Here is a 72,089-nt window from a genome sequence, read left to right on the forward strand (position 1 = left end):
GTTATCGGTGTAAAAGGATTGTACAGCAGCTGACTTTGCATAAACAATGAGAGGGGGAGAAAAGAGTTTTTTTCGACTCTCTGCTTTGCAAATCAAATTAAGTCAGGAAAAACTTCTTGTATTTAAGTTAACTATTGTCCAGGAGCCAGACATTTCCTCATCCTGTTAATGTGGAAGACACGTGCAGATATATGGGAGTTTGCATATCATTAATCTGCTCCACGGGTTCATGAGAGTACACAGGGGAATAAGTCCATGTGGTAAATACATGAGCACATATGTCAGGAGTTATAAATCATTGATGCTAATGTGATACTAATGTAAGCAGCTGCATGTGAGGAGTGCAAACGGGGGGAAGATGAACATGAGTTCGTGAAGGCAGACAAAATGACAAGGATATGCATCCATTTTTAATATAATTAGATGCAGCAGCAAAGTTGCAGCTAATATGGTATCTGCTACAGATGCTGTTGAATCGTACTGCGGAACAAGCACTCCTGCTTCAAGGCAAAGATCCTAATAACGTTTCACTCAATATCCCCTACCTTGGAAAGGTAGTGGGGGGAAATCTAATTTGAATTTTCAGTATAAAGCTCAGTATATTGTGCAGAGTGAAGTTATATGAATTTAGCATTCATCCTGCCTGTTTTTTTTATTTATTAACATTGAACATATAATCATACCAAATTCAACCCTACACTTCCCCTAAGTGTGAATCCTTTAAGATGAGATATGCGTTCCAGACAGACAGATGTTTGGGCAATTAGTAGGTAGCTTACAACTGCAGCCTTATTTTCACCATTGCTGTTTTGACAACATTGGATTTATCAGGTAATTGTTTTGATATCTAAGAAAACTGGAAGATTGTGAAACGATGAGTCAGACGAGGCTGAAAACATGAATGTTCAGTCGACCAAAAAAGTAATAAACAGGGCAAAGGTGTGGCCAGATTATCGAAAGCATTTTATTTAGAGGTCAGTGAGCACACGGGGAGTCATTAGAAATCCCTCACTGCACAGAGACTCTGTGTCCTGCACAGCAATGGCAAACAGGGGAGGTTGAGCCGACACAGGATGCTGTGAACTATAATGATTGTTTAAATCACTTTGACTGTTTATCTTTGTATTCTCTTTCAAAACGGCTTGACCACCTTGGTGGTTTGTTTCCAGCCAGTGAATACATCTTAATGACTGATTAGGTGAATACAACATTATTATTACTAATTATATGCCTGATGGAGAAATCTACTAAAATTATTAGATAATATTTATCATTATTATTTTAATTAACTGTACAGTGGAAGGAGATTGCACTTTTGAGCATTAAAGCCTGGTCTGAAGTCAGTGATACAGTATTTCATTGTAATTTTAATGCTCATTTTTAAGACAAAGACTGAATAATGAGTTTCCAACACAGAGAAGTTTTTCTTTTGCTACCTGATAAATCCATCATTGGAATATCAATCCACAAAGTTGAACAGCTCCCCTAATTTTAAAGAGGATGGGAGATGGCGCTCTGACTGGTTTAATGTGTGTGCCACCTAAAACCACAGGCCGTGCACTTAGATCTTTAAAAACTGAGCCCTGCGAATCCCTGTAACAAAGAAGTTTAGATTTACATTTAAATGATGCTTAGTTGGTGTTAAGCCTGTAAAGATTGAATTGTTACTCAAGTAGCTCCATGGCTTGTCTGGCTATGTGATTAACTGCATATTCTGCTCTATGACTAAGCTCAAAATTGGGTAGACAAGAATGCAGTAGTATTTTGTCCGAAACCTGTAGTTCTCACACCTTTCTGTCATCTTCATATTTGAAATGAATAAAACAGTACCCGGCCCACTGTGCACCAAATGATTTATTTTAACTAACCACATATTGTGATCAGCTGTTCTATGTTGTGATATGTTGAAACTACATCCATACAACAATGTATTTGTTTGGCGTTTTGTCTACATGAGCTTCCCATGTCGATTAGCTTGTTACGCACACAGAAAAAGATAAAGCATACGAGCCCATACTGTAAATCAACACACTTGGAACTAAAATTGCATTTCTTTTTACTCACTATTGTTGATACTCCTTTATAGCAGTAGATTGGATTATCAGGTTCTGATTGATGGTAAGGGTTTGGAGCAGGTGACTGAAAGAACCAATCACAGACATGTAGTCCCTCCTGTTGGTCCAATGCAGCACCAACTGAGAAATTTCATACCAAATCAATGTAAATTTAGCTTGGACAGTATTCTGGCTCACGTGCGTTCTTGAGACAGTGCTGGAGCCCCGCAGCTCCCACAGAACGAGCACAGGTGGAAGAAGTGACCTTTAGAATTATCAAGAACAAGTAACACGTTTCCTTTCACCTTCACATTTGTAACTGATTAAAAGTAATTAGAATATAACTTCACCTTCTCTGTATTGACCTGCTTTGGAACAAAGATTAATTTAGTAAGCAGGAAGGCATTTTCTCTTCTACAATTTGGTGCTATGTGATGTTTTTACCTGAGAATTTAAGTTTGTTCTTCATCTACATTTTATTTCAGATTAAAAAAAAAAAAATTCAAGACAACGAGCAGAAGAAACATTAATTTATGTCTTCATTAAACAACTGCTCTAATTGGGGCCTCAATAAGAGGATGTTATTTAAAGAGTGCTAGTCAAATCTCAAACAATAATTTCCTTCACATGTATTCATATTAAGGATGTAACAGTCTCCTTGTCAACCCACACAGAAGTTTTTGTCTATTCACTTATTTCTCAAAGGGAAACATTGCACTTTTGAATCCACTACACTGACAGTTACTTTATGGATTATAATTAAAAAACTTCACCTGCAGTGCTTTAATAATGTGACATGCTTCAAGCTCCACAATCCTCTATCATACACACCCTCCCAATCTGGCAGTCTATGTCTATGTAAATTGCAAGATTTCCCATCTCCCCCTTTGCTTGTCAATGCCTCTGCTGCCCTGCATCAGTATCGCTGCCTGGTGATTTAGACTATAGACATTTTATGTGTCTATAGTCTCTCTATATTTAAACTATTTGTATATACGACAGCATCTTTCCCCTTTTAGTTCAACTTGTTTTTTATGGCTGTACAATTGTTCTGATCTCCCTAAACCAATGGGTTGGGTTGGAATGCGGCACATTGAATATGGATTAGTTGATACTTTTACTCACAGTACACTTTTACCAGTTCAAAATGTGATAATGCACACACTGATACACAGTTACCAAATGCTTGACATTTTAATAGTTTTGCGAACTGAAATGAGGCAAACTTAGGTCAACATAGTAAGAATTGGATTTTTGTAACTCTCCTCTTTTCTACCAGACGAAGTCAACCAAAAGCAAACAGGCAGGAATGAGAGGCATGTGAGCAGAACAGTGTGCACTGATGATGATGATGATTATGATGATGGTGTGTGTGTGTGTGTGTGTGTGTGTGTGTGTGTGTCTGTGTGTGTTGGTATTTGAGAGGGGGAGAGAGAGAGAGATTTTTGAGTTGGAGGTCAAGATGTTGTCTGTATACACTAAAAATTCTTCTGACTAAACATGAGTTTAGAGACCTCCCTGCACACACACACACACACACACACACACAGAGAGCATGTGAGCTGTTATGGAGCGGTGTGCAGGAGGTCAGGGTCAGTTCAACACTAGGCAGCCAGAGAGGAGCCCAGCCAACACAAGGGGGAATACACAGTGTGAGAGAATCACAGTGAAGTGGTTCAACTCCTTCCAACAGTATTTGATACTACTGACATTGATGCTGCAATGAAAATGTTTTTTCCCTTTGAAACCTTCAAATCCATCCCTGTGTCCCTCAACCATCCCTTAAAGGGATAGTTCAGCGAAATACGAATTCACATATACTCACCACTGTACTGGTGGAGAGGTGGGTGAAGTGTTTGAGTCCAGTGAGTAGATTATATGTGAATTAAAAGTTTTTTTGAACCGTCAAGATAAAACAAGTGACATTATCCATGTGCAGCTTTCACTGTTGATGGCGTGCATGGGTTCAGCCAGATGCCAGAGAACAGAAAGAGGCTTCACGGGAAACAAAATAAGTGCAAGGTTCATAAAAGCTGCCTTGTAAACATCTAGTGCTGACAGGTTCTGTAAGTCATTCACTGCACAGGGTTGGTGAATGTCAGCCTGCATCATCAGCACTGCATGGACTCATAGCAGGTAAACAATCCCAGTGACTGACAAACTGTAACTCATACAGTTATATAACCTCAGTCATGACAAAAAGGTAGAGAGCAGATAGAAAGAAAGAAACTGTCATATACTGTGATATTGCAGGTGAATAGATAATGTTTGGTTGCTCATGATAGAATAAACAAAACACCTTCATTTTAAATTGTTCCCCCATAATTCCTACATTAATGCTGCCATACCATGCTGACTAAATATGGATGATATTCTAGACAGGGATTGAGTAGCTTCTTTAATTTATGCAAAAATCCTAGGACAAACCCTACCAAAGTCAGCCTGGATTTTAGAGGCCTTTAACCCTGGATCAGCAAAAATGAAGAAATGTGTGGTTTGTTAGGGCTGGTGTGAAAGCTGTCTACCTGCCTCACTGTGGACAGAACAATCAGAATGGGATCGTTTGGAAGTGGACTCTGGTGCACTTCATTTGTGGTGTAGAAGCAAATGGCGCACTTTTGTTTTGATACTAGTAGAGACCAGGTTTAAATACAAATAAGTCCATATGAGCTTGTGATTGACCTGTTTAAGACACAGTCTCATGTCTCATCGCCTTTGTCTGTTGCGCTAGTATCCTGAAAAGCTATTTTCAATGTTTTTTCATTTCATTACATTGCATTAGATTTCATGGCATTAAATCAGTGTGATTTATTACATAGTGCATTAAGTACATAATGCATGATAAATAAAATACAAGGGAGACTAGATAGCATATGTTTAAAAAAGGTCTATAAAGATGTCCCCCCCCCCCCCCCCTCTAATCTGGCAATCTCTTTTCTCGGCTGAGGAGAGATGGGGGTATTTTCTCCACACAGGCACATCCAGGTTATGGCTTGTTGCTCTCTCTGTGGCTGTGGCGAGGCAGAGCTGATTAGCTCTGACTCTGTTTGGGTTCAGAGGAGCGCAGCACAAATTGGAGCAGACCTCTAAAAATAGGATGTATTATTATTTACCCCTTCCAGCATCCAGGTCTTTGTGTATGTGTGCGCAGGCATGCTCTGCCAACATCTCACACAACAAGTCACTCATGCACATAATCACAACACAACCGCGCGCACACACACGATGAAGACAGGATCCATTTCATGTGAAAAGAGGCCTCAGGGTTCACAGTTGCTCTCTTCTTGAATAAATCTTTCATTTTTCATGCCGAGGCATTAGAGATGGCATTAGTGTTGCTTTTATTTAAGCGACTATGTGTGTGTGTTTGTGTGTGCCCATGCATACACTGCAGCCATGTTGTGTGTTCTTAGTGCACTGGGGTGCATCATACTAATGTCTCCTCACTAATGTTTTCACAGTCCACATGCTGGATGCTGTGACCCCTGATTATCATATCTGTGCCATGGTTCGCCTGCCCATGCATACTGCAGGCAGACTGACCTCTGACTGATGCTTTGACCTCTGGTGGACAGCCTGTGTTTGATGGTTAAAAGGGCATCTGTCATTCTCTCCTCAGCCACCGTCTGTCTCTTTCACCACGTTTCTTTGACGCCTCCCTAAACTCCCCCCCTCCCCCTCACACACGACCTCAGTGCATATGCAGCAGTGGCAAATTAGCTGCAGGCTCTGACCTCACGTCGCTTATGTCTCACAGAGGCCTGGGCAGTCTCCATTTATGATTTAGAACGGGAGAAAGAGAATTGATTAATTAAATTTACTAAACAAATGTTTGAGATGAATGCTAATTGTTCTAATTTCATTTAGTGCAAAAATGTTGCACAAAAACGAAAAACAATTCTTATAAATAATTATCCTCTTGCAAGTTTATAATAAACTGTAGTGAAAATTTAGTGGTGTACACAAAGTAGCCGCACTAAGACAAACAAAGCATCAGACTGTCGCTCACACTACTGTGATTGTCAGGACCTCTCTGGGGAAGGCAATGCAAAAATACCACCAACAGATGAATTAATTATTATTGAAAAATAATCATTATACACTAAAACTAAAAGAGCTTGCTGATCCTAAATATAGTGAAAAATAATAATAATAACAATAGTAAAAAGTTCTAATGTCCCTTTCTGTTCTGATCCCGTGAAATATTAAAATGTTTTAATGATGCAGTCTGAGCTCAGGGGTATATACATATATTCATCTCATCAATGTAATATGGGTTGACTAATCAAAAGCAACTAATGGCTTGTGTTAGGTTGCAATAAAATGGGTCAGTTTACAGCTGCTTTCAGACATGCAGTTGAGTCCTGAGATTCTCCTTATAGTCTCCAGAGGGACTGTATATCATAGCACAACTGTCCATCTGAAAGGCTCCGGACTTTCCCCAGAGAGAACACATGACAGAGGAAAAATTTAAAGACACAAAAAGAATACAAAAATCTGAAGATGAAAAACCAATGCCACACGGGTAGAAGACATAAGGGAAGATGAGCTTTTGGTGATAAGGGCCAACGCTGATGGTGATGTGCTGGAAACTAAAAAAAGTGATCTCCACAGCTGTATTTATATGTAATTTCCTGCCTCTGCCTGCTGCTCCACCTTTTTCCTGAGCGCTGTGAGATTTCTGTGTAGTGAACACGTCTGAGCTGAGAATCTCCTGCTGTGCATGGGTGAAAGGCAACCTCCCGAGAAAGTCCAGACCAGATTCTTTGGACATCCACTGGAGTTCATGTCTGAAAAAAACTTACCAGAGTTTGCATTGTGTAAATACGGAGGTAGCCTGGTGTTCATTTCATCTCTTTCTCATGAGAATTATGCTCAGCATTTAAAATAGTTTTTTTATCTTCATAGCAGGTATTTAAAATGTAAGCTGCAGACTGTTCAAAGCCAATAGAAAAAGTATTTCTCTGTATTTTCATATTTTCTTCCCTTTTACCCACTTCTAGTAACTAAAGGACAGTCAACTTTAAATTTTTCTTTCAATGTAATTTAATCTCCCCCCCAAAATCCAAAGTCAAGTCTCCCTTCGTCTGGTGAACTGGAGCAACTTCTTGTGACTTTGACAAATGTATGTCCATGTCTGGTGGTATTAGTCTTCATAGTCGCTGCTGCAGCTTGTTTAAAATTATCCTTGTCACTGGAGTCAAAACGAGCGATCTCTATATTTCTGTGCTGGTCGGTCTTCACTGGTTTTCAACATAGAAATTATTGGAAATTCAGCAAAAGTAAATCCCTGTTGAGCTGATTTTTTTGTGTGATTAAGATTTTCATTTATTTCTTGTCATTGGAGGACAAAGGAAAAGTACCCAGACATTCCAAGACGTTACATCAGTCGTCACACCACACAGCAGATTTTTATCCTTTGCCTTGAAAATTTGAATTTGGTGCATAACCATTTTTATCAGTTGCAAACATGTTAATGTCTGTATGTTGATTGTGAGGCCCAGTTAAGCCTACAAGCTGAACTGAAAATACCCCCGACCTTTACACAATCTCCCATTTTCAGTGCCCCTTCATTAATCATGTGTTCTGGCGAGACTTTGGGAAAACAATTCTTTATTTAAGGCCATTATAAAAAATCCAAAAGCTTGTCGGCACTTGCTGCAGCATATATCACAGGATCGTATTTGGACCATATAAATAAATTTGCTGGTAAAGTTAGTGGTGTGCTCCAGAAATATGTCTCTGAAGGATCCATGCTCCCGAGGGAGACGTGGGACAAATTCCTTCCCCCAGTTTCTTCCCCACAGCCAGAGCAGGAATAGAAGCTGGAAGAACATAGCATCTGACTGCAAACACATACACACACATACTAAACATAAAAGAGGCGTGAAACCATATTTTTTAAATACTTTTAATTCTCCAGGGAAATTTGCTCAGCTTTCATGCACTTCCCCAATAGCACTCCCTGCTACTCAATATTATTAAGCAAAATAACAACAACAATCTATTGTTATTGCCATGAGTTTTTAAACAAAGATCAAGAATTTCCTTAACAATCAGTAATATCATAACAAATCAACATTAACATACTTTATTTAACACAAATAATGTCAAAGGTAAATCATATATTAGAAGTAAACCATAAAGCATTAAAGAAAGTATTAACTAAATAACAGGTCTGCCCAAAAATGTAGGTCCCCTTCCCTCCACCTAGTTTGCAAACCCAAAAAAAGACAAGGGTGAAAAAAGACCCTCTTCGTTGGAGGTTGTAAAGGAAGCATCCATGTAAATGCATTGAAAAAGTCAAAATTATCTCCTTTCTTAACCACAACTCCTTGACCCCACGGAAAACGTCATGAGGTCAAGGTAAAGTGGGAGGAGGCCCACCCTGAATCTGCCCTGGGTTATCCACAATTGTGGGATGGCATTTTCTCCATTTCTTTCATACAGGATGGTCCGGTGTTTCCTCTGCTAAAGGAAATAAGATATGAGAAGCTCCTTTCCTTATTTTTTCGAGAATTAAAAAAGCTGTAATCATGAAACAGTTCCAGGCCCTTGTATATGCTGCCACTCCTGCATACAATAAAAGTAAATCATACAACAACCCATTTATTCTTGTATTATTATTATTATAAATTATATTATAACAGTTAGTAAATACTAGAATGAGTAAAACACAACCCTTCACCTAGGCCAGACAGTCTAAAGCGTCCATCTGACTAGTTATTATGATACGAATATGAAATGAAAAGAAAGACAGTCTGATAATAATTAATCATTTCATGGTGCCTCCTTTCTTGCTGAGATATACACTGTGCCACAAAGAGTTTTTTTTATTTTAAATATTGCAACATGTGTAGGTTGACATTTTAACAGATCTTCCAAAGAATTAATCTTGGTAAAATAAGGCATATTCACAGGCCTGATATTCATGAGTTTGAGCAATTTGGTGCACATCCAATAAAATATCAGGATTTAGCAGATTTAAATGTGGTTTATTTGCCAAACTCAAATGGGTTCCTTCTTGGCCCATGTCCCGTCGTTCCATTAAGTTTCATGAAATTCCGTTGTGTTATCGTGCTGGAAAACAAACCAACCAACAAACAATCCAGCTGGTTAAAACATAACTTCCATTAAGGGTGTTGGCCACTCTTATAGCCGGTTTATTACATCTCAAATATTCCATGTTCTGATCACAGAGTGTAGTACTGTCATGCAAAAACCCTCAGGTGAAAAGGAAGGTAAGTGTTTCATATTTGTTGCTTATTGAACATCTTCTCCTCTCCCCTCTCTTTTGAGAACAAAACGATTCTTTTAGTGTCTCTGTTATAAGCACCAATGTTTGTGTGTCTTTTTTTGACTCTGACTGTTTCTTTTGGAGGGTTTGTTTAGGTGAGTTGTTTGACCTCAAGTGAAACAGGAATAATGTTGCACTGAAAATGAGACAATGCCTGTATATGTTTCATCAAACTATGTCATACCATTGTGTGCGTGTGTGCATGCGTGTGTTTGTGTATGTGTGTGTGTGTGTGTGTGTGTGTGTGATGTTTTTGTGTTTTTGTGTTTTTGTGTTTTTGTTTTGTGGTTTCTTAGAAGTCAACTGAAGAAGCAAGAACTATCCACACACATACACACACACACACACACACACACACACACACACACACACACACACACACACACATACACACACGCATACACACACACACACTGACAGGACATAGGACATTAATGAAGATGAATGTTCTGTGTTAGAGAGTCATGCTATCAGGATGTGTAGAGAGCAGCCATCTTACAGACGTTCACTCCACCCTCTGTGCGGACATGCTGATCGTTTGTAGCCTCAGTCTTTTTCCCCCAATGCAGTGCTGGTGCCACTGACTAATGTGTTCCATGCATTTCTCCTGAGAAACGTGCCAACTCTTTGGCACGATACTAAACTGGTTTTATCTGGAGCAGCTTTTTTGCATCCAAAGAAAACATCTTGAAATGTTCTTCAGATATTCACCGAAGCCAGAAAATGACTCTTCAGGGCTTTTCTACTGGCACCATCATCAGGTCAATGTTTGTCCCAAGCTTTTGTTTATGGGTAAAAATTCCTTCAGAACTAGAGACATTCAACCTCAGCTTTATTTTGTGTTATTAGAAAATGATAGCAAGCTGACACATGAAACATTATTGCAGAACATCAGACATAGTTTTACCCCAGTTTACTGGTTACTCTATCCCCATGTAGTATTAGCACTTCAGGACAGCTTTCATACAGTGCCAGAATATTTAAATAATCGAGTCTCACTCAGGCTTAATGATTTTCTTCAGAAGCACCCGGAAGTCAGGCAGTCATTCTGTCTGTCACTTCAGCTAATGTGATTATTTTATTATTTGTATAGTCCATATTCATGCATGTAGCCTACAGCGTTGTGAACATCCATCGTTGTGTAGTGTTGTGTGCGTTGCTCTGCAATTACTCCACTGAAACGCTAGTGACCGTAGAGTTTCTATGCTACTGTGTTGTTGAGTGTCCGGTCGGCTTATTTACTATTTCCCTGGCGTCTCTGTTTATTTCAGAACAAAGGCAAGTCTTACAATGTTGGATTGGAGCTGATAAATGTTTAAGAGCAATTAGCTTTTAATAACAGCAACGAAGAAAAGAAAGGCATTAGAGGAGATGGTCTGTACGAACATTAAACCGAGTGACGCGAAAAGGATATTCTGCTGGAAATGTGATGCTACCAAGCGTGCCAATCACAGCTCTTGCAGTCTGCGTCACCTCGACTTGGAGAGGCGGTGGACTAGTGGGAGAAAAATTGGACTATTGGCAGAAAGTCAGACTGGATGGTCTCTGGTTCGACTCCACGGAGTGACAACCAAAAAAACATACCTGGATGGACAACACCTGGATCTGTACAAAAACATCCAAGAGGACTCTCCCTACCCACTGTCTAAGTGCCCCTGAGCAAGGCACCTTACTCCCCCAACATCTGCTCCCCGGGCGCCATGCATGGCTGCCCACTGCTCTGTGTGTCCTGCTGTGTTCACAAGATGGGTCAAAAGCACAGGACAAATTCCTCCCATTTGCATGAGTTTGTGTGGGATTAATAAATCCCACACAAACAAAATAAGTTTTTATACTTATAGTTAAATCTTTGGGGAGGTGCACGTCAGGGTTCTGTGTAGGGTTCACATCTACGTAAGGCTACGCTGGAGCGACTGCATAGATTTGATGCAGAAGCATGAATTGAGGGGGGAAAAAAGCCCACACAACTAGTATGTTACTTCCATACTAATATGTTTTTATTTTAAAACAGGCTTTTAAAACTCAATAGATCTCCGTCCAAAATAGTGTTTTAGCTTTGTATCAGTAATAGTCCCTGTCCACACCTTACCAAGATTACTGATCAGGACAACAGCACCACCACAACAACAGCGACTATGTGGCTTCTGGGTTCTGTGGACTGAGTCCTGCAGCCAGTCTTTACTTGCTGTGCCTCAATTACTGCAGGTCATCTCCACAGTTTCAGACAGAAAGCTGAGAGCTGCATTACCATAGACTAAACAAACAGCCCATTCCAAACGGACAACATATATAGAGCAGGCACTGCACTAATACTATCAAGGAGGAAAACAACAGTTTGGGATTTCTTTTCTTGGACCAACAATGAGATTGAACTGTGTTGACAATATTTTGCCTTCACCTCTGGGAGTCGAGTCATGGCTTATAAGAACCAGTCAGGAAGCCAGTGCGGCTGACATTATTGTTTACAAACGTCTCATTTTTTGCCCGTCCAGACTACAACGCTCCCACAGTGTTTTTAAAGCAAAACAGTGCCAGCAGTGTTTCCAAACTTGAGGTTTTAGGCACTTGAAAATTCCAGAGTTGTGGATATCAGACATAAACATACCAAGAGTGATGTGAAGTGAGTAACACTATGGATGAGTGTATTCTATTTAGATGTGTTTACATATTGTGCATGCTGGCTCACTGGCCTGGCTTACAGAAATGACTGGCCTCAGTGGCTACAGGACACTGTTAACAGCATCAACTGCTTTTGTTTAAAACTTTTTTTCGTATTGAAGGTTCTTTTTGAGCGACTTTTTTAATTTGCTGCTTTGTAGGTTTAGAGGAAGACATATGGTGTAAAGATTGAAGCACATTTCTGAATTGTGTTTCTGTGCTATATAAATCATACTTTACATGACTTAAATTAAAGGTTAGAAGCAATATTTTACTTTTTTCCTCAGTATTGGCAGCAGGTGATGTGTATTTAAGTCAAAACATCATTGGGAATGTGGGGCGGGCCAAAAATATCAGCAGCTGGCCAAATAATTGTCGAGTTACTGGCAATCATCAAGGACCAAATCAACCCCCTTCAGAGGTATTAAGTTTAAATATTACCAATTTCCTATTTAAAAACATATTTTCCCTAAGTCTCAGACATCAGGGGATCAGCAGGAGTAAGAAGAGCCATCTTAAGGGATCCACAGTCAACACATGCAGGATTTTCTTTCCCCATGCTCTCCGAATCGACATGTTCTAGTCCGAGGCAGTGCCATGTTTCTGTGCCTGGATATCCATAGCCACCGTGAGTCTCAGACAGGGTCTCCAGAGCCGAGTGCTGGTTGTGGCTCTCCAAAATGTGACATTACTTACATCATTCAAAGCCAATATTTGACTAGCTGCAGTCCCCAAACTCTGTGAGCTCTGGTGGGGTTTTTTATTAAACAGAGAGGCTGCAATTTGAGAGTATCAGAGGAGCCAGAGCTGTTCCCAAAGCAGCTCTCCCTCCTTCCTTTCTCCCTCACTCCCTCATCATCATCACTTTTCCTCTTTCATTCCTCCAAACCGATTTTGCCTCTTTTATTTTGTGCAAGTCTTCATGTCTGGTGCATGGGGATCCCTTAGGCTTAGAGTGGTTTTCTGCTGAATGTGGCATAAAATACATTGACTTTGTATACCTCTCTCTCTCTCTCTCTCTCCCTCTCTCTGTGTGTGCGTGTGTGTTTAATATGAGGTCTAAGATCCAAGTCTGTGGCTGGAAACGCTCTCTTGAGGAGGAAAAAAAGACAGGAAGTGCAGGAGGGAGAGGTGGAGAGAAAGATGGAGAGAAACACAGAACGAAAGAGAAATCTGAGACTAATCAAACCATGCCTCAAGCACTTTTCTCCATGTAGCTTGTCTGAAGGGAGTCAATTGTGCATTTGAATGCATGTTTACAAATATATAATGTGCACATTAACAATAACACAATGAATGCAATGATTCAGTTTATTTGAGTCTAATGAAAGACAGGTTGTTTTTACTGCTATAAGTAACATAACTGAATTGTCAACTTCAGAAAAACGTATTGTACTTGACAAAACACAAAGACAACATATACTAACAGAAAAGGTGATTTCACACGGAACCAGGCTGGTGTGTTCCAGTCGTTTTACCTGCTGTGAACTAAACATCTGGACTAAGACTGTGGCTCAGCTGCTAGTTTCAGATGGGAATGCAAAAGAACCAACCACAGAATTGTCCCATTATAGAGTACTTACCACAATATTATAGTAAAATACACAGTCCTGTTTTACCCCTTATGACTATCTACATTGACATCTAGATAGTCACAACTAACAAAACTCATATTTGTGTCCTTCTTTGGCTCATGAGATACAATCATGCATGAGGCCTTGATATTGCAGTGTGACACCTCAAGCAAACAAAATCATCATTATGTTAATAATTATTTTATTCCTAAGAACTGGGTGAACGTTAAATAAAATAACTTAAAGGAAATTAACTAAGTGGCAACAATATATCAGTATTTTTCAGCTAAATTCTAAATGTGGAATGGTCCTACAATGATACCTACACAGGGAAGAATCACTAATATTCATTCATTAGTCAGTAAATAATAAAATAAGAGTGACTTTGGTATTTAGGGCAATATCATTACATGCATCAATATTGTTACTACGTGTGTCCCATTTGTGTACTGAAATGGTGATTGTTATTATTAGCCTATTAGTTAATATCACCACTATCATTATGAATAACAGAAACTATATTGTTATTTTAATTGGACACACAGCTCGAAACAAGGACAATCTAAGATCTCTGGTTAACCTGTTGGAATATTTATTTTTCTCCTTTTCTTGTTGACAGGGAAGAGGATGTCACATCATGTTAAAGCCCTATGAGACAAATTGTGATTTGTGAATATGGGCTATACAAATAAAATTTGATTGATTGATTGATTGACTACATGTCCACTTCTGCCCTGTTCCTGCAGATGATGCTGCATTTTCTTTTTGGTTTCAACTATCAATCAATCAAATTGTATCTGTATAGCCCATATTCACAAATCACAATTTGTCTCATAGGGCTTTAACAAGGTGTGACATCCTCTTCCCTTAACCCTCAACAAGAGTAAGGAAAACTACTAAAAAGCCCTTTTAACAGGGTAAAAACAATTTTTACAGGGTACCTAACATAATACATATTTCCAATACATCTGTCAAATGTATTTTCTTTAGTGTTTGATGCACAGCACTTTGTTCCAGGGTGAATGAATTTGGATCAATCCCTATGAGACAAATTGTGATTTGTGAATATGGGCTATAATAATAAATGTGATTGATTGATTGATTGATTGATTGATTGATTGAATTTGCTTGGTGTGTAAAAGGCTTTGACACTAAAAGATGTCTTCCTGCAAAGGTGCTGATCAATGCCTATCTGGAAGCAACACTAAAGCCAGTGTGTGTGTACGTGTATGCGTTTCGTTTCATATTAGAGTTAGAAGTGACCAAGGAATGCATTATTTCAATGAGTGTCCCCACAAAGATAGAAGTGTGTGTGTGTGTGTTGTTTAAGTTCAGTGTCATGTTAAAGTTAGAAGTGACCAAGGAATGCAGTCTGTCAATGAGTGTCCTCACAAAGATACAAGTGTTTGTGTGTGCGTGTTTTGGATGTTACCATCTTAAAGTGGTTCAAATATATGAGTTGCTTGTTAAACGTTTGAGAAACTGTGCATATGTGTTCATGAATGTACATGTTTTCCCAGAAGCAGACTACACTTTCAAAAGGTATGGGTGCCTTTTCAATGTTTAGGCAACAGGATGAAGGAGGGGTGAAGGTATGGACTGGAGAGGGAGCCGGGGGTCAGCTGGTGTCTGGAAAGACAGACAGAGAGGGAGCGGGGGGAGCATAAAGGATCTCATTGTTTTGAATTCCCTCAAAGGGAGAAGAGAGGGAGACGGGGGTGGGCAGGGGGAGGTATTATGTTTCAAGTGATTTGGAGTGGTCCATTTTGGTTATGGGACACCAGGAGGGTGGAGGATTGGTGCGGAGGAGGAGGAGAAAAGGAGAGGGAAAAAGAGAGGGAATTAAAGAGAGAGACAGACCATGGTTTCCAGCCTTCGGTTTCCAAAATAAATATTTCCAATCAAAACCTCCTTGTCCCTCACACACACACACACACACACACACACACACAAACACACACAGCCCAGCAGGCTATACACAGGAATTCTGCTGCTTCATCGTGTTTAAATCGTCCTCCATCTTCCTTTGTTTCCCTGTGTCCAGCTGTTGTTGTTCAGTGAGGCACGCACCACTCAGCCTTCATATATGTTGTGTTCCTTTGTGATTTCATCCGTCTGTACAATTTGAATGTGATAACAGAATCACTTCCCTAACAAAAAGTGCTTCTTCTGATACTTTGCACTGAACAGTAATGTAAAAAGTTCTAACTCTGTCTAACTGGTGACAGTCAGAAGTAGCCTGTAACCCCCTCAGAACGGTGATTACTGTTCAGTGACGTGCAAAGATAATACAATACAAGACCTTACTCATCAGAAGTAAGCACTACAAAAAAAAACAGACACAAAGGGTGCAGTCTTATTAAATTGAATCCTTCATCGATGTCCAAAATTTCACAAACAATAATATATCTAATGTGAAAGCACGTCTCATGTTGCAGAGCGGACAAAAAGAACCACAGCAGCTGCTCGGCTCTATAGCTGGATTTATAGTTGATACGAGGGGTTAACTGGAGTCCCACCATATGTACAGTACCTGTGGGGGGGGGATTTACATTTGAGATTCAGATTTCACCCGGCCACATCTCCTCGATGAAAGCTGGACGCATGTGTCTTTTGCTATATATTCTGCACAGTCTCCTTGTGTACATTGGTTTGTGTGATACAGAACGAAAGCACGCTACAGTGTAGAGGGACATGTAGGTAATGAATAACATTATGTTGCTGTCTTGTTACCGAACAACAGATCACCACAATATGTATTCATTCAGAAATCAGCTGGGCATTCAAAAGGCTATATAGTGCAATAACGTGGGAAAGATTTTAAGTAACAGTTTCCAGGGCTTCCAAAACACTGCATAGGATTTGAATACTGTGAGAATCTCAAAGTTCCTTTTATTCTTTTATCAATCATTTATGTATTGCTATATGGATAGAAATAAGATGTAGATCACCAAGCACATATTTAACCATATTTAATATAATATATATATATACTACTATACTACTTTAAATACAACTACTACTCCTGAATTTAGAGCACTGATGTTCAGCTAGAACTCTGGGGTTGTTTCAGTCTCGATGGACAGAAACAGGTCGCCTGTATTCACCTCCTGATTGGTTCTCAGTCACATCTTGACTGCCAGTGATGAATCCAAAGCATCACGTAACTTAGGGTCAATGATGCACATCTTCATCAGTCCAAGAAAAGAAATCCGTCATTTTACTTTTCACATCTGCTGTTCCTCATTTGTAGTATTTTCTATAAGCAACTTACGACGGCACACACGTGCTCAGTGTAGACTACCACAGGAATGGTCCTGTATGTTTCAGTTGTGTTCCTATTTCTGATGTGGAGCAAAATCACTTGGGAGTTGGGTTTTATTTTAAAATGACACATCATATTATGGGTAAGAAATATGAAGGGAGTCGTTGTGCAAGCTCATAAAAACCCAGTCTGACATTTGACTTGTTTAGCCTGACTTTACAGAAAAACAGAAAGGAGGATGAGGTCATCTGAGTTGGGGCCTTTTGCCAGAGCTAGGCCAGATGTTTCCCCTGTGCTAAAATAGGCTAAACACATCCTGGACCTATCCGTGCTATACAGAGATGAGTGGTGATTTTCTAGTCTTTGAAAAAAGAAGTCCATTTTCAAAAAGTAGGACAAGTGCATTCCTCCAAATGTATCCTACTTATGAACTATAATTAATCTAATGTCAGGCTATTATTATTTGTGGGCAACAACCAAAAAGCTTTTTCCTTACCAAATTGTTGCTGTGATCCATCTACTTAGCAACCGCATGGCACCAGAATGGTCATCAAATATATGGCCATTAAGGGCTCTATGTGTATGTGTGTGTGCAGTGAATGACGCACAGGCCTCATAAAACACAGACGACCATGAGGGAATATACTCAGAACATCTCAAATGGACATGGTGTGTGTTTGTGTGTTTGTGTGTCTGTGTGTGTGTGTGTGTGTGTAAGTCCACACTCACACAGACACACACATTTATAGATATGCCACTTGAGGCTCACATTAACCTCTGCTCCTTCATCCCGATGTCCTGCCTCAACATCAACCATATGCTCCTGAAAGCACTGGGGGAGCAGGGATACAGAAGATGGGTAAACTGTAACTATATGCAAAAGACCAGTCCTTAATGTTTCCAGTTGTAGACTATAATATATATAATATATAACATAACACACACGCAACATAATTTGCTCTTTGTGAACACAGATGACAAATGTTTATTTGTGAAGTGAGATCAGATCACTGGTCAGTGGAGACACTTGTGGAGACACATTCTAATACCAGATGTGAACAGATAAACTCACAGCTGTCTGGTTGTGATCAGATCGCCGGAGAGAAATTGTGGTCAATGTTCCACACTTTGTTGAGCCATCCTCCTCCCTCAGAGGTTTCTCTTGTGCATCAGCAGCTCTTCTACCTTTGCTCTCCTGCACAATGTTTCCTCTGATTGTATTCTGTGCATTAGTTGCATTTACTGACATGCAGATGCATGATTTGCTGTCGTATGGTTGACATTATAAAACTGTTATTTATTAAAAAAAAAACGTAGCCTACTCCCCATCAGCAAAGCAAAGTTAAATTATTAGATAAGTGAGGGTATGTGTCATTGATTCAATTGAGAGGGCATGCAGGGATTTAACATTTTAATGTTTTTGGTGCATTGCTCATTAACAACTGTTTTGTGTGATGGTGGTGAGTGTATCCATCCATTAACCCATCATAACCTCTGTGCTCTGGGTCGAGTTGTTACTGGAGCTGATTTTCCTCTGAGGGAATAAAGAGACACAGAGAAAGACTAAGAGCTGCGAGGCTCCAGATGAGACTGATTTCCTCAAGAGGAAGAGAGAGGGAGGTGCAGCCTCTTTATGTGTGTTCCTTTGAGTGTGTGATGTGGTACCATGTTGTGTCTGTGATGTGGTACATATCCATCTGCATACGTTCTTGTGTGTGTGCACATGTCTATCTATAATTTTGGTTCATACCATCATTGTGTGGACATTGTGACTTTGTGAGTACATTTTGGCTGCATGGTCCTCACACAATCAATGGGCTGAGTTTTAATGCCTGGTTTTAGGGTTAGGGTTAGGTTTAGGTTAGGGTTAGGCATTTAGTTGTGATGGTTAAGGTAAATGAGTGTCCTCACAACTATAGAGACACAAGTGTGTGTGTGTGTGTGTGTGTGTGTGTGTGTGTGTGTGTGTGTGTGTGTGTGTGTGTGTGAAAATTGGTCTTATGTCTTCAATGAGTATATGTGTGGTGCGTGTGCATATGGGCATTTAGTTAGCTTGTGTCTAATGTGAATGCTTGTGTACTAGTGGCCTTGCTCGGAAATCACACACACACACGTACACACACACTTACACACACAAACACACACCCACACACACACACACACACACACCATGACCACTCTCAGGTTCTTGCCAAGCCGACAGCCCGTTTGAAGGAGGGGAGGGGACTGGATGTCTGCTGAAAGAAAGAAATGAAGGATGTGGGAAAGAGAATAAAATGAGTGGCAGAACGTGAAAAGACAGTTTGCGAAGAAGGTGGTGGTGGTGGTAGTGTGGGGGGGGGGGGGGGGATGACGAGGGTGGGGCCAAATGGAGAGGAATGAGCGCCGCAGCGAACACACACACTCACACAGGCTAATTAGCTGAGGTGGTGTTTAGACTGAAAAAGAACAAAGCGTGCAGCCTCGAGTTTGCAGGATGAGATGCAGCATGGGCATTTGGTACAACGAATATGATGCTGTTTGATTAATGACATATTGAGATTTTATAGAAAGTGCCTAACTCATATTTTCTTGAACCTGATTTTGAAAAACTGTCAAACTGTCAAACAAATTCGATTCTCCTACATTTTTGGTTTACCACTTATTTATGTTTTCAAATTATCTAGTTCCACTTTTTATCTGACTTCTTGCATATGCACACATACGTATAAATAGAGACATGAGCATCCATGCTTCACAGTACACTTTTTCTAACCATCTAACAGTTGGTCACAGTCAGGGGTTAAAGAGACGCATAATGTGAATACACAACATGTATTGTGTTGCAGTTTTAACATTTAATTAAATAGATTATGAACAAAAATACCTGCAACCACTTGAGTCAAGTGGCACCTTAGTCTCAGTATTTACAGGAGTGGAATTACATTGCATACAATTTCACTATTGACTAATAAATCAATATATTATCTGGGTTGATATTGCTCATATTCATATTTGTGTTGTTGTTTACTTGTGTGATTGGACTCCAGGCTTTGGGTGAACTTGAGTGTTCTCTTAGATGTCCCACTCTCTCTCTCCTCTTTCTCATTTCAGCCGTCTGCTGCTTTTAGATGGGATGAGAGAGGCACATGTGATTGGTCATTAATTATTGAACTGTGCCCCGACTCCACCTGCTGATTCTCCATTCCTCCCACTGATAATGTATTCAGCCTCTCTTTCATGTTGCTCCAAGCTGTGGCCGGTTTGCACTGCCACCAGTGGTCACCACAATTACAAGATATGCGCCTGGTCACACTAATGTGCTTACACGTGCTTTCGTTTTCCCAGTTTCATAAAAGAATATTCCACACTGATGGAAACACTGCCTGCTTTAACCTGACCTATAGGAACAAGTTTGCTGTTTTTAACCGTTACTGCAGGGATTACTCGGAAGAGCAACATTCTATTTCAATTTCTGTGAAATTTGTAACTAGCACATATGACGACAAAAATTAAATTTACTGCATGTTCAGCCCACACTGCATGTTTTTCCACTGTGTCCCTAGCCTATGCTGCATGCTGCACCTCGATGAGACTACAACCTTGACAGGCACACATGACTTGAGAACAGCACATGCGGTAAAATGAAAGCTGCGAGCACAGTGACTTCTCTCATCTCTATAGCCCTTTATTTCAGCAAACAATTATTCCACTTCTATCTCTAAAATAATACATTCATTCACTCATTTGGCAGCACAGATGACTGGACTCCATGATTTAACCCAATGATTGTGAAATTTCCTTTAATAACACAGAGAATCTGGCAATACCTTGAAGAAGTTTCACGGATTTTACTGTTTGATACTTCGTCTTACAGTCAGTGAGGAGGCGAAGGTAAAAAGGAGGTCAGTGTTGTTGTTTTTTCCCTGGTTTGAAGTAGAGAAAGTAGAGGGATAGGGGGATCCAAATAGGCTCCACATCAATATTCATCCCGATAAGTCGCCCACTTTCATCTTTTTTACATTTGTGATTCTCGCTCATTTTCCACCAACGCCACCCCCCTGTCCAACCTCCATACTTAGTGGGGCGTTCTGTATAATGTCTTAAAATCCAGGCGGTGAGGTAGGCCACAGTGGAATACAAAGCACTTGAGCTCTCAGTTATCCCAAAAACTGTGAGCTCAATAAGAAATAAGAAAAACTCATTGCTGGCCTTAAAAACTTGAAACTTCCCCTATCAGAAAACCGGCAATGCTAATGTTATCTCTACTGATGTGTCCTATGTGTGTTTGTGCGGGGGGTGGCAGCCTGCCTCAGTCACACAGCGATGGATAATTTTGGGGGATGTTTTTAATAGATGTAGAGTTCTGCTCTGTGAGCTATAATGGCTCCAGCAGTTCACCCCACATTTATTCCTCCTTCTGATATCTCTCTGCCCTCTATGTCGCTCCTCGTTTCTTTTACTCTTAATTAAGGGAGGAGCCTCTGTTAATCTCAGGCCACTGTGCACTAATGACCTGCAGGGGGCTTCTCCTCCCACAAAGAGCCGACAGAGGGAGAGGGTTGACTCAGTGTCAGCACACAAGTGTCTTTGTCTGAAAGTGTGTCTGCAGGTGGGTGATGCTGCACACGACTCATGAGAAAGTGAGTTTGGGTTTAACTGTGTGTGTGTGTGTGTGTGTGTGTGTCCCCGGTGGAGGAAGGGCTTAGGGGTCAGGGGTCACCAGTGGCCTGACAAAAGGAGCACCCCCCGCCTCAAAAAGCCATGTGCCTGGCAGTGGGGGCTGGAGGGAAAAATAGCCTTATTACCATCGGCTCTCGCCTGGCCTGTAACAATGATGGATCAGCATCTGCACATCCTGACACACTGATACTTATCCCTCAGTGGGAGAGCGACCTCGATGGTCAGCACCAGAGAGGGAAAGGGGCACAGGGGGTGGGGGGCTGGGGCGTGTGTGCAGGGAGGCTTTGCAGGGTGCAGGCATCTTTATATATGTGACAGCATGTTGTGGTGCTGAGCAGTGCCTGCTGTCATGCAGCGACAGATTGCCTTATTTAGGCTGCTATCCATCTGCATCTCACCGCAGCTATTCATTAACTCCAGTTGGTAAAATGAAAATCCTCGTCCAGTAACAAGTGAAGGATGAGGGCCACAGGTGCCAGAATATGAACAAAGGTAGAGTGCACAGCTCAGACTGGACCCGCACTGTTCAACACAGAATCTGCTGGAGTGAATAAAGGAAAAGTTAATGGTAATGATTGCATTTTAAATTGCTTTTTAGATGATAAGAAAGTAGGTACTTAATTCATTATCTATTGGTGCATGATGATGCCTGATTCTCTCTTGAGAGTGAGAGTGCATTATGGGCCTTGGCATTTGGTTTACAACAGCATCTCATGGTCTTTCTCACCAAATAGCATTTGTTCTGGGTTTATTGAGCATCCAGGGGAGTTTGTAGGTCTTCTACTTCTTTTTTATTTTCTAAGATCTGGGGCGGAGGATCAGTCAGCACCTGTTAATGTTGTAAGCAATGTCCAGAGAGATTTGGAATTTCGGGGTTTGAAGAATGTACACACTTTCATTTGCAGAAATATTACAAAACAGTTTTTAACATGTCAAGTCTAGTTTGAGTATTTACATGTCACAAAATATCGGTGGTTCTTATTTTGTAGACCTGTTTAGTTTGGCTCAAATGTTCGCTAACACTGTAAACAGGTGTGAGGTATAATACTCCATAAGAAACGTGAACTAAGATCCATTACAGATTTAGGAATACAAATCAAAAAGGATTCATGAGATGACAGAGCAGCCTTCTTTTAACTTATATTGTAAATGTATTTATTTATGTTTATTTAAATTTGATTGAAACTTATTATGTCTATTATTTATTTATATCAATAAATATACAGTTCCTGTGTTTTCTGTTGTTGACAGCATCCTCTCTCTTTGTTTTTATCACCACCTTACATCCTCTAAAATAAGTCCCCAACTGAGTGCTTCATTTTAACCTGATGTAACTAAAATGTTTTTTTTGGCATCAAAGATTCATCCCTGTGACTTACTCTATAGCCATAATAAAGTTGCGGGCTCAAGTGAGCTGCAGTAACTCCCTTCATTGCACCTCTCCCATTTTCTAACTTAAAAAAGCTATGTCTTGTTATAATAGGACCAAAAGCAATGGAGTGAGGAAGAGCTGATTAGAAATGAAAGCCGTAGACATGGGGAGGGGGGGGTGACAAGCGACGGAGGGGCCGTCCTTTAGGCAAGACTAATGAATAAGGTGTCGTGACTGATGACTGGGGCTTTCTCATGGAAATCAATGCTGGCAAAGTAATTAGAAAGCTCTTTCATTAGCTTAAACACAGCTAGCCAAAGAGATGCTTCTGGTGAATCTCTCTCCCTCAACCTAGCCCATCGGAGAATATCCCTCTTGGGAGCGTAGGATTTGTCTGAGCCTTGAGTTTTTCATTAACAAACCCACTGGGATGAATGAGGAAGAAGAAGAACAGTGGTGGGGAGAAGTGAAAGAAAGCTCACAACACACCAAATCAGATCATTAGTGGGTTTTTCCAAATTATTTTTACCCTGTGCAAGGATCTGATTCAAATTAATAGTCAATTAGCCCAACTATTAACATGTATTCCAGAACTCAGTGCTGTAGAAGAGTGAGTTCGCCAGAAAAATCCTCCTCACTCGTCTGGCATTTCAGTTTTTCCTAATGCAAATCATCTTCCTCTCCAATCCCACCCCCACTTTTCTGGCTTTTTTTTAATATATGTGTTGAGTTGCCAATGAATGATTCAGGAAGGAGCATGCCGCTAAGTGTTTTCAGCTGGAAATGTGAATCGGTGGCTGCTTTCAATGTCTCTTTCCTCATCAACACACAGGTAATGGCCCTCAGTGTAGTGCTGGCTCTGGCCCACATTTCAGCCATGTGAGATCACGTGAAATCTGCACACGCAGACACACACACTGCAGTCGCTTGTTGCTGTGCCTGTGCTCCTCTTCCCTCAGTAGCTTGGAGTGGGTCTGTCTGGAGAACACGAGCATAGTAGATGCTTGGAGACTCTTAAGCTGTCAGAAAATCTTGTTTACTTTTCATTTTTACACCCCGCCATAGCCCCACTCTGGGGCTTTCTCATCCCTGATACACTTCCGAAAACTTGTACCGCCTGCACATGTGCTTTTCCCCTGCCTATTGCTCACAACACAAACCAACTGGTGGATTTCAGAGCCGACTCAAACAAATATACACTCAGAGTTGTTTCTACAAGCTCAACCCTGTCATGTTTTGGGAAGAAATGGCTTTTGCCGCCTGCTGCCACAGGAAAGTCACTGCTTATGTTTGATTGAAGCGGTTTCTCTTAGATTATCGGACTTAGAGATGGGAATTTAATTCATTTTAAAAGCCCTCTAATGGAGGTCAAACAAAGTGGAGGATCATGCTACGGTCATTAGCTAGTTAAATGCTGATGACTTTAAGGTTCACGAGTTGAGGCCCCTTGCAGTTTCCTCCTCAGTTCCAACCTGGAATGTGTTTAGATAAACCACGAGAGAATTCATTACGACAGGCCTGGTTATGTGCCGTGTAAGTACCCCCTTAGTTCCCCCAACCCATTGGGCCACCATGATAAACACAAGTGCAGTTTTCACTGCCTGGACCTTTTAATTAAGGTGGTAAAACATGATCCTGCAGTGATAACTAATGGCAGTGAATTGCGTGCAATAGTTACTTGCTGTGAAACCCTAAATAAAATATTTGTGCCTGTGCGGGGTACTGCAGAAAGCAATTATTAACAAAGCTCAGTAGTGCACCAGAGTACTCAATGAAAAGTTTGTCTGTATGTCAAGTGATGGACATTGTGAGACACAGATCTGATGACTACCCCCCTTTACAGTTGATTTAGCATTTTTATTGCAATATAACTGCTTCATAAAATCATTAAAATGAAAAATGTGATAGTTATTGCATTGGCTTATTAGTCCTTCTGTAATGAATTAGATGTTTGCTAATTACATTTGTGCAATAAGTAATCATTTTGCAGTTTAATAAACTGTGAACTGCCCCTGCAATGCCATGCTGATAAAGTATCAACACAGAAGGTAAATTGCACTCAAAAGAGCAAGTAAGTGAAGGAATCTTAGACCAAAGATTATAGTGAGGAAAAGCAAGACTCAGGCATGCCTTGAAACCCTCCGAAATCCAAATCACAACAGAGGGAGGGCGCTCAGCCTGCTGTGAAAGCTGATCCGGGGATCTATAAGAGTTTCCACACAAATGGCCCCAAAATTAGGAACACGTGGCGCTTGAGCGAGAAGGAATCTACCCCCACACCAAAAATGAAAAGAAAAAGACAGAAAGAAAGGCCAGCGCCTGCCTCGCATCTGCCAAGAGAAACAGAGAAGAAGAAGTGGGGGCTGGTGGACGGCTGGGGGTAGTAAATCTTTGGTCTAATGAATGAGCACTCCTGAAAATATGTCACCCATTGGACCTGCACATGGTAAACATTCAACTTGAGCCACATAGGAGGTCTTTGTTTGCTCCCCTCTCCCCCTCTCGGGTTGGAGCAGAAAATCACTTTAGATTCTGCTGTCGTTCCTCTATTGTCCCAGTAGCATGCGTCACCCACAACACCCACACTATTTGAAAAAGGACGACATTGTCTTGGAGAATCTGATGAGTTGTCTTAGGTACGCTTTTAGTGACCCATGCAGGGCGGAGCACCCTCTGCCCAGAACCTGGTTAACTTAGAGAGTTTTATGATCGACGCAAAAGCAAATAGTGTTGCTGAAAGAGGTGCCCCTCTACTTTGGTGAAGATGAGAAGAGAGAACAAGTTTTAAATTATGCTTAGCATCTGGAAGATACTCCTTACAACTGCCTGTTTGAAGATAAAAAGAAACAAGTAAAATGAGGGGTGGGGTAAGGTGAATGAGGTTTGGTTGTTACAGAGGTTATTATACTGTGACCACAACTGGATAGACACTGACGCTCCCATTGTAAGACACCAAAAGAGGGCGTAGACCAGGAGAGCCTATTGTACACCTTCAAAAACAGGTGATCAGGTATCAGGACAGCATATGCCAGACGTGTGTCCATCAGAGAGGAGGGATTTGGCTCTGTCACAATGTTAATTCATGAAAGGCCCTCGTGCAAAAGTGATCGTGATCATCTTCAACAAGCCTGCACTGTTTGTGCATGAAACATAAAACTACAGCCAGTCTTTTGAGGCAAGCCAGTAAAGTCAATTAGCCTTTGTGGTGGAAAAAAACGGGCCTCGCAGACGGGTACCTTTGTGCTGTTTGTCAGCACTGCTCTAATTTACAGAGCAGGGTCGATGACAACTTGCAGCTTGCAGAGAGTATTGATGAGATGTTCCTGATTTTTGGAGCTCATGAATATTTCATGTGTGAAACAACTTCAACAAGAGCCTAGTTGAAAATCTGCTACTTCTAAGCCAAAGCAACAAAAGTGCCTTCCAGTCAGTCCCTCTGAAGAAATGAAGAGCATTCTCTTTTTCTTTTCAAAGGGCAAATCATCCGTGCACATTCACATATTTTTTATACTGTGTGGTCTCTTTGTGAAAGCTGCTCTTCAAGGCCACACATTCTTTCCAAAGCACACAGAAAGTCAACAAGGTAAATTGTGGTGCAGCACAGCACATACCAAGACAAGGGCCTTGTATAGAGCTTCAGAGACCCCATTACCAAGTAAAGGAGCTCCTTCAATCGACACCAAATGTGAATGAAGTCCTGGGGGGCAGTTAACAAGACTGCACCCCAGGTAGAGGCAGAGGATTTATGGATGGGCTGGCAATCCTGGCAAAGACAATCAGAGTTGATCAGAGACAAGAGGAGAGCAAACAAGCTGCTCCGCTGTGGAGAAAGGCTAACAGGCTTTACAGCTTTACATGGGGTGTAAACAATTCGGGAATTCCAAATTACACAGCCTTTACATGAAAAGTCTTGCTGTCTTTCGGTTTTTCTTTAGTTTGTTTCCTGCATACCTTCTAGTATTTACTGAAACGATACACTGTCCCTTGTGCACTAACATTTTGAAGTACACATGGAAATGATGTTGATGAAGACGCAGATTTCTGTTCAAATTGTTGGATCCAACCTGGTGTAAAGTTCTTCTCTATTACTAGGCATCATAATACAAAATATGAAGCACTTTCAATGGTCATCAAGATAACTAACTTAGATCACTTCTTGTTTACAGTGTACATGAATGAATCGAGTTATATGGTAATATGGATGAAGATAGCTTCAGATACAGAGATAAAATGCTTGACAAAGCCACATTTTCTGTATCTCATGCAAATATGGATATATTGCACTTATAACCAGTACTATTGGAAAATTAAGAAACATTTTATGTCAATAGGTCCATGTGTGTATGGTAGATATTCATTAAAATAATTGAAGAGTTAACATATCAGTGAAACATGCAAATGATAGTTGTCTGGTGTTAATGATTGACAGTAGTGGGCTTAAAATAGAACCAGCATACAATGATGGACAAAATATCATTGTCCATCATTGGCACTGAGAGGCCTGACCATTAATAATTTCAGTTGTTGTTCCTGTGTATAGCTATGAATATAATCAACATGATAGCATGCTGACCTAACTTCAGTCAAACTAAAGTGGAGTTTCATTCCAAAGCAGCGCAACGTGAAGCCCCTCTAATCAGGAAGACACCAAGATTCCAATTTGCTGCACGCAAGTTTGCAGATCTGTCACCATGCTTGCTGTTTCCACCCTTTCCTCCCTGTCACAACTTAACAGAAAAGCCCTTTCCTGTGAGAGGCAGCATCACTACAGAGACGTGGGAAATCACTGTCTGATAGCGAGGTAAGACAATTCAGGCTCAGAAAGGAGAGACGGCAGCAAAAAAGTTAAGTGCAAGATTTCATCTCAAAACAACTTCTGAAATACAGAGAACATCACAGATACAAGTCAAGTCAATTTATTTATATAGCAGTTTAACAACCACCTGCAGTTTACAAAGAGAAAAGATTAAAGTGAAAAAACTTCGTAAACTGGCTGAGAGTGAGACTGAAAGATTGAGGCTACATCAATACTACTACACTCGTCTGAAAATGGTGGTTGAAACTAAAACGATTTCTGTCTTTGTGTCATTTTTTATCTGTGTCCTTACTAACATGCCTGAAAATGCCACACATGTACAATGGGTACATAATATGTCTTAACTATGGACCTAGAGTGAGGACATGGTTAGCAAATAGCTTAGCATAAAAACTGGAAGCAGGGGGAACCAGCTAGCCTTACCATTCCAAAGTAAAAAAATGCACCGACCCACACCTCACTTTTTGTTTCATCCATTCACAAATAGAAATGTAAAACAGATCTATTGTTGGTGAAGACTAATGTTCTGAAAATATTTATTTTTTAAATAAATGTATGTATAATTCATAATAACCAATTCTATAACCACGTTCAGCTTTTAGACCACTGATCATCTGATGATGCATCATATTTTGGGTTACATGATGTGTCATCTCTGGCTCAGCTTGGTCCTGACTCCCATGTCTCAAATCCCTTCCGATTCAGACGAGCTAACAGCATGGTAATGAGATGTTGGCAGATGCTCGCGTGCCTTTACAATTCTCCAGACCCCCTGGACGCACGCCGCAACTCCCCCTCTCCCTGATGAAAAGAAAGAAATCAGAAATGTCCACCTTCAGGGATCCAAATGTCTCTTTTACTATTACATTTGCATTACTGCATGAGTTATATACTGAATATTATATCATTGTACTGCAGTTGAATTCTTTCATTCTCTTTGTAGCAATTGTCCACGACTTTTATCAATAATATCTTAATTCATATAGGATTGCTTTAACTCCCTCTGTACATTTGTATTGGAAATAAGATGGAGAACAACAGAGAGTGAAATAATAAAATACACTGAATATCCCTGAGTTTTACAAAAGTGCGCACACATACCCCACCACCACCACTGCTACCTCCTGGTGAGCAGAGTTTTCTTTCGAAAGGGAGGGGTGGGATGGGGTTTGTAGGGCCCCCTCTCTCCACCTGCTAAGCTGCCTTTGTCATCCGGATCTCTTGCTTCATTTCAATGACAAAGTTGCCGAGCCTCTCACCCTGCAAACCCCCCCAAAACTCCTTTCAGTAATTTTATGGTCCCTGAGGGCAGAATCTCTGCATCCCCCCATCACCCACCCGGTCATTCGACCTTTAACTGGCCATATGAGCAGCCTGGGATGTCACAGCAGCCCTTCTGCCTTCTCTCTGAAGAAATAATCACAGATATTTCTGCACCTAAGTTTACTGAACCTCAGCCCAGGCATTTGGAATATGATCGCAGCTTTATTAGCATCATTGCAAGAGGTTGGGGAGCACCACACACTCCAGTGAGATGATTATGCTAATATTATGGTCATCGCAACATACAATTCTCTAGGATGGCTCTAATCTACTTTTATGTATCGCACACATTAGCTTTTATAAGAATATTATGAAAATAATATTACAGGGAGTTTGAGAGTGGTCACTCTGGACATATTGAAATCACCAATGAGTCAAACTAAGCCACACCAATCAGCAGTTAGCTGCAGTTTTTCAAAGGCACACAAAATGCACAACTTGAAACTGTGGAGTGTATGGACACTTTGTGGAGTCATTCAGCATCAGTATGTGTATATATCAGCTCATGAGCCGGTGTCCATGTGTTTGCTCAGAGACAGATGGCTGCACAGAGAGCCTGTTCCCACGGGTCGCACATTGGAATTTAAAATGCAGATAAAATCCATCACAGAGACGCATCCCCTCAAAGATGCTGGCCCCAGATAATTTGCTCTGTTGAAACCAATCAGCGCTGCGGTTATCAGATATGGTTCACACTCCAAATGAAACTTATTGAGAATATAAGCCTGTGCAGTGAGACTCATTACTTTCAGATTTTGGCAAAAATGGAATCTGGGGGATCTTCAAAACGGACTTGTCCTGGCTTACTGGAGCCTTTGACACAGTGATGAGGGCATGCTGTAGAAATATTTGCTGTGATGTGAGCTTTTAAAGATTTTAGGAGTGGAGCATGGATTAATGCAGGCTATAAAATACTTATCAACCTCTGTGATCTTGATGCTGGCTGCTTCCCCACTTCTCCTCCAATGTAACATATCAGCAGCTATGAGGCATCCAAATAAAGCTTATTTAAAATGCAGCAATTGTCTTTGATTACTACTGAATAGTAAACTCATAAAGTCTGCTACAGAAGTCAGTTTTACTACAACAGGATGAGGGTATTAGAATTTATCTGACATGAGCTGGAGCTAATTCTCACTTGGAGCTTCTTGGCAGAGGGGGGCGTAGGAGTCTGAATAGATGGTAATTGTAGGTTTGGGTTGTCTGAGGCACTGGCCAGATGGCTTGGTGGTGCTCCCATAAAGCTCTGCTTGTCCAGTTGTTTGCTCTCTGAGCAACACTTTGAGTTTGCAGGATGGTAATTCGGTCGGATCAGGAGATGTACGCTTCCATAAAACATTATTATGCAGCAGCAGGCGGAGGCGGTTTATGTAAAGAGCGCACGTGGGGGTCAGCTGGCCATACCTTAACTAATACTGTCTGTGAGAAAGTATATCCATGCGTCACAATGCAGTGGAATGATCGAAAAAATTTGCCATTTGCTGAAATGAAATAACCTGAAAGAAGATTCTTTCTGTGGAAATAATTGAATGTTTATGTTTGTTTTGTAAACTGACATGCTTTTGTTTCCACTTTCTGGCACACATTATATATACATACAATTATAAACGTGTCAGTTGTCCAGGTTTATAACCAAGAGCCAGGTAAACTTTTACTTTTTGTAACTGGTTAACAGATTAACTGGTAAAACACTTTTCATGAAAATGCAAGGATTGCGTTGATTACTGCGTCCTGTGCGCACAAAGAAAGCAGATAAATTACACAGTTTCCCCCCCCCCCCAATCCCACAAAATACTGAAACAATTAAATACAAAAATCAATTGTTTTAATTATCCGATTATAAAGTTGTGAATACTGTGTATGATTAAGCTTTTGTGTGTCCCAGGCAGACACCGTTTAAATCACTTGATGTTACAATGATATTACAGTGGTTGTTTGTCTTGTTTTGTCTGATTTTGTCTTGTTGTGTGTTCTACAGTCACACAGAATCATGGGCATGTTTGGCTTTGGGCATGCCAGGTCTCAAACATAAAGCTCAATAAGCCTCCTCCTCATGCAGACAGGTGGATCAGAAATTAATGGCATAAGAATCAACTGTGCGTAATTGCGCATATGGGGCAGGATATGGTCGAGATGAAAAGTATAAAGATAAACCCCAGGAGGAAATTCATTGCAATATTAGGATGACCACAATACAAACATGCAAGGTAGTTGCAATTTTGCTTTTGGATATTGTGAAAAAAAGGCCACGGATGATAAATATTTTTAATTTCCCGGTTTGGGGTTTAATGTGTGCGCCCTGGTCAGGCAACCACTATAGAGTGTGTTTCATGTTTCCTCATACTCTATTCTGAGGTCGACAATGTCGCGTTTTACGCACACAGGAAAGGAGCAGAGTTGGCACACGTTGTGAATTACAATCATAACAATGTAAGCCTGCCGCGGGTCAGTATGTGTTGTGTTATAAGTGGCTGAGCCCAGAATACTTCCTCCTCTGGCCCATTGTTGTGACACACTTTTAATGCCGGGGTGTCTCTGTGCGGAGGGAGGTGGGGGAGAGAGTCGGGGCTCCCAATGGTCGGTCCCTCCTGTGATGCTTGAAGGAGGCCATTCTGGTGATTTAGGAGGAGAGGGGGTGAGGGAGTGGAATTGGGGGAAGGTGCGGGGCATATTTTGTGTGGAAGAGAGACGCAGTTTAGGTGCTGTGGGGCGTAGAGAGAGCCTGGTGGGGGGGGGGGGGGGGGGGGGGGGGGGCAGGACAGGCAGACACAGTCGCACACACGCGCACACTGAGTTCTCGCTCTCTCTCTCTCTCTCTCTCTCTCTCTCTCTCTCTCTCTCTCACACACACACACACACACAGACCCAAGCACACACACACTGGGAGAAAGCTGCGCCTTTTCTTCGCCCAGACACACTCTCACTCATTCTAAGAGGCGCACGCACAGGAGGCGGCGGGCGTATGTGGTTATGTGAGAAAGCTACAAGGAAGGCGCCGCGATTTGATCGTGTATTTTATTCTTCAACTAAAGAAAGACATTAACTGTATCTCGTGTAACTATCCACTTATTTATTTATTTATTTATTTATTTATCTGTTTTGCGGAGTTGTATTTTTTTGAGTAGCGGAGAGCAGCAGCGCAGGATTCAACATGCCAGACTTCTGAGAGGTAATTTACCCCCGTCCCCGCGACCTGATTTTTTTTTGCCTCTGTGGAAGTATTCGTCGAAATGTGCGCGCAGAAGATGGGTGCAAAAATGATTCAAGCAAAAGGAAATATTTTCTCTCCTGCACTACTCCATCTACTGCTTTTGGTCGCCCTTACGCACGGAGCCGCTGGTAAGACTTTGAAATATAAAGTTTACGAGGAGCAGAAAGTAGGCACGGTTATTGCACGGTTAAGGGAAGATGTAGCCGGGGTTTTATCCAAACTACCGAGTTCGTTGACCTTTCGGTTCCGCGCTATGCAACGAGGGAGCACGCCGTTCTTGACTGTTCGGGAGGAGGACGGAGAGATCAGCATCGGCACCAAAATCGACCGCGAGAAGCTTTGTGAGAAAAACTTGAACTGCTCGATTGAATTCGATGTGGTCACGCTCCCGACGGAGTACCTGCAGCTGTTCCATGTGGAAGTGGAAGTGCTGGACATTAACGACAACTCCCCGCACTTCTCCCGCTCCATTGTCCCAGTCGAGATTTCCGAAAGCGCAGCCGTGGGGACGCGGATCCCGTTAGACGGCGCAGTGGATGCAGATGTCGGAGAAAACGCTTTGCACACCTACTCACTGACACCCAATAACTTCTTTAAGATTGATGTGAGAACCAGGACGGACGGGGCCAAGTACGCAGAGTTGGTGGTGATGAGGGAGCTGGACCGGGAGGTGCTGTCCAGCTACCAGCTCCAGCTCACAGCCTCGGATAACGGTGTACCCCCCAAATCCGGCTCCACTTTGGTCAAAATCAGCATTTCTGACTCCAACGACAACAGCCCAGTCTTCGATGAGCAGGCTTACATCATCAATTTGCTGGAAAACTCTCCCCTTGGGACTCTAATCATTGATTTAAACGCCACAGACCCAGATGAGGGCACTAATGGGAAAATAGTCTACTCTTTCAGCAGTCACATTCCACCAAAGATCCTGGAAACATTTAAGATAAACCCCGAAAATGGCCACATTACTCTTATTAAAAAAGTGGACTATGAAAGCACTGCTTCCTTTGAGCTAGATGTGCAGGCTCAGGACATGGGACCTAACTCCATCCCTGGACTTTGCAAAATTGTGGTGAAAGTGGTGGATGTAAATGACAACAAACCAGAGATTAACATCAACCTGATGACACCTGGTAAAGAGGAGGTGGCCTACATTTCAGAGGGGGCCCCTGTGGACACCTTCATAGCTCTGGTGCGTGTTGACGACAGTGATGCAGGCCTCAATGGGGAGGTTGTTTGCAGGCTGCACGGTCATGGCCACTTCAGACTCCAGAAGACCTACGAGAAGAATTATATGATCCTCACTAACATCTCGTTGGACAGGGAGAAGAGGTCAGAGTACAGCCTGACTGTCATAGCTGAGGACAGGGGCTCTCCTAGTCTCTCAACCATCAAACATTTTACTGTTCAGGTGTTGGATGAAAATGACAATCCTCCACGTTTCGAGAAGAGCCACTATGAGGTCTTCAAATCAGAGAACAACTCACCAGGAGCATATCTGATGACCGTGGTGGCATCAGATCCAGATCTGGGCACCAATGGCCAGGTCACCTACACCATCATAGATGCTCTGGTCCAAGGGAGCCCTATCTCCACCTATGTCACCATTGATCCCTCCAATGGCGCCATCTATGCCCTACGCAGCTTTGACCATGAAGACGTCAGCCGAATCGCCTTCACCATTCAGGCACGCGATGGGGGAAACCCTGCACTGTCCACGAACACCACCGTCCTTCTAACTGTTTTGGATGAAAATGACAACCCCCCCATCATCCACTCCCCCTCCCTCCAGAATCACACGGCTGAGCTTCTGGTCTGGAAGTATGCATCCCCGGGTCAGCTGATAACTGCGCTTAAAGTCACAGACCGTGATGCTGGTGCCAATGGAGAGCTGAGCTGCGCCATTGTTGGTGGCAATGAGGATATGCTGTTTGTGATGGATGCCCGGCGATGTGAGCTCAGAACCAATGCCAGCCTGGAACAGGCTCCTCGGGATGTGATGGAGCTGAAGGTAGAAGTGCAAGACAGGGGCACCAGTCGGCTGTCCACAGGCGCCCTCTTCAGGCTCTCCCTGCAGGAGACCATGGACATCCTCCCACCTCTCTACCCCACTGGCACCAGCCAAGCCTCACTGGATCTCTCTCTCATAGTCATCATCTCTCTAGGTGCTGTTTGTGCTCTACTGCTCATTGTCATGGTGATGTTTGCCACCACCCGCTGCACCAGAGAGAAGAAAGACCCAAGACATAACTATAACTGCCGTGTGGCAGAAAACAGCTACCAGAACCACCCCAAGAAGCCTGCCAGGCAGATCCACAAAGCAGACATCACCCTGGTCCCAACTGTCAATGGGACTCTGCCTGTCCGGGCACACCCACGCTCCCCGTCAGCCTCTCCAGCACCTGAGAGGGGCACCCTGGGTAGCAGACAGAGCCATCATAGCCGCCAGTCCCTCAACAGCCTGGTCACCATCTCCTCCAACCATGTTCCAGAGAATTTTGCCCTGGAGCTGGCCCATGCCACACCTCCTGTAGAGGTAAGACAGTTAGATTTCAGTTTCCTTAATGCTTGCAGTTCATTCTCTTTAACCCTAGATTCTCTGTACTTATGTTAATTTATAAAAATTAGTGGTCACTAATCTTTATTTTATTGTAAAAAGTACCTCTGCATATTCTCTCAAATATTAAAAGATAAACAACTTGTTGTATTTATGCCCAAAATCATGAACTTTGTAGTTTGTTTATCTCTTATATTCAGTATTTGTTCTGAATTTATTCCTTGCTCCCATATTCTGTTATGTCCAGCCCTTTATGTCATGTTTTTGTTGACCATCACATTCAGGAGCAAGTCACAAAGTCATGTCACCACCCCCCCTCTCCTCCCATCCCACCCAGCAAATCTACCCTTTCCCCACATATCCCCCCCACACTGCATTGTCTTGTGGCCTTGCTTGTTTGACTCCATTCATTTCCCCGTCTTCATTTTTTTCTTTTTCTTTTGTGTCCTTTTCTTCCTTTTTTTGTTTTTGTTTTGATTGTAGCAAGTCTCACAGCTTCTGTCCATGCTCCATCAGGGTCAGTACCAGCCACGACCAAGCTTCAGAGGCAACAAATACACCAGGAGCTACAGGTAATGGGCATGCAAAATGCTTTTAAAGAGTTTGTTGTTAGACTTACGTAGAGGTATAATATCAGAAATATCAGAAATAATTCCCATATGAATTTGTCTGCTGTCAGTACTTTCACATAGCCCCTTACATCCATAAGTCGTAGCTTTTAGGTTTAGAGTCAAACTGTATGCTCAGTAACATCACATTTGCATAATTTTATGTAAAACCCCTTCTGCAGCATGCTCTCTGCCTCTCTGTGAACCCTATTATCCATTGGTAGCATGCTGTACCATACCCATTTGATAATATTATTTTCAATGATTAGTCCTTTCTGACAAATGTATCAAGTTGTTGTCTCTCTTTGCAGATATGCTTTGAATGAGATGGATAAGTTCAGTCTGAAGGACAGCGGTCGTGGAGACAGTGAGGCCGGGGACAGCGACTATGAGCCAGGCAGGGAGTCACCCATGGACCGGCTCCTTGGTGAGGGCTTTACTGAGATATATGCCCCTGATGGCCAGCACAGAACGCATGCAGGTATACCACTGGCCCCCCATCCACAACTTCACACCCATGCCCTCATATCACTTCATTTTCTTTCTTCTTATCATCTAGTACTGAATCTAAATAATGTTTATGTTTAAAACTAAATTGAACTAAATCTTTGCCACAATACATTACACTAGATCCATTAAATTGCATAGGACAAATTGGAGCAAAGATGTAGGGCTCCCTTATTATTGATCTATCTGCCAAATACATTTTTAAAATATTAATTCAGTTAATTAAAAATTCTAATTAAAAAATAGTCCCTTGGTAAACACGAACAGGTTTAGAGGATAAAGAAAAGCTGGAAATCTTGACATTTAACAGGCTGGAGCCAGCACACTCTACCTGAAAAGGGATATGTCTAATCTAAATGTACAGCTGCTGATTAATATCCTGTCAGCTGACAAATTGAGTAACCAGCTATTCATTCAGTTCAAACACAAGTAACATGATACGTCTGTTTAATTAATCATTATGACCTTGTCACTACACACAAGATGGTAAACGTTCCCCCCCCCCTCAAGTTGTCTCTTGAATTTTTAAATATGGTTCAACTGGGCTAAACCATCCAGGGGTCACCTGGTGAACACAGGGTTGTGCCAGATGTCTTAGACTGACACATTGATGCGCTTGATATACAGCACTATAGTAAGGATTAAATAAACAGTTTTTAAGTTAGAATTTTCCAATGCTATATGTTGGAAAGGTATTTGGTTGGGGTAATCATTCATCCTGTCTAGGCTGGCCCTGCAGAAATCCCTTTATAGCATAATTCCAGCATAAGTGGGGATGGGGGATGAAGTACAAATTTTTTATGTGCAAAAATGGATTCCACAGTTCAGGCAAAACTAATATGAAGCTACAGCAGTCTTAGGTTACACAAATCAATGTAGATATATACAAAAGTTACAGTCTCAAATTTCTGCCTTTGTGGCTCCCCAGACTCAGAGGAAGTCTCATATAAAGAGACAAATGAAAAGATACACACTCCATATAATTCAGACGCTAAAGCCTTATATCAGCTTCAGCCGAGTTTAAGCTGAACAACCACAGGATGAGGGCTGTGGGTTTGTCTCGTATGTCTTACAGTGGAGTCAAGCTAGAAAGGAATCACTACAGGCTTAGTGACCGATAACATTAGTGTATTAAGACAGTCTTTAAAATAATCAAAGAGTATGCAGGTGCCATACATTGATCATTCCTCATTTTTATTCTGCATTATAAGTTGACTGCATGTGTATTGGCCTGGAATGTTTGTCAGAGACACTGTGGACACTCATCCACTGAGTTTCACCCCATGGCTTCAGATAGCTCAACAGCTCCTCCCTTACAGTACTCCTCTTCTCTTCCATTCTCTCCACTGTCGAGTTAACAAGGAAGAATTTGAGCACTTGTTGAACATTGACTGACCTGCTGACTTCGATATATTCTACCCTTCAAATCTATCTATCTGGCAGGTTTCACAGACCTGTTGCTTTAGAAACATTCAGACACATGCTCTAAAGTTCCTGTCGCTCAGCCTGCCTTGGCAAATGTCACAGAGGTTGCAACTTCTTTTATTGAGTCATCGTCCTCCTCCCAAAGCACCCACTTCTTTCCAGCCGGCTTCCCACACAGCCATCATGCGACACTGCATTTGAGCTACATCGCAATTAAAGTTGACCCAGACGGGCAGACAATCTCATCACTAACACCCCCTTCCTCACTTTCTTTATAGCTGTATGGAGGAGCTGTGCTTGTTAGTCCTTCTCCTTTTCCCACCTTCAAGCTTTCACTGTCAGCCATCCAAAATGGAGCCCTCATGCTTCCCTGATGAGCAGGACGCATTTAATTGCCATGTGACAAGTAGTTGCCATGGCGTCTGTTCTGAGCTGTGCTCATGATTAGGCCCTAAAGAGCATAATTACATCTCAAAGCTCACAGTTCTCATTCTGTATGTTCACCCGCCTTCCACCCGCGTGTCCACTGCAGCATAGATGATTTTGAACAGTGTTTATCTGGTTCCTGTCATTATGACTGGATATAGCCATCTTTGCTCAGGTGTAGAAGGAGGTAGAAACTCTTGGTTTGTGGTTCATGTAGAAGCAGATCTCATATTCAAATGATTATTAACAACCTTTTGAGAGAATATGAAATTGTTTCAAAAAGAAATAACAGCTTTTCTCTTCTCCATGACTTGGCTTCGCTTTTTTTTAAAGACTAGTGAGACAAACCTGTTTGTTTAGACATGGATCAGGGTGGGGTTAGGCTTACTAACAGTTAATGATGGAGGCAGGATAAACAGCTAGCCTTACTCAAAGTTCGAAACTACAAGCCATTGTTGTACAATCCATAGGCAATTTGTATAAGAACGGAGTGGCTGGATAAAGTAAGGGTATTCTGAACGTGTTCATAGATGTTTTTCTTAACTAATTGCAACTATCTGTTTTGCCCTACTTCCAGTCCGACTGCTAAGCTGAACACATTACTCAGTCTTCATACAAACACATCGACCTGATATTGATATCAATATTTTCAACTCGCTCTTAGAAGGAAAGTGAATTATTCCCCGAAAATGTTAGAGTCCTAATGGCACCCTGAACAAAAAAAACATTTGGAGAACCCATTATGCTCTGGCCCACACAGGTGGTTATCTAAGAAGACATTTGACATTACTTACATGGTTGTGAAGGACAAATTAAAGGCCCTTGAAGTCAAGGGCCGATTGTCAGTGTTACGGACAGAAGTTGACCTCTGATCCACAGACACTGATCTACAGATGGCAAGAGCTCTCCAGGCAGTTTGTTTATGATGAATGTTGGTTAAAAATATCCTCACTGTCAAGCTTGACTTTATTATTTTTGCATAATGAATGAGGAGAAAACAGTGTTGTCACATACAGGCAGGGGTGATTGAAGATATGCACTGGAGATGAATTGGTTCTAAATGGGTTAAATTAGCAACACATATTTTTCCGGGCTCTATTTTAAACAATTTAAGAGCATGGCACAAAAGTCATCGTCAGTGTTTTGGACTTTAAAAGTAGTGAGCCAATTAGAGTGCCATATCTCATTCCCTTCTCATTTCAAATTGGAAGCTTTTATATTATAAGGGCAGATTTGCCAGGTATGTGTATGCACTGTACACCTGTCAATATAGGGGCATATTGCTATCTTGATATTGCTCCTTAAGATAATAATGAAATACTGGACCACTACTCAGAAGATAGTTTTTCAAGGGGGAAATTACTTCCTATAGCCTCAAGATCAGTAACCAACGATGCATCTGACCACACTAACCACAGGGGCATTTGCTAAATAAACAACCAATTGGTCTTAAAAAGCTATAACTCAGTTAACTATTACTACACTATTACCAGTGTGGTGCTTCTGGGTGACTTTGACAGATATGGCCATTAATCAGGCAGAGAGTTTCTGATAAACATATCAACACGTTGCATTATGGGAAAAGAAGGGTCCAGTCGTGTGGTCCAAGAGTCGTGGTCATTCTCCTTGCTCAGTGGATAACGGAGTCCTCCTGCTCCTTCTTCTCAAACATAAAGGTTTTCTCACATTAACAGCAGTGAGTCATTTAGCCCTGAGTTCTAAATACAAGGCCTAATAACTCAGGGGCAAGAAAATCAGTTAGTAAGTCATCTGAATTGACATTGCAGTCAGTCACACCGGCAGGCTTTCTAGTAATGTTTGCCTGACACATTCTTATTTTTGCACACAAATCAGTGGGGTTAAATCTTTCATTTTTACCCTTTCATCAGCAGGGCAGAGCACTCAATCTTCCACTACCCCGCACTGATTTTCTCCCCCTTTCAGTGCATCCAAATGCACTTTTCATCTGCTCTAAGATGTATTATAAATGTTCCTTTCATGTTAATGAGGGTATAATGAAGTCCCTCAATGGCACGACTGAAGAGCGCTGCACTCCTTTAATGAAGGCTTTAAGTTGGCATATTTGATTTGTCTAATTTATTCTTCAGAGATTTTCTATTTGAAGATTTAATATTGAAAAGGGCGAGTTGAAAGGGAAAAATGCAGGGCTTTTAGAGGAGGAGGTATAATAGGCATTGATCGGCTCTGCTGAATTGTCTCATCGTGGTAAATACATTGGAAGGCAGCAGGTAGTGTTCCTGCGAAGAGCTTTCAGACTAATTAGAGCAGATTTCCGTGGTGTTTCCACAGACAAAACACCTGAGGAGAGGCAGGCTGGATGGAAAAATAATCAACTTTCAGGAACCTTATTTACATCCCTTTGATTCTATTTATGGTTGTTTCCTTCTCACAAGAAAAAGATAAGATATCTCTAGTATTATCTACAATATACATTCAATGTGAACACACATAATGTATGATATACTATGCCTGAAAAAAGTCAAGCGTTCAAAAAAGAAAAACTTGATGGTTTGACAATCATCTTTTAGAGAGAACGTTCACAGCATATGAAGTAGAAATTTACTAATCATTTTTGAATTTTTCTTTAAATTTCCAAATATAACAATTCACTTATCATTGGATAATGAGACTAACCACCTCTTTGGGTTTTGTGGCCCTTTAAATCAAAGTCTCTCTACAAATCCTTGATGGAGGCTATAAATGATTCTAGTTTAAATTTAGCAGAAACCTTTTGGAGGGGGGAGGGGGGCGGGGGGGGAATCGATCTATCAACAGAAAAGTAGTTCGCAAGAGTTTGGATAATGGATCAGTTGTTAAAGTTGTTCAATCGACCGAATATGGCACACAACGTTGGCTCCAGCATCTCAAATGTGTTGATTTTCTGCTTTTCTGTGTTTTACATCAGCGGAATTTAATATCTTCATATTACAAGAAGTCAGTTTGGACTCCTCCTGGAACCTGTTGCAAAATTTTGATTTATGTCTTGACTGTTTTGATCAAAAAATTTGAAACTCTGGTTAAATATCTGGCTAGATATTCAATGCCACATATCAGTACAGCTCGGTTTTAATACTCAATGCTACACATTTCTGTTTGTTTTCAAAGGGAAGTGAAGTTTGATGCCCAGCTCTAACATTTTTCAAATGAACTTTACTGTGTGTGCAGCTCAGTATTTCTAGATACTCATAATTGCTTTGTCTTTCTATCCAGCTATGAGGCACTGCACAGAGGAGTGTCGTGTTCTTGGTCACTCAGATCAGTGCTGGATGCCCCCCTTGGCCTCACCAGCCTCATCATCCTCCGACTACCGGAGCAACCTCTATATCCCAGGAGAAGAAGCCCGCCATGTAACTGACCTCTCGCAGGAAAAGACCCCACAGCCCTGCACAGACAATGTGACTGCCCGGAACCAGAGCTTTTCCACTTTCGGCAAGGACCTGGGCGGTGAGAATGGTGGAGAGGAGGAGGGGGGAGAGGACAGCAGTGGGGACAGAGATGAAGACCTGTGTGGGACCACGTCACTGTTGTCAGAGATGAGCAGCGTGTTCCAGAGGTTGCTACCCCAGGGTCTGGACTCCTATGTCCAGGTCAACGAGAAAGAGAAAGGGACAAGTCTGAGTGGTGTGGGTGTGCCTATGACTGGGTCTTTGGATCGCAGGAGGGGCCATCTGCCTGGCAAGCCCAGCCCCTCTGTTCACCAGCAAGGCGTGGCAGCCTGGGCTGCCAATACCCACTTCCAGAACCCGGGAAGCAGCATCGGTCCATCTGGCCATCACCAGGGTGGCAGCTACCACACTCTGAAACCCAACACCAAGCTCGGCTCCCAGAGCAGCAGCCACAAGGGCTCACAGGCACCCAAAAACAGTCCTCAGAACACCGGCCACCCCTGTAAACCCCACAGTAGCCCTCTGCTCACAGCACTGGTCAGTCCCACTCTGATGCAGCATTCCCCAGCCCCTGTGCAAGTACAAGTGCCGCTCCCTGGGCCCTCCTGCAAGTGGTTGCCTGCAATGGAGGAGATACCAGAGAATTACGAGGAGGACGATTTTGACTCTGTGCTCAACCACCTTCAGGGCAAACGCTGCGACAGCAGACATGAGCTGGTGGATGCCAGCGAGCTGGTGGCTGAAATCAACAAACTTTTGCAGGATGTACGGCAGAGCTAGACTTCCTGTTTCTTATCCTCTTTATTTATTCACCACCCAATGACTGCTTCCTTTTACCTTAAGTATAAAAGTGAGCACCCTTGGGTGGCAAAAAAGGACAGGAACATAAGTTAAAGGAGAAACGAAGACAAAAAAACAAGACCTGCAATTGTCGTTAAAGTTGCATTTATAATGTAATAATTGTGTTTTGTGAATGCTAAATATCCAAAAAATTGTTTGTAATTGCTTGTTTTGGTACAAAATGTACACTATGTGACTGTATTTATCTTTGTATTTTAAAAATACATTTGTATTCTTATATTTATAAAAAAAGTGTATATAAACTTAATCAGAAGTCTATTTTTATATTTTGAATGCATGTTGAGTACAAAGACATTGAATCAATACTGACATGCGATCGACATTCTATGTATTTAAACAGTTTTTTGTATTGTGATTTCTTTTGTTGTCACTATGATATGTATACATGAATATATTAATGAAGTAATGGACACTTGTCTTTGTGGTCTGTTGTGGGGAAGGGTAGAATGCACAAATAAAAATAATACGTAAACATTCCAGTCTGTGATTTATATCTTTTTAGTTTTTTATCTATCTGAATAAATAGCCTATAGTGTATTAATAAATTGAACAACATGTACAACGTCTTCCATTCGCAGTAGTTTTACAATTCAATATGTAGCTGTACAAGTAGATCTCACATGTCATGATAAACGTTTCCTTCAAAGGTAGTCTTTACAGTTTGTCTAATGCAAATGGAGGATAAATTAATTGTTTGTCTACAGTTATTGGGATTGTAAGTTAATTTATTCTTGCTTTGCTGAGCATTTGAAGGATGTGTCTATGAGTAAAAGCTTCGGAGCAGCTAATTCATGACCCTTTGACTGGTTCACACATTCAATCCAAATGAAATAAGAAGCCAAGTTGTTCATATGATATCAGGACAAAAGTCAGTGTAGAGGCGTTTTGGGGTTAATAACCTTATAAATAAAAAACATCCTGCCAACATTTCAATACAATACAACTGAAGACAAAATATTGGACCGTGGACGAATTCATTAAATTTGTAGTTCAGTACTGACATTTTATGGCAGCTAACTTCTCATTCAACTGCAAATTACCCTACGACCATTTTGATGGTCAATTCATTGTTTCTCACACTTTTCTTTGTTCTAAATCGGTGGTTTTTGAACTGGATCGTTGTCTCATACCATAAAATAAAAATAAGAAGACAGCGGCTCTGAATTCTGCCTGCAAACCCACAGTCACTTGAATTCACAACACGAGAGGATCAAACTCGGGTGTGTAGGTGCTGATGGAGCGAAATGCGCTGTGGAAGCAGGAGGGAATATCTGTGAGAGGTGCTGAGAGTCTCAGGAGGGCGGGGGGCGGACACCTTCCTCTGCTGCCTTGAGAGCTAGATAATGGGTGACACCTAGAGGTTCAGCATGCGCGCTGTAGACCGATGAGTCATCCGCTTTTTACCACAACCAACAGCACCAAGCCCTGACATGGAGCCAGAGAGGGGAGAGGCAGAGGAGACGGCCACACAGAGCCCCCTGGAGGAAAAATTACTACACTGCAGCTTATGTAGAACAACAAATTTGAGTGAACAGGACATAGATTCTGTCTTTGTTGCACCAATAAAGACAATATAACATTACGAATATAAGTGAAAAAATAACTTAATGTATATTATAATATTTCGAGTAGAGGATGTGTTCACATTAATCAACAGTAGATAGATTTGAGTTTTTCTTCTGTAAATTAGTATGATCAGTATCACATGAGGTGCCTGGAATTTCCCCCAAATTGTTCCAATTGCCTGGTTTTTATCTGCCACAGTCAGGTTTTACAGCACTGACTTACATACAGTAATTCCAGAAGGTTCTGACTCCACACCCTTCGCTTCCTGATTCGAATTAACCTATTTGCAGACGTGCGCTTATTTATGTTAAGCTGATGGCAACTTGAAATGTTGGTCTCATGTCTGAATAAGCACCCCGGTTACTTTTATGCTGCAGTCACAACAGAAGTTATTGAAAGAGCTGTAACATTTCTCTATCACTTTCATACGTCAAAGTTCAAACTCAAATTAAAGGCAGATTAGTACAAAGTCAAACATACATACATGCATATTACCTTAGCTCTCATAGTTTATGCACAAAGAAAAGAAAATCAGTTTAATGAGATATGAAACATGTATTGGATTGTTCTAATATCAGATCAATCTATAAAAACTCTTGATCAGGCCGCCAAGAGAGGCGGAAACCTACAACCACTAATGAGCTGACCATTCATTTTTAATTTGTGCCAACTCTATGGATTATTACATCAATACCCAGCCAACTGCTCTATTTCTCTGAACAAGATGAGTGGAATTTGTATGTAAATAATCAAGAGATTGACAAGTTTTAAGAGAGCCACAAACAACAGTGATCAGAATGTTCTGATCGGTATGCCGTTTCGAGGGCAGATATGAGCATGGTGGAGTTGAGGGAAGTTGGAGTGAAATTGGGAAGAGAAACAAAACACATTTTATTCACACACTTATCGTTTCTTCTAATTATTTTGTGCTTTGCCTATCAGAGGTTTTCTGGTGAGAATGAACATATATTTGAGAGACAGAGGGATAGAGTCAGTATCAGAGGGTATACAGTTGTACACGCTTTATTTTTGAAGATTTAATTAAAGAGAGAATATAGATATAGAGAGAGAGACAAGAAGAATAAGAGTCCATGTTGGAATGCAATCACAGCCTCCAACACATCAGACAACATGTTAACGTTTTGCCCTTTAAGTCCTCAGTAGTCATTAATATTCTATTACAAGAGTACTCCCGACACATTATTCCGAGCACACCCATTTTTTAAGTCTGCCTTCATTTTGATCTCAACTGCATGACTATATTCAGACTTTTCATGTACTTGCATTCATTGTGAACCTCCTAGCCAATATCTTATCCCTTAACCTTAACCCTAACTAATTCAAACATAACCCAGATCTTAACCTTAACCAGTATCTCAGAAAAGACGTTCTGCCTCATTAGGAGCAGGCTTCGGTCCCCATAAAGTCTATAGGTCCTCACAAGCTCTGTGTTTTTCTCTGGAAAAGGTCTCTATCCGTGAGACTACTTTGCAGAAATGAATACATGCAGGATTGCAGGTATCACTCATTTGGGCTCCACAGCAGTGAGCCAGAAGGCTGCTGTCTCAGAAGGGAATTAAGCCGGCTGTATTACTATTGTCACATATATACTGATACACAGGGGTGTGTTGTGTGAATGAGTGTGTGTGTGCGTCGTCATCATCAGTTTTGATTGGCTCAGCAGCAGAGGGAGGATGGCAGCAAACAGCTGATTGATTAAATCCATTCATCTTGTTGAAGTGCTGAGACATACTGCTTTCTCAGGGTTTTTGTACACACTGGTTTTGTCCTCACTACTCTGATGGCAGCTGGACATCTTTTCTGAGCAAAGCGTCTGCACAGTGACATCACTAAACCAAGTTTCCTCAACTTAGCTGCACTGAAACCAAATCGGTTGGTCTCTGTTGTTAATTATTTACATTCTATTTTCCCTCAGGTCACTCCTGCCTTCATAGTCCTGTCCACCATCCATCCATTATGGATCTGTATTTCTGAGTCATGTTGATGCTAAAATATCATGGCACTGTGAAATCAAGTCACTGTCAACACATTAAGTTTGAAAACAAAACTCAACGAGCAAACTTATCGGTCACAGCACCAGAATCAAAATATTTAAGGCCTGATCTATAAAGATCCCAAATAAAGAGTGCTACATTGCGTGTGCATTATAGCTTATAGCACGTTTGGTTGGTGGACGTTTTGCGGGTGATCTACTAAAAATAATTGCGCAAATGATAAGAGGCGCAAACATGGTAGATGCAGTTGTATTTGCCTGCCTTACTGGTTTGGATCGGAGGTGTTAGTGGAAGAGACAAACAAACATGTTGTTGAGCTGCAGCAAAGAAATATTAAAATAAATCAAAGAAACTAAATATGGGAGAGTATCTGGGAGAGAGTAAATACTGTGGGTAAAACTAAAAGAACAACCAATGAAATTAAGAGAAGATGGCAGGACGTAAGATGAAGAACAAAAGAAAAAATAGTTCATAATTGTGGAAGAGATGCCTCTGACCAATATTGTCCTGGAGGTGAGAGCTGTGGTGCGGCATTCGGGCCATTGAAGCCAACAGAGCGCACACACGGCAGCAAGTCAGAGCTGTATCTGGTGTGATGATGGCCATCAGTGCCCTGGCAAGAGGGATTATTTTAGCTTCCCGTTCTCTCCGTCTTCTTCCATGTCGTCTCCTCCTCACAACAATAATTGCAGCCATCTGTGCGTAACGCTGGGCCTATTAGCACCTATCAATCAATCAATCAAATTTTATTTGTATAGCCCATATTCACAAATTACAATTCATCTCATAGGGCTTTAACAGGGTGTGGCATCCTCTGTCCTTAACCCTCAGCAAGAGTAAGGAAAAACTACTAAAAACCCTTTTAACAGGGTAAAAATATGTAGAAACCTCAGAGAGAGCCACATGTGAGGGATCCCTCTCCCAGGACGGACAGAAGTGCAATAGATGCCACGTGTAGGAGAACATCATCAATAATCAAAGTCTCTAGCAGCATTTGATGAGGGTAGACATCCCGAAGGACAACCCCAACATGACATGCCAAGCAGTCCCGCTGCAAGCACAGTCCATGCTCAGCAACCATCTAGACCACGATCCACCATCCAGACCAGACGCCACTCCAGTCCTCAGTCACCGTCCACCGCCGCCCACCAGGACCCATCACAAGCCACCACCGCGGTCCTGGTCCACCGCCCGTGCCCAATGCCAACGCGACACAGGGTCCGCCACCAGCACCACGATCAGCCCAGAATCCGCCACAATGGATCCACCACCGCGACCCCCGGTGTACGATCCACAAACCGCAATCCATGGTGCGGCCACAGAGGCCCTGGATCTGCGGGTGATAAAGCAAAGGGATTCCGGGGAAGGGGGATAGGGATGGAGAAGAGGAAGGAGAAGCTGGAAAGAGAAGCTCCGTGTGTCATGTGTCATAAAATAGAACAAGTAACGTTCTGGCGCACTAATTAGCTCTAACTATAAGCTTTATCAAAAAGGAAGGTTTTGAGTCTACTCTTAAATGAAAAGATGGTATCTGCCTCCCGAACTGAAAGTGGTAGATTATTCCACAGCCGAGGGGCTTGATGGCTAAAAGCTCTGGCTCCTACTCTTTTTTTAGAGAATTTAGGGACGACAAGTAGGCTTGAATTCTGGGAGCGGAGTGCTCTAGCGGGTTTATAAGGTACTAACAGCTCTTTAAGGTAAAAAGGCGCCATATTATTAAGGGCCTTGAAGGTGAGGAGGAGAATTTTAAATTCTATTCTAGATTTAACTGGAAGCCAGTGTAGCGACGCTAATACTGGAGAAATGTGCTCTCTTCTCTTTGTTCTCATCAGGACACATGCTGCGGCATTTTGGACAAGCTGTAGAGTCTTTAACGACTTACTGCTGGAGCCAGATAATAATGAATTACAATAGTCCAGTCTCGATGTAACAAAGGCGTGGACTAGTTTTTCTGCATCTTTTTGGGAAAGGACATGTCTAATTTTGGAAATATTACGTAAGTGGAAAAAAGCGGTCCTAGAAATTTGTTTTAAGTGAGAATTAAAGGATAAATCAGGATCAAAGATCACTCCCAAGTTCCTGACGGTTTCATTGGAAGCAAGGGCAATGTCGTCTAGCGCAGCTATATCATTAGATAATGCATCTCTAAGGTGTTTGGGGCCAAGTATTATAACCTCTGTTTTGTCTGAGTTTAATAAGAGAAAATTGCGGGTCATCCAGGTTTTTATGTCCTTGAGACATGTTCGAAGTTTAGTTAATTGATTACTTTGTTCAGGTTTTATTGACAAATATAACTGGGTGTCATCCGCATAGCAGTGGAAATTTACCGAGTGTGTCCTGATAATGTTTCCTAGTGGAAGCATATATAATGAGAATAAAATTGGGCCGAGCACAGAGCCCTGTGGAACACCATGGTTAACTTTGGTGCGCACAGATGACTGTAATAAAATTTGATGGTCAATTGTGTCGAATGCTGCACTGAGATCTAACAGAACGAGGACAGACACAAGTCCCTGATCTGAGGCTATTAAAAGGTCATTAGTGACTTTTGCCAAGGCTGTCTCTGTACTGTGATTGGCTCTAAACCCCGATTGAAAGTCTTCATATATATTATTTTCCCGGAGAAACTCACAGAGCTGATTGGCAACAACTTTTTCTAAGATTTTAGAGACGAAGGGGAGATTAGATATTGGTCTGTAATTGGTTAAAACCTCTGGGTCTAGGGTGGGTTTTTTGAGTAGGGGTTTGATGACAGCTATTTTAAAAGACTGTGGTACATAACCTGATGATAATGACAGATTGATGATGTTAAGTAACGAACTATCAATTAGGGGCAGAATTTCTTTAAGTAATTTGGTAGGAATGGGATCTAAGATACAGGTTGTTGGTTTAGAACCTGAGATTAATTTGGTAAACTGATCACGGGTGATCAGAGAGAAGCTGTCTAAGTAATGGGTAGGATTCTCAGCCGTTTCTGAGATCTCTGTTGTTGGGAGGGTATTAGTGCCAATTGAGGGCAGGAGATGGTTGATTTTATTTCTAATAGTTTGAATTTTATCATTAAAAAAGGTCATAAAGATATTGCTATTTAGGGATCGAGGAATACTGGGTTCGGTGGAGGTGTGACTCTCTGTCAGCCTGGCTACAGTGCTGAAGAGAAACCTGGGGTTGTTTTTATTCTCTTCTATTAGTTTTGAATAGTAGGCGGCTCTTGCTTTGTGGAGAGCCTTTTTATATTCTTTAACACTATTCTTCCAGTCTATTAGATTTTCAACATGGTTGCTGGAGCGCCACTTCCTTTCTAGTTTTCTTGATAATTGTTTTAACTCATTTGACCACCTACCTTTCAAACGTACTCAATTTCGACGCAGTCACAACCACCACAGTTCTTTTCCGGCTTTGTAAATCGCATTGCGTGTGCTAAATAGAAGTATTTGCATCTACTCCTCCCAATATGTTGTGCACTCGGGTAGAAACGTCTGATATTTCATATTCATTAATGCAAACGCACTAAATAGAAAGAGCGTTTAATTCTGCACGCAATCCTCAGTGAGCAGCATTAGTAGATCAGTTTGCACACGTTTTCACACAGGCCCTTCATGTACTATTTTTTGCACACTTTTGGTTTATTGTGTCATCGGTTTTAGGTTAAATAATAAAACATGTTTTTAGAATTGTTTTGCAAATGTATTATAAATCCAAGACAAAAATTGTCTTAATTCAGCAGGATGCCCCTTTGTTGCAGCAGTTACAGCTTTGAGTCTTCATGTGTGTATCTCTAAAAGCTCTTTGCAGCTGTATTTTTTGTTTAACTCTTTCTTCCTGACAGATCATCTCAAACTCTGTCAGATTGGATGGGAAATGTTTGTAAATTTTCATCTTCAGGTCTCTCCACAAATAGTTGCTAAATGTGTTTAAAATGTAAGCTTTGGCTAGGCCCCTCAGATGAGGTGTTGAGTCACTGTTGTGCTGAAAGGTTTGTGCATGTGCCTGTGTGTGTCTGTGTTTGTGTATGTTTCTCAGAGAGGACACACTAACACACACACACACACACACACACACACACACACACACACACGTAACAAGCATACACACCAAAGGGGTTGCAGTGGTTAGATAAAAGACCATCAGCTCAACAATAGCAGCTGTGTTTATTACTGTATGTGTGTCTGTGTATGTGTGTTATTATCTCGGTGTGCTTTGTGTAATGACATGTGTGAGTGCTTTGGCACAGAAGTTTATGTATTTGTGTCCAGTATGTATCTGCCTTAATGCACCAGCTATTTGTGAGAGCAGCAGTGGTGTGTGTGCGTGGGGGATGTGTGTGTGTGTATGAGTGTGAGTGTGAGTGTGAGTGTGAGTTTGTGTGTGTGTGTGTGTGTGGGTCTGCAGTAGGGCTCAATAAACCAGTGTAATCTCCCTGTATCTCGCAATAAGCACCTTGCTGGCTACTGTCTGTGGACCCACTGGAGCTACCCACACTAGATCCGCTTGATATCACTGCCTGTGTGAGTGTGTGTGTGTGTGTGTTAGGTGTGTGTGTGTGTGTGTGTGTGTTTGTGTGTGTATATGCAGGAGGTTACTCTGTTCTGACCTGCATGTACTGTATGTGCATGTGTTTGGCTTTTTCATTACTCTATGTAACAATAAAAAGTCACAGCAGCTTTGTGGGTGGTTTCCTGTTATAGACAGCTAAACAGCAGTGACAAATCAATCAATCAAATCAATCCATACATAGCCATGGACTGTGGATCTACCAGAGAAAAACACTACATCCTCTTTGCTTTTAACAGACAAGAGTCACAACTCTTGTTGCAACTAGAGGGCGCTGTCATGTAAACTGCTTCTTTCATAAATTTGCTGAGAGTACTATTGCTTTAATATTTTTCTCTTCTTTCTTTTGCTTTAACAATCACGAATAAGGTAATTATGAAGACAAAAGCATGTTTATCTATTCTAAATAACTTCACAGGTGCATCACTCAAGGGTAAAATTGGGGGAGTGTTTGCTTTGAAAAGAGAAGTACAAACCCTGCCTTCCTTCAACAGGCAGGGTTGTATTCTTGGTCTTTTAGTCAAGGATGTCTTAATTGGGCAGAACCTTATCAATGATATATTTTCTATTAAAGCAAGGATTGGTAATCCTAGCAAGAGCAGCCTACCCTTTGTCCTGAGGAACACTCAAAGCGCTTTAAATTATGGTGTACAGCTGAAGACTCTGGAAGACAGAACAGTGAGAACATGGACAGACAGACAGGTTGGTTTATGAGAGTCAGGCTTGCCAGCTAATTATTTCATTTGGTCCAAATGAAAGGATAGATTACTATTTCTTGATCGCTATCAGGGGATGAAGAGAACTGTAATAAATAAGATAAAAAGTATTTTAGAAACAACTCACCAACCCTACCATTGAGGTGGGAGTGATCTTGAGTCTGTATCTCAAATCAGAAATCAAAAGGGCAGGTGAAGAACATACACATACATTCTCTTTTTCACATTCACCATGTTCAGCTCTCCCAGTCCAACAAATAATCCGAGCTCAGAGGCCACTGTGCAGCGTCAACGTCAGCAGCAGCTGGACAGCAGCGTGACTGATCTGCTTCACACTGTGTATGTGTCTGTACATATCTCTCACATACATATCTACACACAACATAGCTCCCATCTTAGTGAAAGCATCACACTTGTCAGGAACTGTGCTCCCCGACTTGGCAAACCACAGCCCTGCACTGTATAACCTGCCCCACAGCATACGTTTCTCCACGCAGCGCAGCATCAACAGCGGCTGACAAATTACCAAACAAACACTTCTCCCTGCCAGAGAGACACAAGCGCTGACGCTGACGAATTAATCCGCTCAAAAAGCTGCCTTGCATATTAATAGAGACGTGTTCATCAGGCAAGGTGAACCAGCCTGACACCTTCTATAAAGCTGTGTTTAAGGGAGACATGAGAGGGAGGGAGGTAGCGGAAGTGTGTGTGTGTGTGTGTGTGTTTCTGTGTGATGAGCAGTTGGCTGCTACTAAAAAGCACAAAGAGGAAGGAAAAAAGAGGGCATGAGAAACAGGTATTGTAGACATGTTATTTAGCCTGTGTGAGTGTACTTGTGTGTAGGTGTGTGTGTTGTGAGCAAAGGTTTGCACTTTTGCACACCAGCCTATTCATCTCTGCGTTAAAAATAGCCTTTGTATTTCACGTCTTGTTTGTGCCACAGTCGTTATCTGACAAGCGTGTGTGGTCACCCTCTTTTTCTCTCTCTTCCACTGTATGTGTGTGTGTGTGTGTGTGTGTGTGTGTGTGTGTGTGTGTGTGTGTGTGTGTGGATGTGTGTGCTTGGATTAATCACACATTTTCCTGCCACTAGATGGAGCTCTTCCTTTTCCTCAAGAGTCTTCCCTCGATCTCAGCTCTGCTCTACCCTGTGGACGTGGCTGCCAGATCTCTGACTAAAGCATCAAATGAATCAGCGGAGGAATAACAAAAGGATGGTTATGATCCCTCGGTATCTCCTCTGTCTTTTACTCTCGCCTCCTTTCCAAATGGCACTAGCATGTGTCTCATATCTGGCATGTGTCTCTGCTCAGATTAAGGAGGATTACATTTACACCTGGTGTTAAAATGCATCCCCACTTTTGGCAAAGCCACAACAGATTGCTACGCACATCTGTCGTCATTTTCCCTCTTTATGCCGCCAGCAATGCATAAACGATGATTTCATCCGTGAGATACAGTCTGCACCATCTCTGATTCAGATCAAGTTCAGTCACTGGTGGAACTCGCACAGTTGCATCAGAAACAAAGGGTGTGTACTTACACAATGGGATTGAGTGTTGAATTGGAGAGTTGTGTAACTGTACGTGTGCATAATCGGATTAAGAAATGTGTTAAAAAACGAACCTTGAAATCTAACTTTGAGATCTGTTTGTAATGTGTATTGCAAGTGTAATAAGATTTGTAAATACTATATATCTGTATATGCGTTTTGTTATTTTTTCCTGATCGCTGAAATCTTTATTATACCTGAGTGCACCACATACAATCGTGGTAGATAGATGGACATGAGATTGATAGTAATATATTCACAGGAAGTATAACACATGATAATAATAACACATAATAATGATGTGATGCCTTTTTCAACTATTTGCAGCATATTACTTGTTATGGTTTGACGAGGACAACTCTAATGAATCCATGTTGAAAATTTGGCATTCATCCCAGCGAGCATTTAGATTAATTTAGTTGATGGAAGTACAGATTGCAAATGTATGCTGCAGTGTGTAGCTACCAGAAACCTTTTTGTCCTCTGTATCTGATGCTGAGGGCAACATGAGGGCCTGACAGGATGCTGCCAGCAGTGCCTCTACACTCGTCACAAGTGTGAAGTCTGATACATTGCACCAAAACAAAGCCGGTTCCTGGCTGGTAACTGTCATGTCCACATCCACGTTTGAAGCCAAAACTGTTGAGTCTAAATTTACCAAATCAATCTCTAAACTTAAACTGACATGACCATGACAACAACAAGATCAATCTCGTTGTTCTATCCCAGATTTAAAATTGTTCCTCTGAAGACATCCAAACTCATGTGTGTGTGTTGGCCCTAGTCGGGTACTACTCGTGATAAATTTATGAAAAATCATTTTAGAATTTCAGGTCAAATTCACACAAAATTTGAATATTTAAAATTACAACAAACCAAACAAACAGAAGACATAGACACTGGTGTGTGATATTGTCTTGCTAATTCTGTATTCGTATGCAGTATTTATTACAGTATCTTTGCGTATATGTGGAGTAGAGAAGCTCGGCTGTGTCCCTTGACCCGTTCAATTCAATTTGATTTGTATAGAGCTGAATCACAACATTCAATATCTCAAGGCACTACACGGTCGAGACCTTACAATGTTACAGAGATAAATTGTTTATGCATATTGTGTTCATGGTCAAAATCCTTATGTCAGTGGAAAGCTGCAGCTGGATTGTGTAGTGCGTACCTGTACTTATGTTAATACTCATCAGTGAGGATGCGTGTCTTCTTCTGTAATACTAGGTCTTTAGGTCTCTATTAGGCCATGCTTCTTTACACATGTCAAACCCATTCACACTAGTGTCATTTACAATAAACGTTTTTTGTATAATTTCTTTCATGACGTTACTGATAAGTTAGACAGAACAAATACACAGTCTGACATTTTTGTTTAAAGACACCCAGCAAAGTTCAGCTTCACAATTGAGCAGCATACACAGTATCAAACATTATGAAACAACAACGAATGCTTCTGCTTAAAGACATCTGTCTTCCACACATCCTCCCAACAGCTCACTCGATTTTTTCATCCCATTATTCACATTGTTATTGATATGGTTATAATTATAGGTATTATTCATAACCCAGTGCAGTGCAGAGTGCTAGTCATTCTAGATGCTGATCACAGTTTACAGCAACAGAGGTAGATCCGAGCACACAAGCAAGGGGGAAGAGACAGGACCCAGGCACCTTTACTTTCTCTTTCACCTCCTCTGTTTTATTAAAAGAGCAATAACTGTCAAACAATAAAATACAATTATTGTTGATGAGGGCTACAAGTGAAAATAAAAAATCAACACATACAATAGATTCTCAAAAGTCAACTTCACAACTTGGTTCCTATGGTTCTAATTTGAGAAAGTAAAAGAAATAAAGTGTATATGAATATAGCATTCAATTTCCCTCTGCCTTCTCTATATTAAAATATTGAGTATATAAAGTAACACAATGAAGTACAGAACAATGTATTATTGTACCGCAGGGAATAAGGGAAAGTTTCAGTAAAGACCAGATAATGAATTATTAATGGAGTTCCTGAAGAACTCTGAACTGACATTGTACATTGTAGTGAGCTACTATGAGAGACTCAATGAAAAGTGTTTAATTATCTGAAACTGAATAATGACCATATATTCCAGAGTTATACACCACACTGAGCAGTTATTGAGTAGTTGATAATTACTTTATGATAATGTCAGAGTTGGAGGGGAAAAAAAAACAGCTTATAACACAAATAAAAATACTAAAATCTCAGAAACAAACCTCTATATTCTGAGATCAAATGAAAGTGCCATTTCAGGATCTGTTTCTGGATCGCTCGTCTCTCTGTTCCTCCTCGCATCCCCTCCTTCCTGTTGTAAATCCACTGTCTTCTCAGCCGTGCATGATTGGCTCTAGCAGGGCTTATTGCTTCTAATTACGCCAACACATTGCTGATTAAACCTCTGACACACATTGGAGAATATGCATACATTTACTTGTGGATTGGATAAAAAAAGGAAAAAGAAAACACCTAATGAATTTCACATCTGTAAACGTGTGAAAACGAGGAAGTCCCGATCCCTTAACCACAGCTTAAACCCTCAGAGAGATGGGAAGATATATAAACAGAGCTGAAAACAGGAGTTGATTAGTTTAGCACAGGGATGGGGAACCTCCGACAGCCTGCAAAAAGAAATCAAAACTCAGAAATACAGAATTAATTAATGAATGTTTCTGCAAATAAAGAAAATGACATTAAATAGGTCCAGAGAGGAAAAGCAGCTAAACAATGAAGATGACCCAGTGTGCTTGGTTTGTGGGGATGCACTGACGTTGACGAAAAAAATAATCTCAAACATTATCTTTCCGCTTTCACCAGACCACATTCAGACAGGGTTGTGTGATTGTGTGAGTGAGTGCTGCTGCTGCACAACGGCAAGAACCAAACACAGAAATAAAATTGTTTCAAAGTGTTACAGAGACTATTACAGTGGAACTTATAATCATGGATATAGTGATGAAACTTTTTATATGGATCAAAAAGCTTGGGATAGAATCGTTAGTACACACATTATGTTTCGATGATACAGTGATCAAGAAGTCTGCTTACACTTTTTGACAGTTTTTACCGTATCTGTACTGCTCCTCTATGTCTCTAAAACGAATTGAGCCAAACACAGCACGCCCAGACATCTCCTCCAGCTCTCTATACGTTGCCTAAGTTTACAAATGATGTTGTGTCCAATGACACTGTTTGTGTGTGTCAGTGTGCGTCTGCGTGTCGTGAGCGAGTGAGAGGAAGAGAGGGAGTGAAGACCAGCTGAATTAATGAATGAATGTGCGCAGCAAGTTAGAAAGATTTAAAAAATATTTCAGAAAAGTATCGATCATTATGTTATGATCAGTGTTGATATTGTGGCGTCATATATAAATAATATAAATTTAAATGGTAGTGGGTCAGAGACGTCAGCTGAGTTGGCGTCAGTGTGTTCCTTTGTGTGTGTATGTGTTTGTCTGCAAGTTAGCGCTAGAGACAGTGTGTGTGTGTGTGTGTGTGTGTGTGTGTGTGTGTGTGTGTGTGTGTGCATGCACGCATACACAAATGCAAAATGTGATATTGCCCTTATCTTAAAAACTGATGTTGTGGCGTGCACTCAGGGGTGTGTCCTCTCACCCAGTGGGTTGATGGGTAATGTTAGAGGCTGTAGCTATATATACTTCCCGTATGGGGAACATGTGCCAGTTCTTCCCTGCTACTGAATAAACCACAGTAAACGGTACCTGCGTCTCTGCCTTTCCTTGTCTTGCCACAATGTTAACTTTCCATCCAATTGTGGGACTATCATACAGAACCAACACAATTGGGTTAAATTAATCAACCGCTTCTAGTTATCAATTTGGTCCCTGACATACGTGACCACTGTAAGTGGTTTCCACTGTACTGATATGTCACAAGACATTGAAAAATGTTTCTTAATTCCTCTTGTATGGTGTTCATGTTTTTGTCGCACAGCCAATGTTTGCGGGTCTGGTGGACCCACTGCATTATTGGGTCTTAAAATCAATACAGCTATAACAATTTATTTAAAAATACTTAACAGATGTTTTCTTTATCCTAATAGCAAGCAATATAGACAGCATATATGGTTAATATTTGTCATTTACCCCTGTTTAATCTCATATATGAATAAAAGGGTTTTTCGTTTTTTTTGATAAAATGCAATTAAAGAAAAAAACAGCAGCTAGCTTGTCTTTCTGCCGCCGAGCTGGTCTCTCGTCTCTGTTATCAAAGCAAATAATCCTGGAAATCATCTGGAAGATTTTCAGAGACATTATTCCTCGGAAAGTTCTCTGACAGTTTCTGCATCTCACAGGGATTCTGTGGAATCCCCTGTGGATTTGAAAACTCCAGCAAGGATAAGAACCCCAAATTATTAAAATAAATTGGTTTGGTCAATCTCATTCCATCTCTCTAAAAACACACTGTCCCTCCAAATTAGTGCAATCTAGAATGATTTTCTGTATGGAATCTGGGATGAAAAGTTAAAAAGAAGATTTGATGTCCTGTACATGAGTGACTGCTATCTGTGTTGGCACTGGTTGCATCCTTATTACATTGGTAGCCATGCGGGTTGGCTCACTCCATTGGGCAAAAGACCATTCAACTTCTTTTGACCTCCATATTTCTCCACTTGCTGGCTGCTGATGGGTGGGTCCTGTGTTTGGCTGCAGACGGGCTTTTCTTGAAGCTGGCTGATTATCATTCTCATCCTCTTTTTTCAAACTCACTTTTAGACTCTGAATTGACAGAAATATGATCTTCATATTCTCAAAACTCTTCCTCTTCATTGTCTTCCAAAGCTTTTCACTCTTCAAAAATCATTTCTAAGGCCCTCTGAGCAGGGAATCTTTTCGCCATATGTTCATTGATTGTGATAAGGAGCCACATGTTCAAAGATATGTATTTGTTGTATCCAGCCCCAATTTGCAGCTTGGATATTGTGAGAAAATAATTAAGAATGTTTCCTGCAAGACAGAGGGTAAAATGTGCAGCAATGAGGAAGAAGAAGTGCTTAAAATGTTCAATTTCTACCCTTTTCTTACCCCTGGGTCCAGTGGACCCGAACACCACATTTGTAATGTAAATGTGTAGGGGGGGGTGTACCGTGTACCGTCATCGAAAATATTTTCTTTTATATGTTCATGACAGAAAATGAGCCAAGGCCATTGAGTTTGAGGTTGAAAAAATTATTAATCGCATACTTTTTCTTTTAGCAAACATTGAAAACGGGTCCCACAGACCCGAACACCACACAAGGGTTAAGCAATGACAGCTCAGGTGTGCTGCTTTTATTCAGGGCCCTGGATGGTTATAGGTCAGCTAAGGATTCATTCAAGACTATTGTATTTTAGTTTATATGCGTCACTGTTGCATATGTATATATGTTTACACCTGACGTTTGAATACTTTAAAGTTGCCAAAACAGACACTTTTGGAATCGCTGCAGAGCCCACATAAGTTTTTAAACTCCTCAATTTAGTATGGTCGAGATACACATGGAGAGCTTTGGTTACAATGACAGAGTCACTTGCATTTACCTCCTGGTTAAAACACATGCAAGTTGACAAAACACAAGCAAAGTAAGAAAACATCTTCATCAATTTCACAACACAACACAACACATTACAGAAACACGCTGCAAATAGACAAACGCGCAGCAAATAGAGGAGAAATCACAACGGAAGTGTTTCCAGAGGACAGCTAAAACTGATGGACACTGCTGCCACAAAAACGTCCAATACACCATACAAATTCGGTTCCACACAGGGTTCGGTCACCCGCGCGGCTCTTCAGCCCTCTGCAGTGGCTGTACAGTACAGTGTTGTGCATATGTTTCGCGAACGCTGAACTTAACGAATCAGTTTTCATATTAATAACGTGACATGAGTGAACGTCATGTAAATTTTTTAAATCATCATCGTATCAGGCCATCATGAAATACCAGGAGCGGGCGAGTGTGTGTGTGTGTGTGTGTGTGTGTTTGTGTATGAGTGTCCCGGCGCTCCGACTCCGCCCACTCGCTCGGAGAGACCCATTTGATCACCGAAGATGGTCCGATCTAGATACATGCCGTCTTCTCCTGTTAAACTGAATAAACAGCACTAACAAGCAAGCCCCTATTTGTGAGGCAATGTATTGTAAAGGAATAGTAGTAAAGGAAACCTTTACTATCAAAAGAGACATTTTGCCCCCTCTTCTGAGCGAGTGGGCGGGGTCGGAGCCCCGGGTCCGGGACCTATATACAGTCTATGCGAAACATATGCACAACACTGTACTGTACAGCCACTGCAGAGGGCTGAAGAGCCGCGCGGGTGACCGAACCCTGTGTGGAACCGAATTTGTATGGTGTATTGGACGTTTTTGTGGCAGCATTGTCCATCACTTTTAGCTGTCCTCTGGAAACACTTCCGTTGTGTTTTCTCCTCTACTTGCAGCGCGTTAGTCTATTTGCAGGGCGTTTGTCTATTTGCTGCGCGTTTCTGTAATGTGTTGTGTTGTGTTGTGAAATTGATGAAGATGTTTTCTTACTTTGCTTGTGTTTTGTCAACTTGTATGTGTTTTCTTAAGTTGCTGTTCGTTGAGCTCTCAGGGCCACCGTAGTCATCGGATGCAGCCTTAGTCAGAGAAAACCAATAAGGAGACTTGACTGTGTGGGTGGACAGGTGACAATTGGAAGCCAATGAGCTTGTTAACATCTCGAGATTAAACAGGAGGGAGAGAGAAAGAAAAGCTAGAGAAAATAAAGCAAGGACTTTGCCCCTGCCTGGCAACCTTAAAGGTTCCAAACTGCAACATTTTCACCAACTAACTCTATACTGTACAAGCTGTGTGCATGTCATCTGTGCTCTCTCGAGTGCGCACTATCAGTTTAACCTCCAAATAAAGGGGTTTGAGAATCTTGGTGACTGGCTGCTTTGTTTCCAACCTAAAACCTGACTGCTCTTGATTCTCGCCATGCTGAATGTTTGCAGCTCAGATCTTACTCTAACGCTAAACTAAGAGCTAAATGTTAAACATCCAAATGTCAAAAGTTATAGAGGTAGTTTTCATATGGGAAAAGTACAACACACACACACAGCCACTCACAAGCAGGGTGGAAGGGATCCCTCATTTGGGCTCCATGGTGCAGCGAGCCAGAAGGCAAAATCAATTATGTTCAGCTTGTAGCTTCACTAGCAAAAGCATCTGCAAATATTTGATAAATGTCAGCTCTCTCATCTCTCCATCTTTCTTCAGAGAGCCTAAAATCCTCCATAATCACAGCAAACTCACAGAAACGAAGTGAAGAATGTGACAGTTTATTCAAAAAAAGGTTCTCCTGCTGATTATGAATTGACGCAGCGTGAGTACGTTCTGCAGATATTATGGAGGACGTGCAATGTCACTTTGCATTTGTGGTTGTTCATCCATCTATTGTTGCAGAGGTAGCATGAAAAGCATGGTATCCCAGACGTACCTCTTCTTATGCCCTGGCCACACTGTAGTTGGAACAGCCGCGAAGCAGCAGCTGTCCCCTTTGACGAGAAGGAGCAGGGTTCTACTCTGAAGCTCCATCTGGGTGTCTGATTTCCTCACCCTATGTCTAAGGCTGAGATTGGCCACCGTGGGAGGAAAACTTGGTTGGGGTGCTTGAATTAGCACTGTTGCTCTTTCAGTCACTACAAAGAGTTCTTACCCACCATTGGTGAGGGTTAAAAAGTAGACTTACAGCTAAACTTTGCCTTGTGGTTCAGCTCCATCTTTACCACAATGGTCCTGTACAAACAAAAATTTGTATTTTGGTCAAACAGATATTAATCATATTGGTTATGTGTTTTAAGTGTGATCCAAGCTCATGCTGGATTTAAAAGTCAATGTCAGCAATTCAGCTTTTTTCATATTTTATAACCCTATATACTGTACAACTCAAGATGCAAAATTATTTTACTAAAGAAGCCACAGAGTATTCAATATTATGGTGAAACTGTCGGTCACTTTCCCAATTCATATATTATGGATAGTTCCATGATTATATATATAATGTGCACTATTTGCAGCTGTTGTCAAGGCTCTGACAATGTCAATCACAACAAGAAGCACCAGACGTAGCACAGCGAGAGTGGGGAGTGACATAAAGAGGACTTGAGCACTTGATGTATGTTCAGTAGACGTGAAAAGCCGAGAGCTTGAGACCAGGCTTGATCAAGACTGGAAAAGCGCTATATAAATACAAAACCATTTAACATTTTCCATAGGAACAAAAACAGCAATGACAATGCATTGCAGATAAAGATCAGAGGGACATATTGTGGTGGAGAAGCTGGAATTTTTAACAGTGAAAGCCCAAGCCCACTCCTCCACATTATCCTATTTGCAGCCATCCAGTCGTTGATGAATGTTCTTCAGGTGAGTGCTTGCATTTCAATGGGAAACTGTAACTTCCAGCTATAGCATTAACCTTCAGGGCATATTAATCAGATATCATTGGGTCTGCCTGAACAGAATATAAACTGTATTGTTGCCCTGCTTTACAATCACTCATTCACACTCATACTTACACTAGGTTGCTCAAAATGTATCTGTAATGCTCTGTCATTTTAGTTTGTTGATTTCAGTCTTTGTGTTTTCTGTTTCCTGTTTTATTTTGTAGTCTCTGTTCCTTGTGTGTTGTTGCTGTCTTAACTTCCTGTTGTTGATTGTCATCCCAATCCTAATGTGTTTCACCTGTGTTTAATTGCCCCTGCCTTCCCTGTGTATTTAAGCCTCTGTGTTTCCTTTGTCCTCTGTCGGATTGTTTGTTCTTACTGGTTGTTCTTGTCGTGCCATGGTGGTGGTCTGTCCTGCGTTCCTGTTCTGTTCTCCTGAGCCTCGTGTAAGCTTCCTCTGTGCTTTTGTTTAGTTAGAGTTTAGTTTAGTTTAGTTTATTAAAAGTACTAGTTTAATTAAAATCACCTTTTGTTTTAAAACTCTGCATCTGGGTCCATCTCCTTTCCTTAAACCGTGACAGTATCTGAATTCACTGTTTTGCCCTAAGCATCTTATTGAGAGATGTTGTAAAATAAACTTTTGATTCAACTGTAAACTTAGAACGACAAGCCTATCTTAACCAGAGGAGGATAAATGAAAGTCAATAAAGAAAAGTGGCATCAATGATTCATATAGTTTTATCAAATGTAGACAATCAAACAGTACAATATGCATCTCGTGTGTGTCTCAACAGACAATAACCATCTTGGACATCTTAGATGCAGAAAAATCCATTGACAGGGTGAACTGGCAGTTTAATTTCACCAGAATAAAAACATTTGCCAATGGGTAATCATTTACAAATTGGTTTACATTTCTTCACTCTTACCAAATGTAAATTGGGCTTGGCTCAAGCCTCACCATAACCTTTAGGGGATAATTGACCTCATCTTCTGTCACTGTCATTAATAATTGTGTTTGATATAAAGATAACTGCCACCATCTTACGGCATTTTTGTGTGTGGGATCACTGCCATGAATGTTGGTAAGTTCCAGTGTTGAGGAGTAATATTGTGCAATGTAAATAAATATAGCCTGTTATATTGGTTGAACATGCTGGTGAGTTTGCAAATCTCTTTCAGATCACTTAGACAAAAACCTGTGTTAACTCACAACAGATTCACTCAACACCAAATCCAGGGTTTGAGTGCCACTGGAATATTCCGGTGTCGGAACCCTGTGAAAAATCATAAAGAAACATACTTCTATAGGGAATTATGAGAAAGGTGTATAGAATGCCAAAAAACAGTGGCATTAGGGTTAATACCTTAACCAAACACACACACAGTGCGTGCTATATTATGATCTCTATCAGGCATTATCTCCCTTAGCCAAGCCATAATATGCACACAACTATACTGATTGATAGCTCAACAAAGTCAACACTGTCATGTTAGACATCAACTTACTTTTGTCGATGGAATGTCACTGGACATTAAAATGTTTTTCTGAGATTCTTTACTGGAGTTGTTTCATTATCATCCAATTTCAATTCTCAAAACTCTGCGCTTGCAGTACAAAATATACAGAGCTTGTGCTGACATTTGCTCTGCTTGTACTCAAACTTTGCACTCATATTTTGTTGCTTGGGCATCCAAGCAACAAAATATAGAAATATCTGAAAAATCGGAGAGCAGACATTACTCACATAGAAGCAAAGTGTGAGAAGAGCTGATGGAGTGCAGGAAATCTAAGCACAAGAAGAGTATTGAAAACATTACAAAGTCTGAATGTGCAATTCCTGCTCTCAAACTGACAGGAGACCACACATTTGAATAAAAATAGGAAAAACTCATACATTAGTGCTCCTTTAGTTTCTCCATACATCACATTGTGGGGGAATAGTCTGTATTAACAGTGCACCAAAAAATCTACAGAATTTCCTGTGGTTAGTTTGGTTCAAGGTTACTTTGTGGTGTTATGATGTTTCCAGTGTGAACGGACAGAACCTGACTAGAGTAAATGATTTGTAAAGAAGTGTGATACCAATTCAAATAGTTAAGGTTTAAGGGCACTCACCTTACTCTTTAAGTAGGGAGGACTACAAACTGCACACAAAGCCCCTTTAAGTTGAGGGTTTTAACTATCAGATATAAATCAGCAGTGTCAGTTTGTCCCTTTTACAAAAATCTGTTATTGTCCACCTAATAAAATGAAGGTTCCTCTCGGACCACATTCAATCAATGTGTGTTTCCCTTTCAGCTGATTGACCAGAGGAATCATCTCAGTGTGTCGGTGTGGGAGGATTTTTCTCAACCATCTGAAAAAAACTGTTATGACAGCTGCCTCACAAAGTCTCACGGAGCCGCCCACTGTTCTGTGATACTGCTCCAGAGGCTTTCTCACTGTGCCATGAAAAGTGCTGTCATTTGAAAAAAAAAATATTTCTATCAATACAGCATTCATCCACAACCACTGGTACTGTCTTCAGCTGAACAAATCTACTCAACATGTACATATTTCCCACAAAGTGAAGGATCATGACCAGATTCTCATTTCATATTCCACTTAACTCGACCAGGTAAAAATCAACACTGATATTCCAATTTCAGTTTTACTATATGAAGCCAATTGGTGTACATATTGTTCTTGGATCTCATGACATCTCTTTGATCAAAATCTATCTATATTTGACAACTGTTCAGCTTATTCAACAGAAATACACTCTCCCATACAGTACTTAAAATAAACTAAATGCATATATTAAATTTGCTGGTGTCTTGAGTATATATGGTTCATAAAATGACAAGCAGGTATGGGTCACCCAAGCCACAAACCTTTGATTTACCTAATTAATTGTCAACAATATATTTGCTGGAAGAGTATATATCTAATTACAATGTAGAACCATCAAATGATTGATACTTACTTTATTCATAGATTTTACTTGGCCACAGGGAAACCCATCTTTTGCTTCCTTCATACTATTCATTCCCAGTGTTATAGTGATGAAATAGGAATTAAGCACATGCAATGTAATATTTCCCAGATGTGAAGTCTCCTTGTTCTAAAGTAACACAGTATTCATGCATGTATCAATGTTTATGTGACAAAGCTTGCTAGTAGCTGTTGTTATTAGGGAAGTCCATGTTATTCAAAAAAACATCAGTCAAGAACCAGAACTTGCTTTTAATATCTTAGAAGAAGTGCCTCACATATTATGGTCTGTTGATGCTTTTAAGAGACTTGCAGACACAAATTGAACTCTGCATAATCTTCTGACATTCTCTGGAGGGACTGAATGTGAGAACACAAATCTCAGAGTAAGAGGCTTCAGGCTTTCTGCTGAATTTCTCGGGCCAGCCCCCTGGTAAAATCTCTGGCGAATGTCCTTCTGAGCCAATGTGAGAACAGAGCAGTAGATCTTCCACAGGATTCACTGCGAGCGAAGGGGCATGTGAAGACGTTTTTAACATCCTACAGACACAAAATTGTAAAAAGAAAAGAATAGAAAGCAGCTATCTCTGTGGATGGATGAAAAATATGGTGCCATGCACCGAGAAGACACCAACGAAAAAGTCAAGAGAGCTTTTGATAAGAGCATACGCCAGTGTGTAAGTGAAATACCTGTTTTGACTGCATTTCCATTGTTTCTAAAATATATTATGTAACTTTAATATTTGATATCACCACCTCACAAAATGATACATACACAAGTCTAACTTGAAACTTGATTCTGTGTCGCTCCAATCTCATCGCTTTATTTTGTGATGTCTAAAGGCTAGCTTTACCTGTTGACTAACTACCAATGTTTCCTAACAGCATTACATTTCTGTATTGAGCTGATTGATTCATACTATATTCAGTATCTAAATTACCCTTAATTGTTTAAGGCTAACTCTTTTTTTAATTGTATTTTGTGACCTAAACACAGACTGATTTTGTCTTTAAAGACTGAGAGTGAGAAATCGCATCTTATTCTAGCATTCACTATTGAAAAGACAATAATGTTACAGACTATAAAGTTCTATGAGAACTTACCCCACTTTCCATGTCTCCAAGTGAAAACTTGTGTCTGAAGCCCAATTTACCCATTTCTTGATGCCTTGCCACTCAGTTTGTTTGGTTCATTGTAACTCCTTGTTAACTTGTGCCACATTGCCTGCCTGTTCTGTTCGGAGCCTTCACCTGCCAAACCATCTGCCCAACCCACTCTCTGAAGAAACCTCTGCCAGCAACCTGCCTTCCCCGTCCTGGATCCAGCTCTGAACGGCAGCAAATCCACTTTTAACAAACCAAGTAAGTTTGAGTCTAAGTAAGTTCCTCAAGTTTGTACAGTAAACCCTTCAAAACCTTTTCAGTCCCCGAGTCTGCTTCTGCCTTTGAGTCCATGACAAGCCGTGACATAATATCTTGGTTGTTAATGCTATTATTTCCAAAATCTCTTACCAAGATTCAAGATTCAAGATTGTTTATTGTCAAATGCACAACAATAACATTAAGCAGTCGCTGGCAGTGAAATGCTTGAGTCTCAGGCTCTCTTTTAGCAATGCTCAAGTAATTACAACCTATAATATAAAATAGAAATAGTATAAAATAGAATAAAATAGAATATCAAAATTAAAATAGAAAATAAAGTATATATATATATATATATATATATAAACAGCTGAGGAGAAAATAAAACAACAATAGCGCAAATATGTCACGGAGAGGAGTTTAAAAGTCTTATGGCCTGGGGGATGAAACTGTCTCTGAGCCTGGTGGTGCGGGCCCGGATGCTGCGGTACCGTCGGCCAGACGGCAGCAGGCAAAAATGTTTATGGCTGGGGTGAAAGGGGTCTTTAATAATACGGCTGCTCTTCTTCCTGCACCGCTGGGTGTAGAGGTCCTCTATGGATGGTAGCGCCGTCCTGGTGATGTGCTGGGCAGACTTCACCACCCTCTGTAAAGCCTTACGGTTCAGGGCGGTGCAGCTGCCATACCAGGCGGTGATGCAGCCAGTCAGGATGCTCTCTATAGTGCACCGCCTGTGGTCTACCCGTCAGAAAGTCCAGTATCCACTCACGGAGGGCGATGTTGAGCCCAAGGTCTCTGAGCTTGGTGACGAGCTTCAGGGGCACGATGGTGTTGAATGCTGAACTGTAGTCGATGAACAGCATTCTCCCATATGTGTCCCTCTGGTCCATATTGGGTAGTAATAGGGATCAAGGATGGACAGAAATTGAGAGGGGAAGCTGGACTGAAGAAGCAGCGAGCTGATGACTACGGTAATGTGCATGGGCAGGTAACTGAGGCAAATGGGAGAATACTTTCTTTTCTGTTATATTTGGGTCAGTCAACCACACGCTGTTGATGGAGTTGTTTAACTACTGATAGAGCAGAGCAGCAGTGCACTCAGATATCTCTTCAGCAACAAGTCAGCAATCACGTTCCATCAAATCAATGTGTATGTCATGCATCTGAGTATTATTGTATGTGTCTGTGTGCTGATGTTCGCAGACCCCTGAGGGCTTTATAACGTTCACCGCTGAACCTCTTGTGGCTGCATGGACTCAGTGCAAAGCAGCCGCAAGAGCAGAGCCTTTTCTACGGTAATATTAATATATTACCAGCTACGCCACAAATGATCTTACATCCTGCGGCATTTCTCAAAGAGAGCACTTTGTTATTTAAATTTTCTACATTAACTCTTCCCTTCTTTCTAAAATGAAAAGTCAATTTCCTCCTCTATGAGAGATTAGGAAATGAGTTGGGTTGAATTCCCATTAGTATGAGTTGAATGCTAAAGTGGTGGTATTTTAACCTTAAATCCTTCCCTTTAAGTGCTTTAATGCTTCACTTCTCTTTTAACCTGCTTTTAGACAATGGTAGTTGGGTATATTGTGACTTATGCTGATATGAGACTGCAGTTGGCTGAAGTTCTGTGAAAGAGGCCCTTTCAGCAAATATCTTTCCATCATCCATCCTTTATCTGTAGCGCGTATCCTTTGACGGCCATGGAGAGAGCTGGAGACAATCCGAGCTGACGCTATTTGAGAGGCGGACCACACCCTGGACAGACTGCCCCCGACAAACAACCATTTACAATCACATTCACACCATGGTCAATTTAGAGCCACTATTTAACGTTACCCCCATATCAATGTCTTTCCATTAAACTACAAATCAGCTTCCATTTCTCTGTGTACAAATTATAGAGACAAGATGTCCAGTATTAACTCCTGAGCTTTAGAGGGGTTGGCAGGTGTTTTTGTAGCACGTGTCCTTACTCTAGCTCTACACCAAATAAACAAACAGTAATATCTTCGATATTGTTTCACTCTTGGCTAGAAATCAAATAATTGTAATTTTTTCTTCAGTATGTGGTGTAATTGTAGCAGGTGGGATGGTTTTTCCATGGTGACCATTGTCTCTTGATGAATGGCAGTAGTGTTCCCATCCTGTTTTCCCATTAGCCTAACGAATGAGAGAAGAAAAACACTTATCCAGTCAGATGAGCTGCAATGGTTTTTTAATGTTGACTCACTGATTAGATTTGAATGTGGTATGAGGTTGTTTCCAGTATTGTACTGCCAATGAAAGAGGGAGGAAGTGCATATCTTTAAATCTTCTGACTGCTTTCATCCACACTCAGATCCAATGCGTGACCCTGGAGAAGTTTACCCTCACTTCATCATTCCAGTTTTTCCTTGCTGTTTGCATCTGTCTGCTTTTTTTGTGTCTCCACTTCAGGAGAGACTGGCTGCACTCAAAATGTGTTTCATCACTTTCATACTCTGCCTACTTGGCTGGTATCCCATGGGATTCCAGCCAAGTAGGCAGAGTATGAAAGTGATGAAACACATTTTGAGTGTATTTTCTCTAATCATTTTTCATACACAGTGATGGATTTGGAGTTCCAGTTGGCCGATTTGATCAGTCAAGGGAGACACATAAAAAGATTCCAAAAATCATAACAAAGCCCTGTATTTATTCCAAGTAGAAGCTGTTACGAAGTGCTAGACTTTCACCCCACGTAGAGCGAGAACAGACAGCAGTGAAATATATTTTAAGTCCTGACAGTCAAAGTGGAAGAAAAAAAAACTCATTCTTATGCATTCTTCTTTGTCTTTGTTTGAGGCAATAATGGCTGACAGAGGAGACACAAAATTATAAATCTACTCGGAGAGAAAATGCTACACATGGATTTTCATAATGATCTATTTTTCACATACACATTTGGTGAAAAAAAAAATCTCTTTGCTTTTACTAAAGTCCCATTTTGGAGCTCTCGCTCTGCCACTGTTAGAGAAATGAAAGCACTTTTTTTCTGCAGTGTAATTTGGATTTGTCATCACATTCTATTACATGAGCGCCTGCATGCCTGTGATGCATGCTCTGAGAGAGGAAAGTGGGTAAGAGACAGAGAAGAAATTGGAGGGTAAGAGTAAGTGAAATGGGGGATGGGGAAGTGTACCAACCAGAATGAGCTTTGTATCCTTAAGGCAAGGCTAGTTATTATTAAAGTCAATTTATAACCTTTCATGAAGCAGGTTTTCAGAGGGAAATTAATCTGGCATGAAAGGTGATTTCTTTGACAAACTACAAGGCTCTGCAGAATGGCCTTCGCTAATACACAGTTCACGTATTTTGCAGTGTGGGTAAAGAATGTGGAGGGTAGTCTCTGTATGTGAATATCGAAATAAAAATATCCACATTTAGACTAGACCATTGTTTCAGCTCTGCTGTCGTCCTTACATTGATGGTTCATCCAAAAATTTAAATTCACTCATTATCTTCTCCCCACTATGCCAATGGAGGGGTGGGTGAAGTGTTTGAGTCCAAAAACCCTTAAGGAGTTTCATGGGTAAACAGCGTTGCAGCCATATCCGATACAATTGAAGTAAATGGTGACGGATTCTTCAAACGTGAAAAACAAGTGTCAGTAAGCCCGGACATACAAGTTTGACTCGAAACTGTCTCATTTACACAAAATGTTTGTCCTAAATGTTGGCTGAGATCCACGCATGAACACTGCTCCAGAGGAGTATATCAGAAGACATTTAGTAAAAACAGCTGGTGTAAGTGAGGGGTGAACTATCCCTTTAAATCGAATATCATTTACTAGAGTAGAATTTAAAGACCTTTGATGATATATCCCAAACCCAGACCATTATAGCATCCGGCTTTTCTGTTAGATGGGTAATAACATAGAATTCCCATAGAAGCCCAGCATTAAGGAGTTTAGTCCAATTGTGTTTGCAGATGTTTGGGAGTTGGGAGCTGTATGAATCAAGGATTTAACAATATGAGATATTTGTCAGACGATTTCCATGATTATCAATACTACAGAAAGAAAAAGGCACACAGCAAGCATTTTGTTAGAATGTTTTGTTAATTCTAATTAAATATTATTTTGGTCCTGCAAATAAAAAAGGTAGGCCTTCCCTTTTATATTGAACTTTTAAACATAAACATTATAGCTTTCACTGTAGCTGTCTTCTGAAACCAAAATAATAATACAGTATCTACCGTTTGAAAAATAAAATGTGGGATTATACAGTACATATATATATATATATTTCTTCCACATGTGCATTCCACCAAACCAATATGTTTGTCCTGTGCGAACAAATTAACATTTTCTTCAGTCCATGTGTGCGCACAAATTAATGTCCTAGAAAATGTAAACACGCACCCTATTGACTACATGCATGGTATAGTAAAAACTCCATTTATTTCAATAAAAATTGTAGAATAGTAGTAATAATTTAATTTACTAATGAATTGACTAAATGTATTAAATAACTATGAAATAGACACCCTTTCATCCTCATCATCTTTAAAAACATGCTGAAATCATATATGTTTCTGGATAGACAGGGCGCTACTTCTTCTGAAACCATGAAGTTAAAACACTGCTTTACATCATAATTTACGGGAGGAACTCTTCTGTCTGCAGGAGTGTGTGTGTGTGTGTGTGTTCGAATATGTCCCTCTTCACGCATGAACTGATAATCATATGTATTTATTAATCGATGATGTCGGATAATGACTCCGGATCGATCCCTCACTTTAGCCCTGATGTCCTGACTGTGCGCATCACGTAATGTCTCGTGTGGTGTAGCAGGTTTAAACATGTGTCTCATAAACTCTGTGAATCAAACAAACACAAAGTAAACATCAGTCCTGTTCGTGTCCTAATAAATCGTGATCAGTGCTGATGTTTATTGTTAAAGTGTAAAGTGAGCGCTGGTCGGCAGGGTGAGGAGGAAGCAGACTCCGATAGAGACACAGGGCGACCGGACCTTTAATGTCCTGATTGCGATGATTCTGTTTGATTTGGTTTTGTTGTATTTTTTTTTTTGTGTTCTCTCCCTCCTCTTCCTGTTCTTTCCCCTGCAGGGCATGTGTGTGGCAGGGGGCGTTGCTGGTTTTCTCCTGCAGCAGACAAGGCACCCCTGCTTTCAGTCAACTTATCAACCTCTCCATAAAAGCCTGGTCTTCACTCCACTGCTCTGCTAGATTATTCAATTTAGCTCGGTAGTTGCTCTGCATATTTATATTTATCTACTCCTGTATTTTAGTCTCTGCTTTGGGGTCCGAGCTAAATCACAGAATTATCCGGCCAAGATGGACCCGCAGATTTTGAAAGAATCAAACGGGATTTGTCTACTCAAGAAGCTGGTAGGACAGCACGAAAGAGCCTTACAAGAAATAATGGACCCGCTTCTTAACCTTACCACCAATGTGGCTCAGATTGGCGGCAACATGGACCAGTTCTCAACTCATCTCACCACCATCTCCTGTCCACGCTCCAGCTCCTCCAGCACCAGCTCTCTCAGTCCATCCTCCCAGGGAATCCTTCATCCCCATGCCCATCAGGTATTCAGGAGTGTTCGGGTCATGCAGACAGTTCCTTCAGCAGTGTTCTCTTGTTTGATCAGCAACCATTAACTTAAGGCACTGAGAAATCTTACATTGCTTATTTTAATTAGTCTCTTGTCTGAGAAAGCCTTGGCTTGGGCTGTGGCTATGACGAGCAATAATTTACCCAATTGCCATTCTTTTAAGTCATTCATGGCTGAGATGCTTAAGATTTATGACCACTAAGGGCGGCAGTGGCTGAGGGCTAGACCATCGTCCTCCAACCTGAGGGTCGACAGTTCGATCCCCAGTCTTCCCCATCTGCATGCCGAAGTGTCCTTGGGCAAGATGCTGAACCCTGAATTGCCCTCATAGAACAACAAAGTGCTGCTAAAAGATGCACTGTGTGAATGTTTATGTGAATGGGTGAATATAAAGCTGTACTGTAAAGTGCTTTGAGTGGTGCTTTGAGCTCACTTTTATTGAATGATTTTCAGAACCATCTCTGATCTGATGTGGGGATCCTTCCTATCCACATTCAGTCAATATATATTTGTATTAATACTATTTCATATCAGATACCTGTCAGATTTACAGACTGTTAAGGAAATTTCTCCCGCTGCATAATTTATCTAACAGTGAAACAGTTTGAGTGTTTTTTTTCAAATAAACTTAATTTAACTGCCTTGTTATGGAGTGACAGTGTCTGAAATAAATTTATTTAGATTAATATTTTTTTTATAAAGATGCATAATTGATAGTTTACTTCTATTAGATATTATGTTAGTATGATTATTGTAGTGTATACCTTTTATACCTTTTTTTTACCATATCTTATATGAGTTTTATTTTATGCATCGTTGTGGTGATCCATTATTTTCGTCTTTATTGAATAAAATTAAAAGTCAGAGTGTCCAGCTTTGCACTTTAAGCCTTTGTTTGTCCTATGTCCGATAATAAATTGGACACCTGAACTGGGCTTTGGTCTTTTGGTTGGATCTTCAGCAAACCTTTTGAAAAATTCAAGTCATTGATTACAATTCCTTTTGAGAAAAAAAACCAGTAGAATAATCAATAGCAAAAGTAAGTAAAGGTATTTCAGCCTGGACCACAGTGGTCCACTGACTGACAATACCATTCCCGTTCATAATCACTTGATTTATTCATTAATAAACCTAAACCACCACCATCTCACACAACTGCTTTAATAGCTAAACCTACCTGCACGACACTTGATATAGGATGTGGACCCCAGTTATGTTCAAGTTTATCCAAAGGCTTTTTCCTCTTTGCCTCCATTCCCTGCCTGCTCTTCCTCGCCCTCTCTGGCTGATGTGT

The 72,089-nt window shown here is 41.0% G+C and overlaps 1 protein-coding gene across 2 annotated transcripts; it reads left to right on the top strand.

Annotated features, from left to right (window-relative positions):
- Positions 1-31,924: 31,924 nt before the first annotated feature.
- Positions 31,925-42,500, top strand: pcdh18b (protocadherin 18b). 2 transcript variants are annotated; one of them, XM_053429249.1, is made up of 4 exons: positions 31,925-34,768; positions 35,273-35,361; positions 35,709-35,878; positions 40,987-42,500. In XM_053429249.1, exons 1-4 carry the CDS (start codon positions 32,252-32,254, stop codon positions 41,940-41,942), a joined length of 3,732 nt encoding a protein of 1,243 aa, XP_053285224.1. In that variant the 5' UTR covers positions 31,925-32,251; the 3' UTR covers positions 41,943-42,500. The 2 variants fall into 2 exon arrangements, with proteins under 2 accessions (XP_053285224.1, XP_053285225.1); XM_053429250.1 differs by having other exon boundaries at positions 35,306-35,361.
- Positions 42,501-72,089: the final 29,589 nt, after the last annotated feature.

Source organism: Pleuronectes platessa, chromosome 8 (assembly GCF_947347685.1).
Source record: "Pleuronectes platessa chromosome 8, fPlePla1.1, whole genome shotgun sequence".
In the NCBI taxonomy this organism is placed as follows: domain Eukaryota; kingdom Metazoa; phylum Chordata; class Actinopteri; order Pleuronectiformes; family Pleuronectidae; genus Pleuronectes; species Pleuronectes platessa.

Excerpts from the sequence above, each read along its gene's own strand:
- pcdh18b (XM_053429249.1), top strand. The coding sequence starts at position 32,252 with ATGTGCGCGCAGAAGATGGGTGCAAAAATGATTCAAGCAAAAGGAAAT. Across the intron at positions 34,769-35,272 it reads ATGCCACACCTCCTGTAGAG|CAAGTCTCACAGCTTCTGTC; the intron begins GTAAGACAGTTA and ends TTTTGATTGTAG. Across the intron at positions 35,879-40,986 it reads CCAGCACAGAACGCATGCAG|CTATGAGGCACTGCACAGAG; the intron begins GTATACCACTGG and ends CTTTCTATCCAG.